Here is a 72,089-nt window from a genome sequence, read left to right on the forward strand (position 1 = left end):
TAGGTGGGGAAAATATCAGCCTAAGTGAGCATATACATGAGACCTCTTCTCTCTGTCACAACTGCAATCAGTGGAAGTCCTGGGGCTCAATCCACCTTCATTTAAAAGAGGGGGCTGATATGGAATGTTCTCTATGAGAGACTTTTAGCTCTGGAACAAGCCCAACTTCACACTAGAACAAAATACCCTGGGTCTGTTGACCTTCAAGATATGTGGCATGGTGCATTTATTTGGGCATGCTTCTATAGGGGGATTTGATGGAGGTAAGAATGCACGAAGAGGAGTTTTTTAGTTCATAGGAACTAGCTTTCTGATGATGGGGGATTAAGCTGTTTAGTTTTTGTCTGTTCTTGGAACTTTTTATTAGGAGTCATAGTGCTTTGGATAGGACCCCCTTTGATTTCGTAGAAATGCAAAGAAATAAAAAAACCCCTCCGAATTGATATTGGTGGTGCCATATTTGTCCCTCCCAGAGCAGCGACTTGCATATTGTGCTGTTGAAATTGTAGGCAGCTTTATTCTGAACACCAGGTAACAGAAATTGGCATGAGGCTCTAAACTGGGTTCCAACAAGAAGCTGGTGAAAGAAAAAAGGTTTTCGACGATCTGCATGCCAAACTCTTTAAATTATGGAGCACTTACTCGCCAAACTAATTATTCAGTCTCTGTTAAGTTTCCATGCAGAGCCTTCCAGGAATTGGTCTCCCTTTGCACGAGCCTCCATGACATGAAAGGCAATGTTTGATGTATTTAGAGTAATGCAAAGAGCAAGTTGTAATGGAGACCAGGACTAAAAAACCACCAGTAGATTCACTTGCACAGATGGTAGCAGCAGCTGCATGGTTTTTAATCTTTTTCATTAGAAATCAGTGAAGGCCTTTGATTGGTGCTGATCCTATTGACTGAATTTCATTATTCCATCTTGAAATTTGAGGGCCTGGTTTGAATTTGGAGTGGAATACAAATTAAAGTTGAACATGAACAAAAACCCAATAAAAGGCAATACTAGGACTGGCCAGGGGAAGGTGGGGCTTCGGGTACAAGAAGGGGCTCTGGGACTGAGGGGTTCAGAGGGAAGGAGGGGGAGATCAGGGCTGTGGCAGGGCATTGGGACATGGGGTGGGGGCAGCTCAGGCGTGCAGGCTCCAGACAGCACTTACCGCAAGCAGCTCCAGGAAGCATGTCCCCCTCCAGCTCTGAGGCGCAGCCAGGCGGCTCTGCATGCTGCCCTGTCTGCAAGAGCCACCCCTGCAGCTCCCGTTGGCTGGGAACCACAGCCAATGGGAGCTGCAGGGGCAGTGCCTGTGGACTAGGCAGCCTGCAGAGTCACCTGGCCATGCCAATGCGTACTATGTAGGAGCCGGATGGGGTCATGCTGGCTGCTTCCTGGGAGCCGTGCGGAGCAGGGCAAACCCCCAACCTTGCTCCCCATCGGGAGCTGAGGGCCAGATTAAATGGTCTGACAAGTCGGATGTGGCCCGCAGGCTGTAGTTTGCCCACCCCTGCTTTATGAACTTCAAACTTGGCCTTGTTTCCCAGATTGTGAAACTTTTGATAAAGCTGGGCCAAATTTGGACTGCATTTTGGGTTCCTTCCCTTCTCCCTAGGTTCTCCCTGACCCACTGCTATCTCCTTGGAATAAAAGGCCCAGTAGCTTTTTACCGCTCACCAGTGCTCATAACTGGCAAGTCTCCTTCCACCACCTGGCCTCTTCCTGAGACAACTGGCTGGCCTGCTTCTCCATCTTTAGTCTCTAAAAGACCAGTGAGATAAATCATCTGCCCATCAAATAATCTGTACGGAAGGTCTTCTGTGTGATGTGCTTACTCCAAAAATATGGAACAGTGCAACCCCAAAGGGCTCCATAACAAGACTGGGAGCTTCCTACTACAGCATTGCATTCCGGTCTGTCCCATAGGGATGCAAAATTGTAATGTCAGTAGCCTCAACGGGGCCCACAGAAAACTTTCAGTTCCTACTGCTATGGAATTAGAAAGCAGGCAGGGCACCCATCCCTACAAGATCTTTCCTGTAGCCTTTAAGCAGAAAAGGTCTTTCCTTGAAATCAGCTTTCCACTGTCCCAAAGAAAAGAAAGACAATATCGAGAAAGTGGCCCAACATTTTAGACATGAATCCTTAAACTGTGCTTGCAAATCCTGCATCAATTCAGGCAAAGGGATATTTCTGCATGCAAAATGGGTAATAGTTTGTTCAAAATGGGCTTTTAGGTATGCAGTTACCCATTTGCCACATGCAAATCTATGTTCTATGGTATACAATGAGTACATACATGCATCGTGTGGTAGTTTATCCTCCCCTATTTTGGCTTTGCCCTGACCCTGAAAAAGGGAGTTTACAATTAGTGCAACCAAAGATGGGCCCAAAATAAAACCTGGATCCAGTTCCACCCTGCCCCCTGCAAAAGATTTTGGATGCGGTTTGATATTCAAACATAGATCCAGATCTGAATTTTGCAGTATCTTCATAATGAGTCAATCCAAAATTTCAATCTGAATTGCTCTAAAATTTGTGGTCTTCAAAATCCAGATTAAAATGTGAAAATTACAGCTTGATCCCTCTTAGTTTCCAGTTGGAATCCATGCTAACTGACTTGGCCATCTCTGTCTTCTATAGACTTGGGACATAACTTTGACGCTGTGGGCCTGATCCTATGAGGAATTGAGGGAAATCAGTATCTTGCAGGAAGTGCTCGGCAAGTTGTGGGATCAGGGCAAGTTCTGAGTATACTTAATGGCAAGTACAGAGTGGTGTTGCCAATCACTCAGCAATCACCAAGAGGAGAGGAAAGATGGGCTGTGGAAATGAGTCAGCCTTTTATGCTAACTGATTGCAAGATGGCAAAGATTAAAGTAGGAGCAAAATTGTTATGCAAAATGCTATCACATAATTATTGGACTACAGTGTGACATTAGGCCTGTATATTATGTAACAATACATCTGAAACTGCTTGGTTTATCAAGACTACTTTTAAAAGATAATTGCTGAGGACAAAATAATTTCTCCCTAAAGTAAGAGTTGATTGGTAACCTATTCTCAAAGACAATCTCCGATCCATATAACTGGAGACATGCCTCCCCCCACCCCCATGTGGCTTATTCCTACTCCAGGACAAAGAGCATTACTGGGACTTTCGGTGTTAACTTGAATGTAAGCCGTCTGTTTTCAATTATTGTACTGCCCAGGATAATCAAGAGTGACATAAAGTTACTGTTTTATTTATTGTACTGCTGCAAAATGAAAAAACAAACACACTGAAACTGTCTCATGTGGGACTCCTACTGCAGTTGGCATATGAACAGTTTCTGAAGTGGTAGCTGCCAATTTATCATTTTCTATTTGGCTTATTAGTTTAAAATGTGGGTGGGGCAAAGAGCACAACATTAGGCTTTTCACTCTTAGGATCAGTCATGGAAAACTGAAACCTCCCCTGGAGTAGGCAGGATGGATTGTCTGGTGATTATGGCACTGGACAGGGGAAGAAGAGCTGAATTCTTTCACAGACTTCCTTAATCTTTCACACGGATTACTTCATTGCTGTGTGCCTCTGTTTCCCCATCTGTAACACGGAGATAATTATGATAGGATCATAGCAATGTAGGGCTAGAAGGGCCCTTGAGAAGTCATCTAGTTCAGCACCCTGAGCAGAGGTTGGACAAGTATACCTAGATCATCCCTGACAGTTGTTTGTTCAACCTATTATTAAAAGCCTCCGATGAATGGGATTTCACAGCCTCCCTTGGCAACCTCTTCTAGAACTTTACTGCCCTTACAGTTCGAAAATTTTTCCTAACATCTAACCACAATCTCCCTTGCTGCAGATTAAACCCATTATGTCTTTTCCTACTTCCAGTGGACATGGAGAACAATTGATCACTGTCCTTTTTCAAATAGCCCTTAACATGTTTGAAGATTGTTTTCAGGTTCTCCCGCCACACACACATACTGCCAGTTGTCTTTTCTCAGGACAGCTTTTTTAAAATCTTTCCTCAGATGTCAGGTTTTCTAAACCTTTTATTATTTTCATAGGCGTCGAGTTTCTAATCTGCCAGGGGGTGCTCCCCCTGGCTCTGCCCAGGCGCTGCCCCCACTCCACCCCTTCCCCCAAGCCCTGGCCCCACTCTGCTTCTTCCCACCCCGCCCCTTCGCCACCCAGTTCCGCCCCCTTCCCCAAGCACACTGTGCCCTTGCTCCTCCCCCCATACTCCCAGTGCCTCCTGACGCTGCGCATCAGCTGATCAGCAACAGGTGGGAGGCGCTGGGAAGGAGGGGGAAGTGCTGATTGCCGGTGGGTGGGAGGCGTTGGGTGGAGGGGGAGGGACCGGGGCACCCACAGAATTGGCACCTATGATTATTTTTGTTGCTTGCCTCTGAACTCTCTCCAACCTGTCCACATCTTTCCTAAAGTGTGACACCCAGAATTGGACACAGTACTCCAAGGGAGGCCTCGCCCAGTTCTGAGTAGAATGGAACAATTGTCCCCTTTGTCTTACATGCAATACTTCTGTTAATACACCTGGAATATTAGTCTTTTTCCCAACTGCATGACATTGTTGACTCATATTCAATTTGTGATCCACTCTAACCACCAGATCCTTTTCAGCAGTACTTCCCAAGTTTGTAGGTGTGCATTTGATTTTTTTCTTAAGTGTTGTACTTTGCATTTAATCAAATTTCATCTTGTTAATTTCAGACCAATTGTCCAATTTGACAAGGTTGTGTTGAATCTGAATCCTGTCTGCCAAAGTGCTCACAACCGCTTCCAGCTTGGTGGAATCTGCAAATTTTATAAGCATACTCTCCACTCCATTATCCAAGTCACTAATGAAAATATTGAATAGCACTGACGCAGGACAGACTCCTGTGGGACAGCACTAGATATGTTTCCCCAGTTTGACAGCGAACCACTGATAACTATTACTTGAGTATGCTCTTTCAACTAGTTTTGCACCAACCTTATGGCAATTGAATCTAGACTGCATTTCCCTAGTTTACTTATGAGAATGTCATGTGGGACTGTGTCAAAAGCCTTACTGTTAGGATATAGATATTCAGGCCTGTCTGTAAAGGCCTATACTCTAAGAATTTAGGTGTATTCTTATCACTTGGCTAGTGATAGAGGTATAAAAGAAAGAATCAAAACCACTGTCTGCCAGTGTAAGGGCCTTCTCTTACTGTGACAGTTTGTGGCCCTGTGCTTAGGCTCAGGCCTTTGGCTAAGCAGCAGAGGCAGCCATAAGCTGGGAAGCGAACGGTCACATCCTCACATTCCAAACTAGTCACATTGAAATAAGGTGCTATTGGGCTGTTAGGCACTATCAGGACAGGATTGTATTCCTATCACCTCCAGAGAAAGGGAAGTGCCTAGAAAATGTAAAAGGAAACTTAGTTTGATAGCATCCTGTCTGGCAAGAACTCACTTATCAATAGCTGGGATGTGAAATCCTCACTTCTGTATTGTTTTGTCATTATAGTTCCCACTTTGCTGTTGTTTGTCTGTATAATCTCTGTCTGGTTCTGTGATTGTTCCTGTCTGCTGTATAATTAATTTTGCTGGGTGTAAACTAATTGAGGTGGTGGGATATAATTGGTTACATAATCATGTTACAATATGTTAGGATTGGTTAGTTAAATTTCAGGAGAATGATTGGTTAAGGTATAGCTAAGCAGAACTCAAGTTTTACTATATAATCTGTAGTCAATGAGGAAGTGACTGGGTGTGGGTGTGGGTGGGGGTGGGCATGGGCATGTGCATGTGGGTGTGTGAGATGGGAACAGGGAATGGGGGTAAGAAAATTGGAATCATGTTTTGCTAAAGGGGGAGATGGGAACAGGGAATGGGGATAAGAAAATTGGAATCATGTTTTGCTAAAGGGGGAAATGGGAACAGGGAATGGGAGTAAGGAAGTTGGAATCATGTTTGGCTAAGGGTAGGAATGGGAACAGGGACACAGGTGTAAGGCTCTGTGGTGTCAGAGCTGGGAAGGAGGATACTAAGGAAGGAAACTGGAATCATGCTTGCTGGAAGTTCACCCCAATAAACATCGAATTGTTTGCACCTTTGGACTTTGGGTATTGTTGCTCTCTGTTCATGCGAGAAGGACCAGGGAAGTAAGTGGGTGAAGGAATAAGCCCCCTAACACTTACTAAAATCACGATAGATCACATTTACAGCGTGGCCTGTCCCTCCCCACTCTCCATCCACTTGGACAGTAATCCTGTCGAAGAAGAAAACTAGGTTGGGTTTGGCATGATTTTTTTGACAATTCCATGCTGGCTATTCTTTATAACCCTATTATGTCCTAGGTGCTTACAAACTGATTGTTTAATGATTTGTTCCAGTATCTTTCCTGGTCTCAAAGTTAAGCTGACTGGTCTATAGTTCTCCAGTTCCTCTTTGTTCCCCACTTTAAAATAGGTACTGTCTTTGCCCCGCTTTGTCATTCTCACCCATTTTTCATGACTTCTCAAAGATAATTGCAAATAGTTTCAAGATTGTTTCAGCTGGATCCTTAAGTACCTTAGGATGAATGTCATCAGGCCCTGCCAACTTGAATATATCTAAATATTTTCTAACCTGGGTTTCTTTATGCTTCCATACCTCTGTGAGGTAACGTCAGATTATATTCATTAATGTCTGTGAGGTGCCCAGGCACTGTGGAGATGAATATTATTGAAAAGTCAGGAAATGAGATTGTAGTCTTCTTTTCAATTTATTTTTTTGGAGAGCCATACTTTAGGGAATATAAAGGTATTTGGTTGTGTTTCTTTTTGTATTCTGCCAGTTACTTTTCTGCACATTCATTTTTCTACAAATAATAGGTGAACTTCTGTCCTTGGATGCATACATGGAGTTCAAGTGGTGCTCTGAGGACATGTCCAGAAACAGTATTTGGCCCATCATGTGCATAGGATCAAGAGTAATGATGTCTGAGTTGTCTCAGAGGAGTGATGTCTCTTTCTTCTCAGACAAGTTCTTATTTACACTGGTATGAAACTAGGGTAATGCCATCTATATTGTTGGAGCTAGTCCAGTTTCTCATCTTTGTGAGAGCATATCATACTCCAGATTTCTTATTTTATTCTGAGTGAAGCACCTGTTTACTTTTCCCTAGCTTGCTACATTAAGGCCTGATCTTGCATCCTTTATATACCCACATCTCCTATTGTTTTCAGAACTGGTCTTTCTCTGAATATCTGGAGGCAACATGAGAGGTTCTTAGGCCCAGATTTTCAAAGATATGTGGATGTTGTTTTGCTCAGCATTTCAAGGCCTACATCCCACTTTCAACAGTGACAGATACTTTAGAGACTGATTTTTTTATTTTATTTTACATGTAAATGTATGGAAATGATATGAAAATATAAAAAATACAGGAATGACGACACTGTTGGACAAGTGATGGTGAGATCACATAACTAGCTGAAATTTGTTTTATGACTGATTACCAAATTGTCGTAGTTTCCATTGAACAGATATAAAAAATTACACCCGTCTCTTCTGACTCACTTCTGTTAAACTTGATTTTTTATGAAATTTATTTTGAGGGGGGAGGGAGAAAACCAGAATGAAGCATTTTTGTTATGTTGAAATGATCTGTTTTGACACTTTTTGGAACAGAATGATTCCATTTCAAAATGCCTTTTTGAAAGAAAACATATTGGTATTTTATATAAAAAATTGAAGTTTTAAAAGGTAGAAATCAAAACAAAATAATTCAATGCTTTCAAACAGAAATATTTTAATTGACCCCCCCCCCGTTCCAAACTTAGTTTAGTGGAAACTTTTTGTTGTTGTTGTTGTTGTTTTTATTGCAGAAAAGAAAGCTGGACAAGAACCAGAAATTCTGTGATTTCAGAATATTCTATCTATAGTAAAATTATGCTCACTGGACATTCATTTATGTAAAAGCACTTTCTATTTCCCCATGGTATTTTCTCACTATTACTCTATCTGTTGGATTTCACTCTATGTTGTGCATTCTTCCACATCATGTTCTGCTGAAACTTTTCTCCTGCTTTTTCCCCCTCTCACATTTTATGCAAAAAGTCATTTTCTATATTAATAGATCTATTTAATGATTGACCCCTTATACATTTATGTCCAGGCACTGGAATTGGGTAAGAACCTTTGCACAGAAAATTACTTTTCTCCCATTTAACTTTTTCCTAGCTCCCTTGAAGGACTAAAATGACTAACTTTTCACCTGAGGAATTACATTACTGTGACTTAATTTTTTTAAAGCTGGAAGTTGTATTTTATGAACTTCACTTCTAGTAGAGTTGACTGTGAGCGGCAACATTCCCAGCTGGATATCATTCCTCTCTCTCTACTCCAAAGGGGCATTTGGATCCAGTTATGATTGAGTCCCATCAATAATCATCACAACAGTTATGAAACAAATATCCCTCTCTTCTTCTCCAGGGTCCCCCACACCTGTCTTTCTCTCCCTCTGCCTTTCTCTCTCCATGGTTTCTCATCTTATCAACCTCTCATTAGGTTCCCATCCCCTTCAAATTTCTTTATTTTTCACCATGCCCCTCTTTCTGTTCCTCCCCATGGCAACATCATCACTCTCCTTCATCCCCTTAGTTGAAAACTTTTATTTGTTTTCTGCATCCCAGTTTCTCTATTCCCAAACTGTCAATAGAAGGTCATCTCCACCATGCATGCGTATGCTGGGTGGTAGGGGAATTGTCTCCTTTGTATGGACTCTGTACAGCTCATCAGATTTTACTTTAAGTGGAGTCTGACAAAATGAAAAACGCTCATTCAACCACATGTGTTGCATTGCCCTAAAACCAGCGCTGATGGGGAGCTGGAAAATAAAAACTCATTTGGTGAATTTTTTGAAACAAAGGAGGAAAATAGGAACCAAGGCCACACAGGACATAGAATTGCTGACTCTCTCTGAAGAGAACAGGCATCTGGGATGCTAAATTCTCTTAAATCCTTTTGCTCTCCCACAATGGTGATGTCACACTTGTAGGGAAAGCAGAACCATCATCAAGAGACCTGATGTGTGGACCAAAGTAGAGGTTAGCCCAAAAGCCCCAATCCTGCCTAGAACTCTGAATAGGTGTTTGAAGAACATGACAGGCATGTGTATTAATTTTTATGAGCGTTATTTCTCTGTGGACTTTCAGTTATTGTATTGCTAGTTAAAAGGTAGCTAAGAGTTATCCTGAAGGAATGGCTGTAACATTGTAATGAAACATTGCCTGTAGACAGAGCCCAATTCCTTGCGGCTCCAATGGGCCACTCTGGGAATGAAAACTTTCTCCTGCCCCCTCTGGAGAAATGTGTAAATCAGTTTGGTCAGGTACAGGAGTCCTGCTTGAGATCTCAGGAGATCTTTGGGCGAAGACTGCCAAGCAAAGGATCTTTGACATGATAAAAGACAGCCTGTGTCCTGAGGGGGAGACTGACTGGGAGAAAAGTCCCTCAGAGAGGCAGAGACTGCAGCCTGCTTCACCCAGCCCCAATGCATAGGAGGTTCCTGGGTCAAATGGGATCTTTTTAAACTGGCAAGGGATGATAAGATGATATGCTGTCATAAATATAAAGGGAAGGGTAAACCCCTTTGAAATCCCTCCTGGCCAGGGGAAAGCTCCTCTCACCTGTAAAGGGTTAAGAAGCTAAAGGTAACCTCGCTGGCACCTGACCAAAATGACCAATGAGGAGACAAGATACTTTCAAAAGCTGGGAGGAGGGAGAGAAACAAAGGGTCTGTGTCTGTCTGTATGCTGGTTTCTGCCAGGGATAGACCAGGAATGGAGCCTTAGAACTTTTAGTAAGTAATCTAGCTAGGTATGTGTTAGATTATGATTTCTTTAAATGGCTGAGAAAAGAATTGTGCTGAATAGAATAACTATTTCTGTCTATGTATCTTTTTTGTAACTTAAGGTTTTGCCTAGAGGGGTTCTCTATGTTTTTGAATCTAATTACCCTGTAAGATATCTACCATCCTGATTTTACAGGGGGGATTTCTTTATTTCTATTTACTTCTATTTTTTATTAAAAGTCTTCTTGTAAAAAACTGAATGCTTTTTCATTGTTCTCAGATCCAAGGGTTTGGGTCTGTGGTCACCTATGCAAATTGGTGAGGCTTTTTATTCCAACATTTCCCAGGAAAGGGGGGGGTGCAAGTGTTGGGAGGATTGTTCATTGTTCTTAAGATCCAAGGGTCTGGGTCTGTAGTCACCTAGGCAAATTGGTGAGGCTTTTTACCAAACCTTGTCCAGGAAGTGGGGTGCAAGGTTTTGGGAAGTATTTTGGGGGGAAGGACGCGTCCAAACAGCTCTTCCCCAGTAACCAGTATTAGTTTGGTGGTGGTAGCGGCCAGTCCAAGGATAACGGATGTAATATTTTGTACCTTGGGGAAGTTTTGACCTAAGCTGGTAAAGATAAGCTTAGGAGGTTTTTCATGCAGGTCCCCACATCTGTACCCTAGAGTTCAGAGTGGGGGAGGAACCTTGACATATGCATTTTAGATTTTTGTTATTTTTAACCCTTTTGTCTCTGCTTGTGATGTTCCTACGTGTACATAAATAAATTATAGTCTGATTTGAACAAGCTGTTCTCTTACTGAATTCTTCAGCCTGCCCTAGTTCCCAGAGAGGATTCTGAATCATAGGTCCAAACCCAGTTGGAGCTGCAGGAGGTAATGCAGATGGGGAAATGGGAAATGTTATAACCTGGTGATCCAGTCAAGAGTGGGGTTTATTGCTGGACTTCACTCTGAGACAATTTCAGGTATAGGCCTGTCACTTGCAAATGGCCAAAGATAGACTGAGGTACAGGTACGGCTTATCTCCTCAATTGTAACATGGTGGGAACCAACTGAAGTCACTGCAGGATTGAGGATTTGATTCCTAATTAGTACACCTGTGGTGCTCATAATGGATGAAAAAGTATATCCTTATCACCGTGTACTTAGCACCAGCTACCTGTTAATAAAATGAGATCATTGTATATCATTGCAATCACATGAAAATAAACAATCTCCATCTTTCCAATAAGCAAGAGGCAGATTTTTTAAATGTAAACTTTTATATCAAAAATTGCTCGCACAAGTTCATTTAATAATAGAAGCACATTGTATAACAGAGTAACAATATCCATATATATTTTTCTGTATTAACAATTAACTCTAGATAATAAAAATATATTACAACATTTGATATGTATTCACAAAGCACAAGCCATTGTAAACAGAACAGACAGTACGGGCCTCTTGTTCAAAAATATGTAAGTAAGTTAATTACATTGGTCTTTAATCTTTTTTTTTTTCTTAATTCAAGGTACTATTGTAACAGAGTTAGGATGTCTGTCAATCTGTCTACACAAATGATTCAGTACATCTGAAACATAAATAGGACAAAATGAAAAAAAGGAGTATATCATTTAGCCTACCAGGGAAATTGGTGTTCTTATGTACACAGCAGTCTTGTTCTGGTTTGTCGCTCGACATTTATAGTGATGTAAATTTCCTCAATGAAATTTAGAAATATTTTATTTATTTAGCTATTTTTCTGCATAAATAGTCCCTATAAACACACAGTATTATTGAGAAAAAAAAGGAGTTTAAAGAAGTCCAAATATAAATTTAAATGATATGGCACATTTTAATGCTGAAGAAGTCAACATATTCTACAGGTACAGTAGCTGTTAACTGTATTTCAGAACTAACTTACATCAAACTTGCTAGGTACCAGTAGACATGGAAATAATCATCTTTTATATTTATGGAAACATAAAGGCCCAGTCCTTCAAACCTTTAGTCAAGTGGCTGAATCTTATGCATCCAAGTAGTCCCACTGGGACTTACGTAAGGGTTTGTCTGATTGGTCCCATAATCATTGTTGATGATTGTTTGGCAAAAAGTCTAATCCTGAGGAAAAGTTTTTTTTACTGAACTGCATCTGGAAACATTGGCAATATGTTACATTCCTGTAAGAATTCAGAAGTGATTCACTAGTGACTGCCAAGTCTATGAGATTTTGTTTTCTAAAATGATCTTAAGAAAATAAAAACATAATGGAAAAAAATCTGATATTTAGAAAAATGCCCTGTATCTAAATAAAGGTAAATCAAGGCACCTTTTAGTTATATATTTCTCTTTTCCAAGGCAATTTGTGATACTGAATTTTCAAATATCTCCTCTGGGGAAGCCCCCTTGATTCTCTTTAGTATAGCAGCTCCATTTTCATACTTTCTGGTTAGAAGGTTTACTGGGATGAGCTTGGGGTTGGGAGTTAGCATACCTGGGTTCTGTTTTTGCCACTGCCACTGATCTGCTGTGTAACCTTAGGCAAGTCACTTAATTTTGTTTTGTAACAAGTGACCATCCATTGCTCTGGATCCTTTCACAGTTTAACATCTCTGGGCCTCAGTTATCACATCTGCAAAGCAAGGATAATAATACTTTGTAAAAGGCTTTGAGATCTGAAGATAAGAAAGCTCTATAAAAACCTGATACAAAGACCATTGAAAGCAACAGGAGTCTTTTAATTGACTTCAATGGGCTTTGGATCAGGATCCATAAGAGCAAAGTAATTAAAGTAAATGGGACTATCTGTAGTGTAAACAGAATCAGGCTCTATGTTAATATTCTTATTATTAGGGTTGTGTTTGCATTTTCATTGTAAAGCACTATTTTAGTTTTTCTCTAGGAATTCTGACTGGGCTGAAACCAAAGAAGTGGTTGGTGGTTTTCTAGTATTCATATTATTTTTAAAAATACTGGATATTTTTTAAGCTCTAGGTATACAAATAACTGGAAGATAGTTTTCCAGCATTTAACAATAATTACCACGTTAGAATTTTTTTCAAATACAGCTTTTGTAGAGCATTAGTCAATTATGTGGACTTGTACCTTTTGGGTACATTGAAACCATGTGCGATAACACTTCTTAAACAAAGTTTCATATTTTTACTACACAGAATTACTGCACATGCATGGTGTAGTACACATGATATATTACTAACCATGTATTCGCTTTTCAATACACACATTCTTGACAGTGCAATTAGTCTATCCAGCCAATCATCTTCATTATAAATATAGATATATACGATAAACCATAACAACCATTAGCAGTCTGTTAAATCAATATGCCTCATTTAGAAAAAGTAAACCCTAAATACATATTTACATGATACACAGCAATGACTTTGGAGGCCAGTAGTAGACATTTTGTACAGACCTTAACAGCTCTTCCTATCATGTGAACTCTTATACATCTCCTTGAGGGACATCTTTCTTTTTTTAGCAGTAGATTTTAATAAAAAGTTCACACACAAGGACTAAAAATATCATCAGTGGCCTGACATAAACCATAAAAAGTAATTTAAAAAAGAATTAAGGCTAACACTTTATCCTTAGCTCACTCCTATGGGTCTGAGTATTGGAGAGATTGCTAAAGATGTAGGCCCTGATTCTACAAACACTTAAGCACATGGCTAGTCCCTATTAAAATACATGCATAAGTATTTGAAAAATCAGGGCCTTACTTGAGCTTTTGTATTGTATTACATGCTCAGTAATAGCGATGTTAGGGTGACTTAGATGGAGTCTCTGGCTTTTTTAAAAAAGTTTTGTTAGATTATCTGAATTTAATGTTGGCTGAGGATTCCAGTGCTGAGTGGGCAGCAAACAACCTCCAAGATGTTGTGTTCAATACACGCACTATGCAAGTTGAAATTGTATAGGACTGGATATTCAAAACCTTGGATGCTTGTCATGTTTAAAACTTAAGTAGAAAATTAGTGGGAGGTGAACAACAAGAGTTTGGAGGTTAAGTTTTAGATAAACGTTTGGCTGTTTAATCAGACTGTCCAAGCCACTTGGGTTTACAGAATTAGTCTGAAAATCTCCGGAGAACAGATTCTCACAAGACCAAAATGTTTCTGATCCTCAAAAGAGGGCTTGGTTTGGCCTGTGAGAATAGTTTTAGTGGAAATTTGAACTCACCTGAAAACATGGACCACTTGGGTCCTCCCAAACTCCCTTTATATAAATATTCTATGGACTTGAATCAATACTGTTTACAGAGCCTGTGTCCTCTCCATGTAATCTGCATTAGATGGATATTCAGGTCAGAACCTCCTACATTTACTGTTAGACAATCTTTTGAGGGTTGAGGAGTGGGTTGTGAATGACGTCTTCCAGGATTCAATAGGGAGACAAGGTGACACTGTCCTACTGCAGATAGTGGGAGCACTGCCAGGAAGGATCACTTTCAGAGAACTTTTTTGAATATCTAGTTCCAAAAAAGTTGGGAACTGCAGCCTCTCATAACAGGTCTCATCCGGGACCACTGAAATTAGAGGAACCTTTCTCATTTTACTCAGTGTGCCCAGAAACAGACCCTACATACCTAGGGCCAGATTTTTTTAAAGTATTTAGACCTTAAAGATGCAGATAGATACCTAGTGGGATTTTCAGAAGAACCTAGATACTTATGAATGGAAGTTAGGTGCCTAGACACTTCTGGAAATCCCACTACGTGTCTATCTGAATCTTTCAGCACCTAAACACCTTTAAAAATCTGTCCACAAGAAATTTTATGGTTGGGTTAAATAATATCTAACCAATCATAAATAGGGCCAGATCCTTACCTGATATAAATCAGCATAGCACTATGGAAATGAATAAAAATATGATGATGTTATGCCAGCTGAAGATCTGGCCTTTTTATTCACTGGAATGGTCAGTATCAATCTCTTATTTTTTTTCGCATTATTAACCCAAATACACCCATTTAAATGCTATAAGTGTCTGTCAAAGGACAATGAACATAAAAGAAGCTCATGCTTTTAAAAGCATATTGGGCTAAATTTTCATAAATAGCCACCCAAGTTCTGTCTGCAAAACACAGAGTTGCACATGGGAAGATCGGTAATTGGACATGCATGGGGAAAATGGATATAGAATATGGAATTGTGAATTTAAAAAGCAAACTGCATATTGTACAGGCAGTTATGCAACTTTTGTAGATGCAATACAAGGTTTACTGAGCACATTTTATGCACACTTTTAAAAAAAATATTCAAATAATTTAAAATAATAACTGTACATAAAACATACATACACAGTTGCGCTTCCGACAGGAAGACTGCAATTCCTCTTCATGGTGAGAGACAAAGCATTGTGCATTCCATTTGCCATCATTATTCTAACTCACTGGAGTGAAAGTTTCATATAGTGTATGTGATAATAGACACATAGTAACTTGCATGTACATTCATCACTTAGGCACATATTTTAGAAAACTTTGCCCATTGCCTATAAGAATTCAGCTTAATATCTAGCACTTAATGAGCCACTGAATCATATTTCTAGCATCCTATAAAATATCAGCAAAAGGTTCAGATATTACTTTTATTTTGTATATTGAATCAGTTTATTGAGCACCAGCATTTACAGCTCTAGCTTGTCTCCTATGCTAGAAATATGGTAATGTGTCAGATATCTGTATCAAGTTTAAAAATGCAAGTATGAGGAAATTAAATTTGCTTCTCTTATAAGGTTAATTGTAGAAGAAAGGCACCATGAAAGAAAGATAAATTGCTACACAACATAGAGGGGGAGAGATTTATTGCTCATGATGACACATGAATCAACCAAGGACTTGAGTGTGACAGTTGTAATGAAATAAACCTGTCTATATTCTTCTCCATCTTTTACTAGCCACCTTAATAGTTCTAGTAAAAGTTGGCTTGGAAGTCATCTCACTCTTTTTGAATGATTGCTCTTTTTAAAAAGTTAATCTCTATGGGGACAGTATTGAATATTTAACCAGTCCTATGGTGGTTCTGCATGCAAACCTCCTATTGACTTCAATAGCAGTCCCATGCACAGACTGACAACAGGAACAGGCCTTAAGACAGCGAGTTGCAATTTGCTTAAACAAATGTGATCACTATGGGACATACAATTATCTATATTATGCCCTTTACAATTTTTAAACTCACTATCAGCCGTTAGTCATTCTCCCCAACTCTTGTCAGAAATACAATCAGGCCATTAAAATATGTCCTTAAGAAACAAATATTGAACAGGATGTTTCTACTTATTGCACCTGAGAAAATCATGTTAAGCCCGATAAATCAAATTATTAAGATGAGGTAGACAATTTAATTTGGGGGGAAGGGGCTAAACTTGGGGTATTGGATCAGAGGAAATTTATTTAAATTCCCTAACTTTTTATGTAGTTATACAATTGATTTGACTACTATTAATAGTTAACATGAGAATATTTATTTACAGTGTAGCTATCAATCTCTCTTGTTTAATATTTCATTTTTAAAGTATGTGAATGTTTGTTTATGTACACTTCACTATAGAAGAGAGATCTTTATAGAGCAATGGCTAAATTCACCATGGTTCTATGCAGGCAAATACCCACATGGATACCTGGGGCCTGATCCAAGGCCAATTGGAATTAGTGAAAAGATTCCCATTGACTTCAATGGGCTTTGGATCAGGCTTTTGCTAAAGCCTCAACAATAGACATTCTCCCAAGGTGCAGGAGGTTGAAGAGAGCAGCTACAACCTCCCTTGTCTGGGTGGGACAGCTGTAAGGGACCAGTGTTTCCAAAAAGTGGACAAAGCTGCTTGGTAAATGTGCATGGCCATACCACCTGGGACAATACCTTTATTTAGCCTATGAGCCTCTGCTAATGGAGCCCACAGATAGGAATAAAGTTCCCCTCACATAGCAGAAATATAAGGGAGAGCAGTACCATTGCCTACCTTACTCCAAGAATGAATTTGAGCCCTCCAGTGCAGAGGGCTTCATCAGCTCAATATGGCCCTCAGTTTCATATTTATCTGCAGAATATGAACAGAGCAAAACAATTTCAATCTCATCAAGGACTTTAACCCTTATTGGAAGATGCCAATTGTAGAGAGACGTCAATCATATGAATGAAGGTATCTCACTATATTCATTCAATTCCAGGTGTACTCTGGGCACAAATCTGCAGTCATACCATCACCAAAACAGTCAGCTGGTTTTGTGGAGCAGACTATCCAAATCTATTCCTTGACAATTAATTTTTGTTGTGATGTAATTATGCCTTTGTATTAAGTTCCTGGAATGTAAATCACTTTCTGGCGATAAGTGTGCAGATCTGAGGCAGAATTTTGTCTCTTTATCAGAAAAATTGACTACAATCCACCAAGAAGCATTATCTCAGTATCAAAACACTTTGGTTACTGGCACAAAGGATGAGTTTATAAAAATCTTGTTGATATATTTAACAAACATATATACCACGTTAGGTTTTTGAAACCAAATGTGCTTGACTTAAAATTAATCTTGTATCATAATGAGGACATCATGTGCTACCAATTAACTTTAAAATTACAGCAACAAAAATGAGGATTGATTGATTATTGTTCTCGTTTTTGTTTTTTACACATCAGTTAACTGGCAAAACATTTGGAATGTACAGAAATAATCTTATGCCACCTTGATTTTCATTGAACCAAAAGGACAATTGCTGATAAGCTGATAAGATTCAAAGTGATCAATGAATATAATTCTGAATGAATGGCTGGATGATGGTTTCAGGGTCAGATATGTATGTGTCATTTAATTATGAAGTCATCTACTGACTGTTATAATTAAAGGATAAAGTCAACTGAATAATACTTAGAAAACAGAATTGTGTTGCCCTGAATTCTAAGATTCTTATGCTAAGTACTGAACCAAATGTAACATACAGAATGAAGTCCCCATAGAAATATTGTACACAGGATTGTCTTAATTTTGTCTGAATGTTTTGCCAGTTTGTATATCTGCATTAACAGCTGACTGAATTGAAAATGCAGTGATTTTTAATGACAGAGCTGTTCTTTAATAAAAGACTGAGAAGAAACCATACCTCTAAAAGAGAAATGGGATTAGCTTCAAATCTGGGTTCAGACTGAAGTCTGCAGATTGAATCCAGCTCTATAAGAGGCTAAATCTAATACCCAGAAATTTGGGAAGTTCAAATCTTGATCCAGAGTTTGGACCACAAATTTAGGAGAATGATTTTTGGCCAAATCCATTTCAGCTTTGGGCCTATCTCTACTTCAAACCACCTCCTACTTCTCCCCAAATACAACTAACCATCAAAACCATAACAATTTAAAGCTTTTCATGATTAATAAAGTTTCAGTGAAGAAAATAATTAGACACTCTAAAAACTTTCTGGGAAATGAGTCCAGTCCTGCAGTCATTGGGTAAAATCCTTCCCTATCCCTATACAGTTCAGACATGTAGGAAAGGGAGTTGGGGGAAAGGGACATAAGTACCCTGACCTCTTATCCCTGTATACCCTTTGGAAAAGTCCTCTAGAATTTCTTGGGAAGGAAACCAAGAAGGTTCTATAGAAATTACTCTGAGAACCTACAGGATTTAATGAGGAAAGATGGCTTTAACTGAGCCATCCTCTAGCTCTCTATAGAAGACATCATTCTCTATTCAGTTCTACAGGATAGTTCAAAAAAGCATATAGAAAAAGGACCTCAGATACTACAGCAAAGGGGCCATATAAGTATATAGGTAAACAGACAGATAATTTTCTATTAAGCTTTAACAAGATTTTCAATAGGGACCTACTCAAGCAGCCAGGTTAGCATCATTCTCTAGTTCTAGCAAGGGGGATCGGGTGGAGCATCATATAGAGCCAGCAACATGTGCAAGCCAGGGATGCACACTGCAGCTTTTTAGAGTCATTTTAAAATGGACCCTGCAGCGTTTTGCTCCTGCCACTTCTATGGCTCCCTCAGATAAGGATAGGGTTTGACCCATTATGGATGCATCACCCTGCATTGAAGTCGATGGGATATTTGTGTTTGGAGAGACGACAGGTTCAGGTATCAATTACAACACTTCATGTCAAAAGAAGGACATGTGAAGCAGCCAGCTTCACTCTGAAAGTTGTTACATGGGCTGCTGATGAGGTGCAAGCTAGACTGTGAGCTTCAGTGAATAACGTTCATGACCATTGCTAGTTAATGATAGCTACATGTTACTCCCCCACAACCCCCTTGTATTCTTCCATCTTTCGTGGAGATTCTGTGCCAGCTTCCTCATTCAATCATTTGCAATATATTCTGATTGTGCGATTCGCTTGTGAGGGCTGAGGAATTTATGGAGCTTCTTTTAAGAATCTTGTTTATTATGTCCTTCCATGTCTTCTTGTACTGGTGTCGTAATAAAGAGTACACAAAAGGGTCTGAAACAGCTTTGCTGTAAGCCAAGCACTTGGAAATGACTCCCCAGTGAGAACTGATGGGGACTACAGATGATAATTCTACCAGTCTGCCAAGAAACAGGGAAAAGTGTTACTGAGAGAGAGACATAACAGTACAGATGGAAACAGAGCAAACTGCTAGTGGTACACAAATTGGATCAGGGAGCGGAATTTTCTTTGTATTGTTCAGTTCTTAACAGAGCAAGGGACTACAATTTCAACATAGTCCATTGGTTCTACATACAGGTGCCTTTATTATAAATGGAAGTTACATGCCTACCTTCGTGTGCAGGTTATCAGAGGACTATAACTGGATGACCAGTTCTGTTCACAACAAAACAAACCCACACAGACCAAGTACCAGTTGTACTGGTTTTTATGTGGTGGTTCTTTTTTGTGAAAACCACATTCTACACACAAACCATATATAGCTGCCTTCTTGGGATCTTGAAGTTACTGAATGATAGCATCAAGAACGGAAAAAAGTATGAGCCCACCTCCCCAAGATCTTTAAACTAAATGTAGAGGCCAAATTCTCATGTTTTACTCAGTCCTTTCTCAGATAAGCCTGCATTTAGTGTAGTCTGAAATCCTGAGGAATCATCTCTGGATCTGACCTGAGCAGATATGTTCACTATATTGGGCCACATACAGCCAGCTGTAAGTAAATGCATTCCACTGGCTTCAATGCAGTTGCATCCACTTGGAGCAAGGCTATGTTTACTGTTCAAGCTTGATTTTTGGAAATATTGATATGAACATGACTTTACTTGTATGAGCTCTCCCATCTGGTAACAAAGCAAAAAGAAAACAAAGAAGGTTGATTTAGAGCAGGTCCCATTCAGCGTGGGTCTCAGACTGAGGATTTAGGGACCTCACACAAGTCTTATGATACATACCAGATATTCAACAATTATTCTTTGACTTGCTAGGCCATATCCTATCTGTATGCCCATCCTGAGAAGGTGTAATGCTTTCTTTGATCTCTACTGGGATGCTTATCCCTATAAGGTCTTGGTCTAGTAAAGGAAAGCATGAATTTACACTTGACTTTTTTTCAGAAATTATTTTGAATAGTGGTGTATCATCAGGTTCATGTTTATTATTGGTTTTGCTTAGTCACGAATTAATTAATTAAATGAATACAGTCTTCACTGAAAATTTCCTATTAAATATCATGCTATTATCACACAATCACTTGTGCACAACAAATTAATCTCAACTATTACAAGAACCATTTTCCAAATTGTATAAAATAATTTTCTAAATATTGTCCTAAAACCTTTTTTAGTGTGCTCGAGTCCAACAACGAGAGGAGTGCCATTGCTCAGGCTAATGGATTGCATGTGTAGAATACACTGCAAAACAAAAACAACCTCCCCCCTACCCCCAAACACAAAGAACTACTGCAGTGAATCTGAGCCCAGCTAAACTAACTGGGGCTTGAACTATGGGTCTAAAAATATCAGTGTATAGATTCCTGCTCAGGCTGAAGCCCAGACTCTGAGACCCTCCCCGCTCGATGGGTGTCAGGACCTAGGCTCCAGCCCAAGTGGGAACGTTTACCCTGCTATATTTAGTTCTGTAGTGCAAGCCTCATGAACCTGAGTCAGTTGACCCAGGCTCTGAAACTTGCTGCTGCAGGGTTTGTTTTTGCAGTGTAGATGTATCCTAAATCTTGAAGGATGGTAGTTCCTGTAATGTTCTTGATAACTTTTGTATATTAGACATTTTGGAAATCTTCCTGTTGTCACAGAGGAACCATATATCTCTTCCTGTTCTTCTGGACCAACTCTTGAGCAGCCTGGCTAATGACCCTAGATGGTAGCAAGTATCATGAGTGTTATCTATCTGGCTCTAAAATAATCGTTGACCCATCCAATTTCTATTAAATCTAATGGAAAGATTCCAATTGTCTTCATTCAACATTTGATCTGTCTCTAAGAAAAGGGGGCAATGTAGGAAAATTCATCACTGAGAGATCATCTGGAGGCTAATATTAGAGAGATGTTCTGAATTACTAAATAGTCATTTAATGGAAAAAAATATACATTTGCAATATAGCAATGCGAATTTTTCAAAGCAGCAGGAAAAAAGAATTTCTCAGCTAAGTTACTTCAGTTTGTGCTGATTCAAATACAGATACTTCATTTTGTGATATTTCAGGCAATGTGACAAAGACAATATTGACTATAGTGCAAGCTTTTCTCTTGCAATGTCTTTGAGAAGCACTGAAGGGCAGTTCTGCTCAATATGTGTCCAAAATTGTTGAAAAACAATTGATTTTTCCAGAACAGTGTTTCAAAAGATGCATGTCCTGCTATGTGAGAATAAAATGCCCTGATTTGCACTGGGAAATTAAATCTTTGCTGAAAGTTTTCAGCAGCAGGTGCCCCTGAACATGTACAGCAAATGGGTTTATTGCTAGTGTTCCTGCAGGGGAAAAAATGTCAGTACCGTTTCAGAGAGCGTGACTGAGGCGCAGTTTATGAAGCAATATTAAAAGTAGCTTTGTCTGACTCAATCATCTTACAAATGTGTATGTCTTCTCCCTTGATTTATTAGTCTTTTGCTTAATTCCTCTCTGAATCACGCTTTTTGAAGGAGAATTGAGAAGTGGCATGGGCCAAAGTTTACAGCACTGCACTGGGACTGAGGAGACCTCTGTTCCTTAACTTGCTCCGCAACGAGCCTTGGGCAAGTCACGTCACCTCTCTGTGTTTCTCTTTCCCTTCCCACCCTTTGTTTGTCCTGTCTACTTACACTGTAAACTCTTTGGCTCAGGAGCTGTCTCTTACTATGCCCTGGTCTACACTACAAAATCCACACCCCAGAGCAATGTAATTATAGTGACCTAATCCCTGCTGTAGACAGTGCTGTGCTGATGGGAGAGCTTCTCCCATTGGCATAGCTACCTCCTCTCAGGGAGGAGGAGTACCTATGCCATTGGGAGAAGCTCCAGGTAGGCGTCTTCACTAAGCAAGACAGAGGCACCATTGCAATGCTGTAAGTGTCGACAAGCCCTATTTGTTTGTACAGCACCTAGCTCAGAATCATAGAAATGTGGGGCTTGAAGGGACATTGAGAGGTCATCCCTGTGCTTAGGCAGGACCGAGCATACCTAGACTATCCCTGACAACCGTTCAACCTGTTCTTAAAAACCTCCAATGACAGGGATTCCACAATGTCCCTAGGAAGCCTAACTGCAAACCTAACAGAGCTTAATGACCCTTATAGAAAGATTTTTCTAATATCTAACCTAAACCTTCCTTGCTGTAGATTAAGCCCATTACTACTTCTCCTACCTCCAGTGGACATGGAGAACAACTGACCATTGGCCTCTTTATAACAGCCCTTAATGTATTTGAAAACTGTTATCTGGTCCCCTCTCAGTCTTCTTTCCACAGTGCTAAACTTGCCCAGGTTTTTTAACCTTTACTCATAGGTCAGGTTTTCTAAACCTTTTTTCATGTTTGTTGCTCTCCTCTGAACTCTCTCCAATTTATCCACACCTTTACAAAAGAGTGGTGCTCAGAATTGAACCTAGTTCTTCACCTGAGGCCTTGCAGTGCCAAGTAGAGCAGGGCAATTACCTCCTATGTCTTACATGTGACATTCCTGCTAATACATCCGAGAATAGTAGCTTTTTTCGCAACTGCATCACATTGTTGACTCATATTCAATTTACTTTCCACTATACCCCCTAGATCCTTTTTGGAAGTGCTAGCATCTAGCCAGATATCTCCCATTTTGGAGTTGTGTATTTGACTTTTCTTTCCTAAGTACAGTACTTTGCATTTGTCTTTATTGAATTTCATCTGTTGATTTCAGATCAATTCTCCAATTTGTCAAAGTCATTTTGAGGCTGTATAATGGAGCCACGATCTCAGTTGGGGCCTGTAGACATTACTGTAATGTAGATATAAATGAAGATAGTTCTATGTCTTTTACACTAGCATTTAAATAGTATTTTGTATGGGGGGGTGTTTGTTTATATAAATGGTAAAGTTTCTTAGTGTGATCTTAGATGTGGCAGGAACAGTGAAAGAAAGGGAATGAAGGAGTGACACAGCAGAAAGGTGGCTCCCATGATAGAAATTCAGGTAACCATAACTGGTCATCTTGAATTCAAGTGAAATGTTCCCAAAATCAAACTTTACATTTGTGATAGCTGTACTCTCCAACATGCCAGTTTTCATATTTTTTATTTGCTGTGAAAACCACTTTTGCTCTCATAGTTTCCCAGTCAATATCATGATGATAAACCTTTCATAAACCACAGGGGGACTTTTCATTTTAAATTCAGTTGACAAACATGCCTTCAATGTCTGCGCATTGCACAGTGTAATTACTTGCACTCTGTGAGCTGTTACTGTCACCTGTTGCCAATACCATGAATGTTTAGATGTATATGAACTAAGACTTAAATTAAATTAAATTAAATGGAATCATTGTCCATGGACAGCAAGTGAAGACAATGTTTGGCTATTGAGTTTAAACCAAAAAGTGCTGTACTGTAGATTAGTTTCCCTTTCAAATAATTGCATATTGGCTATTGCATAACTGTCAGGTTTCAAATGGGTTTTTTTTTCCATCACACATAACCAGGACCCCTTCATGTTGAAGATTCCCATTAACAAATTCTGTTCAGGTTCTCTAATCTTTTCTTCATATAGCCATTCTAAAATTGTTTGGTAACAGGCTGTATACTTCTTTCTCAGACAAAGGAAGTGCACTAAAATGTGGACAGAAGTCAAGAGATCATATAGGAGAAGAATGAATCATTCAAACTCTGGTAACTACAGAACACTTTACTGGGTAAGACATTTCATATTCTGATAGAGTTTGATGGAACTTCATTAAATTCAGCGGATGCCTTCAATAACCAAGATGTGAACTTTGTGGTTGACCCTGTGTCAATCAATTCCATAAATTATAATCAATCTTCCCTAAATGCACATCAAGTAGACAGCTGGAGGAAGCAATCCAAGATTCTCTGGTTTTTTTCCTTCAATGATTGAGTCCTATTAGAAATCCCTCACTTTTATCAACAGAATTTTTTGTAGTTTATTAAATTATATTTAAGTGTCCTTGAAACTTACAATTTGCATAATACATAGCACATTATTTTTAACAACTATACATATATATATTTCTATGCCTGTGGTTTTATTACAGATTTAACATATGTAATAAAATCCCAGGCATAGAAATGTACACAGAGCCCAATGCTGAATGTTGGACAATGCACAGATAATTCCATGATGGATATTCAAGGCATATTGTATTTGTCATCATCTTTGAAGGAAGATTTTGTTTCCTATTGATGAGGGACATTCTATGCATCCAGTTTCAATTTTCATGACACATTAGAGCCCCAAAGTGACATTTTCAGTGAAGTAGCATTAATATTTTAGTGCCATCTGTAAATTAAATTCCACAGCATCATCTATATAATTCCAAATGCCTTAATGCTTCAAAGCTGTAAAGCTGTATTTCTTGTAATATTTTGTTAATATTTTAGAATTTTATAATTATTAGAAAGGATGTCATGTAGATAATAAACCTTTTAACTTCACATCCAGTAAACAGGAGCAAATGTTTGTTTAGTTTGAGAATTAAGACATTAATCTCTTAGGCACTCTAATGAAACCCCTTTGTATTAAAGTCAAGTCAGTGCATGCCTCTGTGTCTAAACATTTGTTGTAGTGAAAGCTTTTACTGCAAACACACTAAAGAAGCTTAGACAGTGATGTAGTTCCAACATACTTGTTTTTCAGTGCTGTAATTTGAGAACAGTTATAGGAAAAACACAGTATAGAACAGATAGTCTCAAACATTTTATCATTAAACAGTGAGACAAAACAGACATTTTCTGGGTCTTAGATGATCATATCAGAACAAATCCATTCATTTTCCAGAAATTTGGTTAAGACTTTCTCTAGTGTATTACCTCCATTTAGCCTGAATTCTTATTGTTTTAGTATACATCGAAGTACTAAAGGGCCAATTTCTGCCCTCAGATATTTGCACACAACGCCCATTGACATCAGAATTTGACCTGAATAGTTTCTGATTAAATATATTGTACTGCTGAGATCTTTATTTTCAAGGCTTTATCAGAGAGTTTTGGTGCTACATGTTGATTTCTGTGTTAATTGTTGTAAAGCAGCTCTGGGCACGCAGCTCTTCACCTTATTGTTTGGTAAAATGGGAATCTGTTAACATGATAGATTTCAGAGTAACAGCCATGTTAGTCTGTATTCGCAAAAAGAAAAGGAGTACTTGTGGCACCTTAGAGACTAACCAATTTATTTGAGCATAAGCTTTCGTGAGCTACAGCTCACTTAATGCATCCGATGAAGTGAGCTATAGCTCACGAAAGCTTTTGCTCAAATAAATTGGTTAGTCTCTAAGGTGCCACAAGTCCTCCTTTTCTGTTAGCATGATGACCTCCTTTTGATAAAGTGCTGTTTTAATAGCCACTGCACTGGATAACCTCCAAAAGCATGAAAATGACTGCTTCTTAGTGATTGTGAGCAGTCTTATTAATAGTCAGTCTTGCTTCTTCACTGTGTGCATGTATCATGACCTGCCATATTCTGCAAGGAATCAGAGTGACATGTGAATTCCTATAACCTGACCTGTGAGCCCCAGAAGCCATTTTTTCTAGCCATTGTCATATCTCCACTTCACATCAACTAAGGCTTTTAACTGAGACTAGAAGGCTATTTTTTTCAAAACTGGCCACCCAAAATTGGTTATAAAAATCACGTACTTATATGCACAAACTAGCAAGTGGGAACCCCTCATGGGAATTCTGTACCCAACTACTCATTTGTACAAACAGGATTTTGTGTGCAAAGATCAGACAAGCAGGTCTGAAAAATGTGGCATTGTTTGTTTGTCAAATGTTTCATGATGACATAAGCGAATTCTTACCTTTTTTGTTTAAAATTTGAGAATTCATTTGTTAGGGCTAGTTTTTGCTGATATTGTGGGATAATTCATTAATTTGGGGCCTGATTATGGACACAGAATTTACTCACATGAGTAAATGTTGAATATTATGTAATAATATGAAGGGCCTAGAGTCTGCAATAGGTGCCAAAAAAATTGAAATAAAAATATTTTTATTTTCCTATTTAAAAGATACATACAGAAAATAAAGGGATGTGTGAGAATGTTTTCTCACTAATTTTATTTTAATGGGCACCAGGTTTAATATAAACAAGGGGAAGTACTTTTTCCACACAATGGCAAATTAAACTGTGGAACTCATTGCCACGGGATGTTGATGGCCAAAAGGTATAACTGGGTTCAGTGAGGAAAGAGATAGAGGATGGTACAGCTAGATGTCTAAATATAAAGATATAAGGAACGGACGCATGAACTAGCAGCATTACTGCAAATCAAAGTATATTAGCATATAAATTAGAAAGGTACATCTATCATATTATTACATTAGTAACTCTAAAAATACGGACCAAAGTCATTCAGAAACAAGGAGTATGGGTACATGTCAGTGACTGGAGCTAACAAGGTTTGTTATAAATTAAAGGGGCTTATTCTTAATAAGGATTTAATCACATGTTTCTACTTCAGAGCTAAAAATAAACAGGTGCCTCCAGTACTTGTTTGAATCACTGAAAGTGCTGGTTTTTAACCCCAGTTAGATAAGCTTTTACCTGGCTAAACCAAAAAGTTACTTTGAGATCACCTTATTCTAAACCCAGATTAATCATCACGCCTCATGATTTACAGTTTTGTGGCCTCAATTCAGCAACGCATTAACCCACATGCTCCATCCCTACACAGCATAGCAGGTAAGCACATATGTAATTGAAGCATGTGGTTAAGTGATTTGCTGAATTAGGAACAGATTGATGAAAGAGGGCCTGAGTGATTAACTTTCTCTTTCCCTGCATACCTTATATTCACTCTTTGCTTAGAAAAATGACTAGGCGCTCAAGCCTGACAAGTGTTGAGAACTCTGTTCCCAATCCAGGAAAACACTTGGATATCTGCCTCACTTTGAGCACTCGATAGACCCATTGACTTCAACAGGATTACTCACATGCTTAAAGTTAAGCATGTACCTAATGTGCTTTGCTGGATTTAGGACAGACTGCTCAGCACCTTGCAAGACTGAGCCATAAGCCACTATGGAGAAGAACCTTAAAAATCACCATTCGTCCTTAAGTGCAAAGCTTTAGTGTAAAATGAAGTTAGCCTCTTGAAATCAGACAAATACTCTAGCGCTGACATTGTAAAGCATGAGACTGAAGACTAAGTGGTTGTAATAATCTAAAAAGTGTCAGAATGTGTTACCTAGAAGATCTTATTACTGTTATTAAGTGGAATTTATCAATAAATACAGTCACATTCTGTCACAAATAAACACCATGCATTTAATGGTCATGATTGTCATGGGCATAACATCATGAATGACACTCAAGCCTCCAGTTCTGGCAAGAGATTTTAAGCCCTTTTTTTTTAAATATACCAAATATCATAAATATGCCAAAAAATTAACTTAACCTTTTAAGTTGTGCCCACATATGTTGGGTCTGACTTTCCAATAATTTATTTTCACTGGAACAGCATTAAGTAATATTCAAGAAAATATTTCCTTCTCCAGTTCTGCACCAGAATTTTTCTGCAGTCCTTTAATGAAGAATGCAAGTTGTACATTCCTTTCCAATATATGTAACTTCAGAATGTTTATCTGGGCTACATGCTTTAACATTTTTTATCTCATAGGATTAATTTTGTGCTTCCTATAGGACTATTTTCAAAGATAAGATAGCAGATGGAAAATGGCATCTGATCATAAATCACAAGAATTTTTGTTTTAGCTCTGAGACACGAAAGCTTTGATATTCTGTTTATGACTAAGAGTTCTATCCAGTCAGACAAAATTCCCATTTAAGTCTGTCAGCCAGATTCTGATCTCACTTGACCAGATTCTCATAGCTTTACTCAGGCTGTGTAGTACCTTACTCTGTAAGGTGTCCCACTGAAATCAGTGGGACAATTTGTGAAGTAAACTAAGTATTAATAAGGATAGCAGACCCATCTGACCCACTGACTTCCATGGAGTTACTCCTGATGAACTCTGATGTGTATGAGATAAGAATCCTGGTCTATTTGGACTTTGAGATCAAAGTCTGGCCTGTTGCCTGACTGAGAATTGGTCAGAATAAGAACTATAAAATATGTACAATACCATTAGTACAGTAAATGCAACCTCTGTCATAACAGTGGAAATGTTTAACAAAAATTTTGAAGAGAGTAGGAGACTTGACTATTAACAGATTAATATTCTGTTTTCTGATTCATTGATCTAACTTTTCTGAGTTAGTGCATATGGAATTTCAGTAGGTAGGTTTGAACTTACCTTGTAATTACATAAGGTGCAAAACAAAGTATAAAAGTACCAATAAAGGTACTGATTTTCTTTGTTGCTCGTTGCCTCCGTCTCTTTTGTTCTTCTAGACAACGCTCTCGTACACTGTGTAACATTTAATACAAACAATAACATGAATCACAATACCAAATAGCAGATTTTAATGGTTTTAGTCCTGGAATGATTTATAAAAGCCTTCCCAGAAAACATTCTAGTCATACAGGACACTACTATCTATTAATTCATTGTATCCCTTAACTTATATTCCTCCCCACCCCAACAATAATTACTGTAAGAATTGTTTTCTTTTCTTTTATAATGAGATTGGGTCAAATTCAGTTCTGGTGAAAGTAGCTATAACTCTCATTGGAATCAGTGGAAATTGTACCTGCTTACATCAGGCCTGAATTTGGCCCTTTCTGTTCAACGAAATTTGGAAAAAAACCAAAATGGTATATATGGAACACTAGTCTATAGAAAGAACGTTTTAAACAACATATTACAGGGAAGGAGAAAAAAGGAGATTTGAACTTCCCAAAGCGATAACCAATAAATATTTAGTATATTAATACCTTAGTTAAAGCAATAAAAATGTAACTGGAAAAATACAACATACTGTGAAAGCTTTGTGTGACATTAGAAAGATCATTCTATCACATAGATATGAATTGTATGGCCATACGCTTTGTAATTACTTGTAAATTTCTGTGCATAGTACTAGAAAAAAGTTGATGTAACTTTGCAAAACAGACAATTCAATATCAAGTCTAAATAGCTATAACATCCTTAACCCTGGACTGAAACCTGCAAACTTGTTTACACAGACTGACTAGACAAATAGAAAGAAATTAACTATATATTTACTTCAGTATAATATTTGCCATTTTAGCACATGAACTGCTCCTTAAAACTCACATTGGGCTGGATCTGGAGGTGTTTTCTGAAACCCTGATTCTATGAGCCACCTATGAGTTGCTAAGGAGCTCGACTCAAATTGAAATTAATGTGAGTGAGGATCCTCAGCACTTTCTGAAGTGGACCCTCTGTTTTACTTGGCAAAACTTCCTCTGAAATCAGTATCAAGTTACCTAAATTAGGTGTGAGTGAATTTAGGATCCAGTTGAGGCTCATTCTGCACCTCTATACATGGAGAGAAGAGCACTTTCTCAGGGCTGTTACATCTGCACTGTGCATGTGGGTTGAAAGGGGCAGTGAAAATGTCCCATCTCCCTCAATGTCCCAACTAGCACGACTACATATGCTACGGCAGGTACAGGGCTGGCAAAGGTACGTTCCCTCTTGAGCAAGGGAAACCAGAAGGCAGACTGGGGCTCTGAGTCAGTCTGTTCCCTGCTCTGCTCCTGGGGCAGCAACTGGAAGCTGTTCCATGCATAGGACTAACGGCAGAGCCACTACGGATCCTAAGTTAGGACCTCACAGTTTGAGCCAGGAGCAGCATTTCTGTAGTTGTTGTTTCTCAATAATTTTACTGTAAATGCATTACTGGTTCTCAGTTCCAAACATGTATACAGTAACAGGCATAGGGCCTACTACCATCTCCTCATTCTGGTATAACGTAAGTCTAATGGAAACACAAAGATTTTCATTATCATCTAAGTGTCTAATCCTTTTTTGAATCGTACCTAAATTGTGTGCTTCATTGCTACCTTGTGGCAATGAGTTCCAATGCTTGCCCATGGGTTTTGTTCGAGAAAAAAGATTTCCTTTTATCCATTGGAAATGTATCCTTATATTGTCAGCTCCCTGGGCATCTTCGATCACTGTTTTTTAAAACAAACATACCAAAAAAAAAAGGTTCTTTCTCCCCTGAAATATGTGATCCCCACCCCTATTCCTCGAAAAAATAGTCCTGCCTAGGTCGGGGAGAATCATATCTCAACAATGCCACATGTTCAAATTCTCTTTTTGTTTTATTTTTTGTTCCTATTTTTCATCTCTTCAAGGGTAGAAGTGGAATTTTTATACCTTTGGGAAAAGGTTCCACTGGAACCTAGGATTTGCTTTCAGTCCTGAAGGAACTGGGAAATTGGATTTTAAACATGTGGCGTTTTAGATTTTGACCATCCATTTTAGGTTTGTAGAGGTTTTTATTGCTTCCTCTTTGCCCTGTACAGCTGGACTCATGGCAACTGAGCCACCTGGCTTTGTAGGTGAAGGGACATAATCCAAAAAAACCACAATTCCCATCAATTTTTTTCTCTCTAAAATATATTTTCTCTGTGCTAGGTAGCATATTTTGAATGATTTAGTATTCAGGTTTTATTAGCACTCAACTGGGACACTGCACATCTCACTCAAGACTTCCACACTGGTGATTAACACAACCATCCCAAAAGCATGCGATAAACACATAATATATTTTCTTTCACTCTTTTTCTTAGACACATATACATGTATTTATGTGTATATGTATATTTCCATATGAAAATACACTTATATGTATATTAGGGCTGTCAAGTGATTAAAAAAATTAATCATGATAAATCGCACAATTAAAAAAGTAATTGTGATTAATCACACTGTTAATAATAGAATGCCATTCATTTAAATATTTTAGATGTTTTCTACATTTTCAAATATATTGATTTCAATTACAATACAGAATACAAAGTCTACACTGCTCACTTTATATTATTTTTATTACAAATATTTGCACTGTAAAAAACAAAAGAAATAGTATTTTTCAATTCACCTAAAACAAATACTGTAGTGTAATATCTTTACCATGAAAGTTGAACTTACAACTGCAGAATTATGTAAAACAAATGCATTAAAAATAAAAATGTAAATTTTTAGAGCCTGCAATTCCACCCAATCCTACTTCTTGTTCAACCAATCGCTCAGACAAACAAGTTTGTTTACATTTGTAGAAGATAATGCTGCCTGCTTCTTGTTTATAATGTCACCTGAAAGTGAGAACAGGAGTTGTAGCCGGCATTGAAAAATATTCACGTGCCAGATGCGCTAAAGATTCTTATGTCCCCTCATGCTTCAACCACCATTCTAGGTGACATTCATTCATGCTGATGACAGGTTCTGCTCGATAACAATCCAAAGCAGTGTGGACTGACGAGTGTTCATTTTAATTATCTGAATCAGATGCCACCAGCAGAAGGTTGATTTTCTTTTTTGGTGATTCAGGTTCTGTAGTTTCCACATCGGAGTGTTGCTCTTTTAAGAGTTCTGAAAACATGCTCCACACCTCGCCCCTCTCAGATTTTGGAAGGCACTTCAGATTCTTAAACCTTGAGTCGAGTGCTGTAGCTATCTTTAGAAATCTCAAACGGATATCTTTTTTGTGTTTTGTCAAATCTGCAGAGAAAGTGTTCTTAAAATGAACATGTGCTGGGTCATCATCCAAGACTGTTATAACATGAAATATATGGCAGAATGCAGGTAAAACAGAGCAGGGGACATACAATTCTTCCCCAAATAGTTTGGTCACAAATGTAATAAACACATTTTTTTTAATGAGAGTCATCAGCATGGAAGCATGTCCTCTGGAATGGCAGCTGAAGCATGAAGGGGCATACGAATGTTTAGCATAGCTGGCATGTAAGTCCTTGCAATACCGGCTACAAAAGTGCCACGTGAACACCTGTTCTCACTTTCAGGTAACACTGTAAATAAGAAGTGGGCAGCATTATCTCCTGCAAATGTAAACAAACTTGTTTGTCTTAGTGATTGGCTGAACAAGAAGTATGACTGAGTGGACTTGTAGTCTCTGAAGCTTTACATTGTTTTGTTTTTGAGTGCAATTATGTAACAAAAAAAATCTAAATTTGTAAATTGCACTTTCAGGACAAAATGATTGCACTACAGTATTTGTATGAGATGAATTGAAAAATACTATTGTTTCTGTTTATCACTTTTAAATATGTGTAATAAAAATAATATACATTTTTATTTCAATTACAATACAGAGTATGAAAATGTAGAAAAAAATCCAAAATATTTAATAAATTTCAATTGGTATTCTATTGTTTGAGTGTGATTAAAACTGTGATTAATCATGATTCATTTTTTTAATCTCGATTAATTTTTTTGAGTTAATCGCGTGAGTTAACTGCCATTAATCAACAGCCCTAATGTATGTGTATACACACATATACATATGTTTTGATAATGATAATAGAACTGCACTCATAATCTACCTTTCATTAATGTTTCTTCAGATCACTGAGATCATTAATTAAGGAAATTTCACAACTATGTTATACTATGTTGGAAAGCTGGTATAAAGCACTTCATTCTAGAAAGGAAAGTTTATGAGATACTGGACTTTCAAATAATCACAATGTGATATATATCGAAGCTAATTTGTTGGGGGTGGGGCGGGGGAGGAGAGAGAGATTTCTAAATTTTCTAGCCGTCTACTCCGGCATATAAGGCAACATGGCTTTATGAGTAGAGAGATGAAAAACAATAATAATAAAAAATGTAAAACATTTTTTAAAGGTGTGCCCTAAACAAACACATGATCATATGAGGTGTTTTAAAAGTTTTTTTTGGCACTCATTTTGGATGATCTTCAAAGATTACCTGTTGCTTTACAATTCAGGAATAATGTGACCATCCTTTCCAGCATTATACATACTTGCGTGTATATATATATACACCAGATATATATATTGGTACATAAGGTCCCGATCCTGAATTATGAACCACAAGCGGATGTGCAGACATATTTCTCAATGCAGGATTGTGGTCTAAATATATTCCATCCAAAAAGAGGAATTGGGCACTGGCAAGTCAGGAAATGCTAAGTGAAGAACAGACACTCAGCTTGATCTTTGCACCCCCATTCACATTCCTTAACATATAGTCTCAGATAATGCAATAAAAAATGGGCTTTCGTATAAATCTCATATGCAGGCCATATACTCTACCATATTGTACTGCTGTATGACACAGATGGTCCAAGATTTTCGGAAAAGGACTGAGTGGGAAGAACCCCTTTGTATACTGGTGTTCACCATCATTTTCAGTACAAAAAATTAACATTTATAGACCAGATTAAGGAGGCAGAGGGGAAAATGAATATTTGTTATGGAGAATGAGAGGTAGAGAGAATAGGAGGGGGACAGAGAGAGACTGTGAGTAAGGGGAAAGAAACTGGAGGATAGACATTATGGGGCAAATGTAGGTAGAAACGGGGCGAATGGGGGCATGGAGGATGGAGAGTAACTGATTGAATCAAATGAAGATTGAGAGATGTTGGGGTTACGGTATTAAAAGAAATTGAAAGGTCTCTGTGTGTAATGATTGTGCCTTGTATTGTGCCTACATTGTAGCTGTCTGGAGCTCATACTGTCTTTTTGTTAGTAGTTTGTACAGTGCCTTATAATGGTCTCTTGAGTATGTGGGATGTTTGAAATGACTGTATTTTCCATATGTAGTAAGCAACAGGTGAATTATTCAGGTCTTGCCAAACAAGTGGCAATTAAATATAAAGACTAGATGACACCATTAAATCTTTGTGCCTCCTATTTAACGTCTTTTAATCATTTCTAAGGAACTTCCGTTCTGTGGTGGGGGAGTTCTTGCTTTTCTTTCCTTCTCTGTCTTTATTCCCTTTTGTTCTCTCATTCAATTGTCTTCTCAGATCCAGGTATTTCCCACTCCTATATTCGTGCTATATTTTTTCATTTCCCAGTTTCTGTATATTGTTTTTTTTTTCTCTTCCTTACTTGCTCTACATATCTGTTTCACCTTACATGTGTTGTTGCTGTTAATAGAATTATTACTGTTATTAATATTGAGCCTAGGACCCATAACCATGGATTCTTGAAGTTTATACGTGTTACAGTAAGAATAATAAATGAGTTATCTAGTGGATGAAGATTAGCTGGAGATACACAGTATATTCAGGACAAATTCAGAATAAAATTCAGAATAATATATTCAGGACAAATTCAAATAATAGGGGTGAAAAGTAGTTCATGGCTATGTGTGTTATAATTTGGTGATATATCAGATATTATTGAAGACACTTGATTTCTAACTGTGGACCCAGAATCCTATGTTAAAAACTGCAGTTCAAAAGAGTTCATTAAATATATGATGTATTTATATTGTTTTATTCCAAAAAGAGTATTTCCTACCTCTGAACCTTTTTTAAACTGTTAGAAAATAACTACCATATATTATTTTTAGTTCACCACTGCATAAACTGTCAGAATATAACTGCTATATTCTGTATTTCGTTTTTCAATTTTCTTAACCAACTAAATAGCACTATTTTGAGGAGAGTAAATAATAGTGTTGTCCCTTAAAAATTGCAGATTGCTTTAGATAACTGTAAAGCAGTTGCAGTATTCAAGATATTTCCCACAATAAATATCAGAAAGCACAAGGGAATATGCCTGATACTAAGGTAACCCTGTCCAATTATCTTGCTAGAACTGGAAGATTTTGGGGATTTGGAATTCTAACTCCCATAGACTCCTTTAAAATCCCATCCGACTTTCTTAGGTCTTGATCCACAAGATAAATCAATAAGAGAACTTATGTATTTAAAGTTATGCATCTGCTGACGTGCTTTGCTGGACTAGCACTTTATAGACATATGCGAAGATAAGAGGGGTTTTTTATAGGCTTCATATCATAGGAGCTGTTCCAGTGTATAACTGATTCATATACAATAATTCATCCATTTGTTACAGCAGTGCTGGACAGCACAGCTACAGATCAAAGTCAGCCAATGTTTCTGTTATTTACAACAGGATTTTTTCTATGCAATGTACAGGAATTTGATATAGTGAATGGATTATAATTATCACTAATGGACATGATGTTCTCCATGTTATCCTGTCAGTTTGCAAGATAAGGTGTGTAACATGCTCAACCACTTTGGATCAACCCCTGGTAACTAGAAACCATTGTTTCAATGTTTTAGTGCAGAAACATCCTCAAGTTAACCTAGGCTAGAGAAAATCACAATAAGTTGTATTAGCAATAAGAAAATTTTTCACAAAACAGAAAATGCTTTGTTTGGACACTTTTTTTTTGTCTTCTAAATACTGTAGAAACTATTTCAGGGCCCAATACTGCCAAAAAAGTCAAGAACAGTGATGACTATTTTAATTGGTCCCAATGTTTTCTACGGCACTGCTCATGGATGTAACCATTACATCTGGTAGTGTTTGCAAGAAATAATACTGAGAACTATTTGGCTATTTTTTATCAACCAAATGGCACATATGGTAGGGGAATCCTTATTCACAGAATCATAGACTTTAAGGTCAGAAGGGACCATTATGATCATCTAGTCCGACGTCCTGCACAACGCAGGCCACAGAATCTCACCCACCCACTCCTGCGAAAATCCTCTCACCTATGTCTGAGCTATTGAAGTCCTCAAATTGTGGTTTAAAGACTTCAAGGAGCAGAGAATCCTCCAGCAAGTGACACGTGCCTCATGCTACAGAGGAAGGCGAAAAACCACCAGGGTCTCTGCCAATCTTCCCTGGAGGAAAATTCCTTCTTGACCCCAAATATGGCGACCAGCTAAACCCTGAGCATGTGAGCAAGACTCACCAGCCAGACACCCAGGAAAGAATTCTCTGTAGTAACTCAGAACCCACCCCATCTAACATCCCATCACAGGCCATTGGGAATATTTACCGCTAATAGTCAAAGATCAATTAATTGCCAAAATTAGGCTATCCCATCATACCATCCCCTCCACAAACTTATCAAGCTTAGTCTCGAAGCCAACATGTCTTTTGCCCCCACTACACCCCTTGGAAGGCTATTCCAGAACTTCACTCCTCTGATGGTTAGAAACCTTCATCTAATTTCAAGTCTAAACTTCCTGATGGCCAGTTTATATCCATTTGTTCTTGTGTCCACATTGCTACTGAGCTTAAATAATTCCTCTCCCTCCCTGGTATTTATCCCTCTGATATATTTATAGAGAGCAATCATATCTCCCATCAGCCTTCTTTTGGTTAGGTTAAACAAGCCAAGCTCTTTGAGTCTCCTTTTATAAGATAGATTTTCCATTCCTCGGATCATTCTAGTAGCCCTTTTCTGTACCTGTTCCAGTTTGAATTCATCCTCCTTAAACATGGGAGACCAGAACTGCACACAATATTCCAGACGAGGAATATTGCTATGAAGCTATGGATAAGGGAGTGATTTATGCCTGAGAGTCTCATTAATGTCAGCAGGAGCTACTCCCTTATCTGTCCTACATCCTTAGTTGAAAACAACCCTTAATTGTTACTTAAGTGGAAAAAGAAAAGATTTTCTGAACTAAAGTTTCCATTTCTCTCTCTAAATCAACTGCAACTAAAGCAGGCACTAAAGATAGGTGAAATCCTACCCCTTCATCCCTTTGGTGCTTGGGGACCCAAGGCTCAGCAGTACCAGAAATCTGACTCATGTTCTTGTCCCTATGAAGGGAGGTTCTTCACCAATGGGAAGAAGCTGACTCGTCCTTCTGGAGCTCAGCTGCTAGCTAGCTGCAAACTGAATATCCTCTCAGCAGGGGGAGCCCTGATGTTTGTCTTGCAGGGATAGAGGCTGAGGTTGATCAATAGAAAACAATATCACTGCAGATGAATGGACTGGAATGGAACCCTTTCTCCATCTCACCCAGAGCTCCCCATCCAGACCTTCTCACCCCCAGCCAGCTCTTCTTCCCTCCAACACGTTCCCAGACTGATGACCTCAACTCAACCCACCCACAGCCAGATCTCCCAGAAAGATCTCTTCCCTTCCACCCCACTCCCAGCTCCTCCCTTTATACACCTCCTCCCCTTGTCCACCTCCAGCCAGAGACTCCCAGTCAGACCTCCTTTCCTCACCCCAGCCCCACTCCAACCATTTTCTTCCTTCCCCCAGCCAAATGTAGCTCTAGACAGACCTGTTCCCCTTCAATCACTTACTGCAAATAGCCAGACACACTTCTGCTAGATCCCCCAAGCCAGACCAGTTCCTCTCGGCCCCCCAAGCCCAATCAGCCAGATCCATTCCTCCCTACTTTTCCCCTTCCAGAACTCACCCCTCCATCCATTCCCACTCTCCTCAGCCACCCCACTCAACCAGACCTTCTCCCCAGCCCCAACTAGCAGGACTCCCTACATCCTAAACCAGGACACTGTCAGCCAGACCTGTTCCCTTCCACCTCCACCCACCAGATCCATGAGGGCCCCCAGACAGACTTGAATACCTGTCCCCCTCAGGCAGATCAGTCTAGCCTGACCTGCTCTCTTCCATCACTCCAGCCCCACACCCATCCAGCTCCAGCCAGACCTGAACTCCTCAAGAATTTGGTCCTCTCTTTTCCATCCTGTCTGCCTCCTCTAGCTAGATCTGTTCCCCTCCACAGCCTCATCCTCTCTGATCTCCCCAGGGCCAGGCATCTGCCCCTCCGCCAGACACACTCACCCAGCCAGCCTCATTCCCTTCCTGACTATTGTCCATGGGCTTCTTCCAACTAGGCTCCCACTCCGCCAGCCTCCCCTCCCCACTCCCCTCCCTTTCTTACGGACCCAGGAAGAACCCCCAGCAAAATCTGCTTCCCTCCGGACTTCTCTACCCGGCCAGATCCACCCCCTACCATCCTCTCACAGATTCCCCCCCGAACTACTCCTTCCTCACACGCTGCAACTACCCTCGTCTGAACCTCCCCCCCCCCACACCCACTCCTTCAACCCCCCATGCTCATCTAAGAATCATTAGCCCCCTGTATTCCAGAGTCCCATTCCTCCCATACCTAGGCAGGGTGGGCTGATGGAAGGTCTCTGGGGCAGATTTAACTCACGTTCCCTTTGCTTGTCAGATGAAGGCTGGCACTGAATGCTCTCATGTGTGGATTTACACCCAGGTATTCACTCGTGTTTAGTTGGTGCCTATTACTTCCTTCGAGGAGGATACAGTTCCTGACTCCGCGCTGCCAAACGCAATGCTCGAGCAAAGGAATGACATTCAGGGCAGCAGTTTCTCACTGCACGGTGCCAAAGGTAAAGGGCGTGCTGATGTTCAGTTTAATCCACCCCCGGTGGTCCCCAGGCACATTTTAGACTGTCGTTAGCAAAACATCGGCACGTGCTCATCGCTAAGTCCGTTTTCGGAGCCAAAAGGGCAACATCCAAAGAACTCTTTGCAGTGAAAGTGCCGTCCTAGCCAAAGCCCGCTACTCCTGTTAACTCCACCCCAATGCAATTCCCTGGCCATAACAAACCAGGGTCGTTAAATGACATTGCTTGCCATTATCCCATCTCAGGATTTGTTGGCAGCGAATTTAACAGCAAATGTGCGCGCAACGCAAACAAGCATGCTGATTATAAGCAGACCAGAGCTATATTTTAGAGATCCTCCTTCTGTCCTCCCCTCCCCAATACCCTCCTTGCCTTCCTTGTGATACAGATCGGATCCTATTACGAGGCTGAACCCAGTCTTGCACCTGATCTGGCTTCCTTTTCAGTGGGACCGCCTCATTCACTGAGCATACAGACCATCTCCTTACCTGGGATGGATGTCCACCAGCAGCACCAGTGTCTGCATAGTAATCACGTCAATCCTCTTACAGTGAAACCGTGCCACCTTCAGCACTTTTAGATAGGTGAAACACAACACTATGAGGGAGAGGAGGAAGCTGAGGATGTGAAAGACCCCAGTGAAAATCACAAACTGTGTCCTCTCCTCTGATCTCTTGTTGCACAGGGTGCAGGAGGCATAAAGGTGATGGAAACCCACCCAGGAGAGAGAAGCTGCCACTATAGGGAAGGACACAGAGTGTAGCCAGGTGTAGCTCAGTATCAGAGCAGCATCTTTGTAACGCATTTTGGAGTGGTAACTTAGAGGGAAGACCACAGCTATCCATCTGTCTATGCTCAGCGCTGCCATGCTCAGCATGGAGTTCGTGGTCAAGAAAGTCTCCAGGAATCCCACCATGTGGCAAAACTGATCTCCCCCCGGTTGATTCTTGTAAATGATCCCAGCCAGGGTCAGGGGCATGTTCAAGACAGTCATCAACAAGTTGGAGAAGGTCAGGTTGAGGATAAACAATCCCGGGACCTGCTTGCGGATGTCGGCGCTGTACAAGAAGCAGATCAGCACCAGCACGTTGGACAGCAATGACACGAGGATCAGGACCACAACCAGGAAAGCCAGGATCACTTCCCAAATGCTCATGGTGCGTCCATTCACAGGAGGAACGTTTCCCAAACTGCACCCAGCGGGCACCCAGACAACATGGTGCGAGGTACTCTCACCTCCGCCTGCTCACACTCCGGCATGCCCTCAGTATTTTTAGAGGAACTGCAGTTCCCTCACCCCACCTCCGCTGCTTCTTTCCACGTCAAAGCTTTCAGCGGCGCGCACAAAAGCACTGGGAATGCCCGTCAAACGGCGAGGAGGGCTTAAAACAACCATCAGCAGGACTGAACCACTGTCTCCACTCCTTCCATCCAAAAGGGGCAGGTTGTTCTGAGAAGCGGTTCTCCTGAGATCCCTAATTATTAGTCCCAACAATTCACCAAGTGCATCTAGAGTCTCCCCCCACCCCCCAGCCCTTTCAGGCTGAAGCTAACGTGCTTTTAGGCTCACAGGTAAAACCCCGATTCATTGATTAAAGCATGCACACTGCTGGTGCTTCGCAGACATTAATGGGTCTCTCGTCCCCGCCCCCCACTCCCTCCTCGCCCCTTAGAAAGCTGCAAGAGTGACTAGACTTTCCTCAGGAAAAATCCCATGCTTCTATGTAATCGATTTAGCCATTAATTTACAAACAACAGACACTTAACTGAGTTCCTAAACTCCAACATTTTTCATGCATTTCACTGCATCTGTTTGCACAATCACTAGTGTTCGGCTAATGCACAGGATGGATTAGCTGTGCTCAAAAGGAGGGTCAGAATAATGTATTCTATTACTATTCTTACAGTGTGATAGGGATACAATAATAATTGTATAGCTTATACTTCTTTTCATTCCTGGATGTTTGAGCAGTGAACATCTCTTTCCCCCCTTTTTAGAAAGGGGGAAACCAAGACACAGAAGGGTAAAGTAACCTGCCTCAGTGTCACAGAGCAGGTCAGTGGCAGAGGAACAGGATCCAGGTCTCCTGACTCTTTGATAACATTTGTTTCATCTTAATGGTCACCAGCCCCCTGTAATAAAAGGTGAATGACTCCTGTGTGCCTGTAAACAAGATGCAGCTTGGCAAAGACAAACGGAACCTGGTAGGAACTATATGCAATTAATTGTTAAAATTAAACCTGGTTTGTGTCCTGATTTTTAAATGGAAGGAATTAAAAGAATTTTCTGGGTAGAGGTTTCCTTTCCTATCACTTTAAAATTGTTCTAATTAAAATGCTTAAATGTTGCAAGCAAGCAGTGCTGCATTCTGAACAAGGCAGTCAATTCTCAATACTCCTGCTATAAGAATTCAAAATATAGCCTGCTGCAGGTTTATGGTGGCTTAATAAGCGCATAGTACAGTACATGTGTGCAGGGACTACATTTTTAAAAGGATTTTTTACCGCTTACTTCTATCACATGCACAGTACAGTTCATGGTTGATTTACAGTGTCTATTCATTTTAAAAATACCCAACCTCTAATTCACACAGTAGAAGAGCTGTCTCTATCTATTGTATCAATGGCTTGTGTATTAGTGAAGGGCCCCGTATTCTTCCGTCCAGATGTTTCTTGCTTAACACAGATCTTAAAAAGAGAAAGGAAATTAACCTACTAAGCCACGTGAACGTGCCATTAAAGTTCTTGGACTCATTTACCTCTAACATTGGGCAGAAGACACAGGCCCTTTACCTAAACAAAAGGCAAACTGGGAATCAAATGGTCCAGAGTGTAAAGAGGCCTTAATTTCAAAGTGGTCTCCTGCACACCAGGACAAAAGTCTAGCATCCTTGTCACAGGGTGAACTGTGCCTGTAAGGGAGTAAGACTCCAGTTTCAGGTCTGTGCCTGAGTCAGATGAGCAAGGTCAAGTGACAGCAGCTTGTAGGTAGTGCCTCCTGTCAGGGGGACTTTTGCTCAGTTAGGGGGATAGTAGGGACTGGGGAAGACCTGGCATAGATGTCTCCACTGCGGCCCAGGGTGGGACCAGCATACCTCCCTGTCTGGCTGAAGCAGGAGAGTAGGAAAAGACTGATGGAGTATGACAGCAGGAGACCCAAGATGAGCAGGACATTTCAGAGTGTCTCCATAAAGAGACCTGGAGAGACTCCTGGTGTGAGAAACCTGGTGTCTGAAGCTGGGGCATTCGAGGTAGGTGCTGTAGAGCCTTGGGGAAGGGGCCAAATGGCCTGGGGACGTGCTGTTACCAGGCTGACTGGGAAGGAGTTAAAGAATGTGGGAATACATTCAATTGCTTCCTCCCCTGAGTCAGCCGCTCATCCACCTGCCACGTGTGCTCCAGGATTAGTACTGCAGGGCAGCTCCACAAAGCAGTGTCCTCAACTTCTGTGCCTCAGCAGCTGCAATTCCCCTTGGTTTCAGAGAGCTGTGGCAGGTGGGTTGATTTCAGCACTGAAGGAGGAGGAGGAGGGGTGGGAGGGTAATGGGATTCTGTGGAGCAGAGGGAGGATACCACAGGAAAGAGGGTCTTTCTGGGAGTGATAGAAATGGGAAGATAATGTGTTGGGGCTACATGAGAGACAGAACAGGGACATCAGGACCAGGTCTGGTGGGAAGGCCTGGATGCGACCAGGTCTGGCTTGACTGGAGAAAGATGTTGTGTCAGTCTGTCAGGAGAGGCTGAGTGGGGGAGTGGGTTTGGGTGTGGGAGACAGAAAAAGAAAAGGGACTTGGGTGCTGATGGTGGGGAGCATGTATCAGTCAGGGTAGGGTGGGCTGGCAGTGGTAGGGGACAGTAGGTCTGCAGTAAGAGTGGGGTTGGAGTTTGAAGTAGGGTTTTCTTTTCAGAGATTATGGCCTCAAATTTTGGAGCAGATACACTCTTTCATACCAGGAACAAAGATTGAACGCTTGCTTTAATTGCAAAATAGAACCCCGCCTTAACTGTGGAATCACTGCTGCTGCTCCTAATGTATTCCGCAAGAAAGAAACAGAATTCCTAACAGCTTCTAGGAGCTATTAATATTAAACAGGGGGCTGCAGTGTTGGAGGGAAAACCTTTGGATGAGACATTAAATGAAGCTGTCTGTGTAGGTGCTACCCATATGGCACAGGTTATAAAGTGCAGAGGAGAACCCCACTGACCTGCTGACATTCCCTCTGCTGGTAGGGTACGTTCTAATGTCCAAGGAAGCGTAGGCCATTACCACTATTTAACTTGATAATTCAGCTAATAAAGGTTAGTGGGCACTTCAGGAGTAACTTAGAGTGAGGTAAATCCTACCCCCACATCAGCAGACCAACGTGTAGAGGGACCATGATGCAGGGAGTTCACCTGGAATGGGGGTAGTGTGAAGTGGATTGATGACTATAGGCATCCACTCGCCAACCCTCACCCCATGTACTGGGGGCACAGAAGCCATGCAGGCTATTGAAAATGAGAGGCTTCTAAAGCAGGTGTGGATTGGCTCTGTGGCCTTTCTCTGGCGTGGAGGGGAAAAGCACATCATTCCCCAACCAACCAGAACAGCCTCATTTGTAGCACACTTCTGAGTTCATAATTGCTTTCTGCTGGCACCCCCACAGGTGCGAGACAATCCAAATGGGCGAGGAGAGGGTGGGATAAGGGCCTCATCTCTCTCTGCACCAGCTGACGGACCCGACCACCAGCAGAAGATGAGTGCATGTTAAGTGGTGTGGTAGCAGGCTCATTCCTCCTTCATGCCCAAGAGTTCTTGGGGGTCTTGATTCTTGGGATCAGAACCCAGGTCTGCAAAACCTGGGAGAGCTTATATTCCCACATCACTACTAAGAGGCCTTACAGTGCTACCTACAAGGGGCACTGTGGCGCTTAGGTGCTGCATGAAGTACTGCCCAAAGGGTCCAGAGGGAACCTGCAGGTGCTGCAGGAAGTTGCCATGATTACTCAGGCAACTTCCTGCAGCACCCTCCGGCCCTCTGAATGGCCCATGCTCGCTACTGAACCCTGGAGGGTGCTGCAGGAAGTTGCCTGAGTAATCATGCAGATTTCTGGCAGCCTGACACTCCAGATTTCATCTTTTTCTGATCTCCAGCCTCTGACCCCAACCTAACTTGGATCCTGACTCTTGCATCGTGATTCCAGCCTAGTAACAATCTCTGATCTCTGGCCTCTGACCCCAGCCTGACTCTGACCTGGACTCGTCCTTAACCGTCCTGGCTTTAGTGATTACTATGATCCCTACTTGCTGACTACTGCCTTGTGACCATCCTTGACTTGTGGACACCAGCCCAGATGTGACTGCTAGGCCAGGCTGCCTGTGCCCCTGTCCCTTACATTGTGTCTCTGATGTGTTCCTAATGAGGTAGTTCATCTCTGTGTCTACCCACTAGGGCAGGACTTATCAAGCACAAGAAAAGCCCTCTGTGTCTTATCTTCTTTATGCTGTGCTCATCACTATGGTATCTGAGCTCCTTATTACAAACCCTAAAGTTATATGGATCCCTGATTCTCTTTCCCTACCTCTCCCCATTGGTAAGTTGTTACTATTATAATGTAGCTATTATTATTGTTGTGGGAAAGCTACACTGACCAGTGAGTCTTGCATTTTGTCTGAAAGCGGTGAGGTAAACATTCCCTCATGTGAAGTATTCCTAGGTTTACTACTTCAAAGTCTACTGAATTCACAAACACATTCTTTGTTATAGCAGATTAATTGTTTGGTTCCAGAGTAGAGAAACCATCCTTATGTGTAAGGTCTAAATGATATATATTTACAGCAAAGCTATTGTACTCCAATTGAAAATACAGATTTCAACAAAGAGCTGAGGTTTGCTGTCTATCATTCACTCAAATTCCAATACATATCGACAAATTGCTGAAACCTGGATACTGTGCATACCTGTTCCCCCTTTTAGTTATCTCTGCAGCTGTGGGGTTATTATTTACTGTCTTTGGATTTAGCAGTTTATTGCTAAGAGGCAGTGACAGGATCCACAAAAAAGTTCATATTACATGTAGAAGGGGAAACTGTGCTGTGACTATCCTGTTATTGCAGAGGCAATAATGTGCTGTAAGACATGACTGTAAGTTCCTTAGGGTAGAGACTGTACCATTTATTCATCTGCAATATATCCATACTACCATAAAAATATTATGAATATCTAGAACTATAAGCCAACTATTTACCAGTGACATCTGAAAACATGGTAGACCTTGATTGAGGGGAATCAAAGATCCATTGGCATTTAATATATTATAATAAAATTATAATAATAGAACAATGTCTGTAGCTATGTGTTTGTACACCGTGAGGGTCTGATCTCAGCTGGAGCCACTAGTTCCTATTATAATACCAATAAGTAATCATCATTAATGTGCAGTCCATAACTGTACACCACACATTTTTTTCTTGTGATTGGCATATAATTAATACCTTTGCTATGTGACAATATATCATAATTATTCTGAGGGTCCCACATTCTTTACCTAGACATCACCTTAGCTATATAGTAGAACCACTGTAGTATTTTGAAACTTGCCTGGGCAAGAGGTTAACTTCTCAGTCTTCACAAAACCATTTCCATAACATTTTTGTCTATATTAGGCACTGGTCTAAGGCATGAGGCTAATTAAATCGGTGTTATTTAGGGTTCATTACTGGCATTTAAATGTTCTTTGATCTTCAAAAGCCTTTGGGGGGAAATGCAATTGGATTATATCACTGGTAAATAAATTGCTCAATGCAAATTAGTGAATTTGGGTCCTTAATGGTACAATTTAGGAAACTCTTTTTTGAAAATGTGGCCCCAAATGATTAAAACCTCTAAGCCACTTCTTCTACAAGAAACTAATATTAAGTGTCTAAACAATTAAAAAAAAAACAAATTAGGGCTCTACACTGAAGAGTTCTTTAAGATTAGATGTATTTCAGTAGGAATGACCATTGCAACTTGGAAGTTCCTTTTTTTTTGTCCCACTTTCATGTTCCAAATACATTTTGTCCCACCACTTCTCCTCCTCCACTAACAATGTCAGAAACTTTACAAACAGATACCTTATATTTTTGATGAACAGAGGCGATTGCTTACCTTATAGCAGCAGCAGTATCTTTGCCAGTTCAAATTTCGCTAGCCTCTCTCAGACATCAGCATATCTGGAGATGGTGTATGGGCATTTCCTCTGGCCTCTGTTTATGATCAATTAAACTGCACTTGTTGTCAAGTATCAAGGGGTAGCCATGTTAGTCTGTAATTTGCACTCCATGCATCTAAAGAAGTGGGTTTTTTACCCATGAAAGCTTATGCCCAAATAAATCTGTTAGTCTTTAAGGTGCCACCGGACTCCTTGTTGTTTTTGTAAACTGTATTTGAGTAATAGTTTTATTATTCTGATCATATAATATCAGATGATGTGTATTAACTCTTTTCAAATGAGCTGAGTAAGATCCTGGTTCTGTTGAGACAATGTAAACTTCCATTAACTTCAATAGGGGCAGAATTTTCACCTTTGAAATATATCTACAACAGATAACATGAGTACTGATTTTCATGATGCCTCCATCTTGCTTGGTGATGGATAGATTTAATGGGGCAGAGAGCACAGATAAATATTCCTTTTCTCAGATGAAAGGGTCAGAAGCAGTGAAGAACCCTTCCTCGTCTGTTTGTGCAAGGACCTACATGCTGGGGAACTACAATAGTGGAAGTGCTGTGAATCTTCTGAAAAGCACTGGCAAGTGTGGGAGAGGAAAAGGCACAAGGAACCTCCTCTCTTTGTATGCTCTCTTCAGCTCGACACTGCACAAAACCTACACAGCAGGTAGCCTGTTCAATGGGGATGGAAAGGTGAAGAGGACATGGTTCCTTGGTTCCCCTACTACTGTGACCAGTACAGCTAGCATGGGGCAGAGGTGAATGAATATTGCACCTTCTTCAAGTGTGTTGTACTGGCCACAGTCCCTCATACTCCCCCAACTGGTGCCTTTATAAACTGAAATATGTGTCTTAAAAAGAGATGCATGACTATTGAGTAGAATGATTTCCATCCTATTTCCCCTTCTCCTATGTACTGCATTGTTCTGAGAATATCACTTGTGGACTATAGCCTGCATTTGAAATCAATTTTTAAGTTCTCATAAGCCACTGCTTTCTCAGAAGCCATTGCTTTCTGAAACTACATAGAGAACCCTTTCTACGTTTCACTACCCAGTTCTATACTTGCACGATTTCAGACATGCTAGTGCAGTGACAATTACTACAATGTTATTTACTGAAGCTCTTCTACTGAATGATTAATGCTCAGGTTGTCACTAACTATTAGTTTGCTTCATGGAATTAAAAAAAAAACCCATCAAGTCTTCAGGCACACGGATGCTGCTTCTGGCTGTTCTGCCTGCTGCATAGATTTTTTTTTAAGGGCTCTTAGGGTAGATTAAACAATCAAATCAATCCAGCAGCAACCCACATGAATCTTTGACTCAGGAACTTTCTGTGGGTGGATGTACGCGCGTGTGTGGAAGGCACTGCTCTTTCTGTGGTCTGTTTTTGAATAATTTCTGAGCTTTATTCCCTATAACGAAGTCAGTGGCTGAATTGTGCTCAATTCCTTGGTGTGCCTATGGCAGTAAATGTAGCTGTCTTCATTATCTATGTAAATATGAGCGATGATACTGACACAGAGTTTTGTAGCATCAATGCAATATTTAGTTTTTAAATTATACTTTCTAAATCTCATGGGTACAGTACTGTCAGTATCGTAAATATTGCCAAGTCATACCTCTGCTTTATTTCAAAAGAGCATTGTACACAATTATTGCAATTTTTGATATTTTGTTTCAAGAGTGAACTGCATTCTGTTATTTCTTTGAACGTTAAATTCCATTTTAACATATTTTAAATGAGATGATGTAGCAAGGATGACTGCATTAGCTGGCTTATCCCCAAACATAATGTACCATTGAGAGATGGTTGAAATTTTCTGACCATATTTTTTTTTCATTGAAAAAATTAGTTTTGTCAAAATTGAAAATGTATTCGTATTAATATTTCACTTTCTGCCTAAATTATTATGAAGATGAGAACAAATGCCAATGTTTGTTTAAAAGAGGGTTGGTGAGGGTCTGAGGTACATTCCCCATGAGGAAAGATAGCGAGCGTGAAATACTGAAGTTGACTCTACAGTAGAGTTGGAATTCAGCTGCCGGAAGTGGTGCAGGTGCACTTTCATTTTGTCGGGCCTGCCACTCATGTAATGCATTGGGGGCTCTAGGTGACGTGTAGCACTTTCATATAAATGGATCTAACAATATGAGCTGTATTAGGGCTTTATTTTGAACTTCAGGGACTCAATCCTGGCATAATTCCTACTCTATTTTATGTTTGCTAAACATGAGTACTGATGTTATTGCTATTACAGTAGTGGGAGAGGCCCCAAATAAGATCAGACCCCATTGTACCAGGCACCTTAGATACTGTGGCAGAGCTCCGACCTCGTCCCCGTGCGTCCCACGCTTCAGGCGGTTTATGCTAGCTTCAGAGGCTCACTGCAACCCTCCACATAGCCTTTCTCTCCCTAGGGCCAGGAATACAGCCTACTGAGCTCTTTTCATCATAAGCCAGCAATGGAGGTTGGTGAGAGAGTTCCCAGTCTCTGTTGCTCCTATGGCCTCATGCCAAAACAGTTTAGCCTCCAGCCCCTTGAGGGGGAGGGCTGCTGGTCTGCTCCCCAGATGGGGGGAGTGAGAGACCCCTACCCCAGCCGTTGCTACTGCTGTGGACACCACCACCACCTGTGAGGGGTCCTCTCTGCCTGCCTGGCCACCGGGCTGCTGCCTGGAGCTGCTGCTGCCTTTGCTGCCTGGGAGCTGCTGGATCCCGAAGGAGGAGGGGACAGGGCGGGGCCATCTGCTGCTGGGGGAGCGCACAGGGACTCTGCAGACCACTGTGGAGGGGGGCCTTAAAAATGAGTGACTTATGAACTGTGCTCTTGTGGTGGGGGTTTTGACTGTGTTTGTGGGGACACAGGGGGGTGTGGTGTGGAGCCTGCCCCCCAGTCCATCTGTGTGTCTCCCCCAACCCCCACCACCACCGTCATCGCTGACCCCTCCACCCCCCCCCAGTGGACGCTTACCATCTGCCTCAAGCTCCTGCCTCTGGGACTCCGCTGCTTGCTTGGCCTGCCGCGCCCTTTCACCACCTTTTGGGCCTGAAGCAGCAGCCAGCCCATACTGACATTTTTGTGCAAGCGCAAGTGGGCGCATGTGCCCCCCGCCCCAGACTGACCCCCTTCAGCAAGCCCCCAGCTTTGTCCCTTGCTACCTGCCCCATTTCGCCCCTTGCAGCCTTTTACCCCCCTTTTACCCCAGCACCTCGCTAGCTTCAGTTTGTTTGCCTGCCCCGCCCTTTTCCCTCTGCAGCTTTTGTTTGTTTGCCCCGCCCCGGCCTCTGAAGCTAGCTCCTTGGTTCCCTGTCCTACCTCCAGCCTGGTTCTCCCCCCCCTTCCCCACGTGGTTCCCCTGCCCTGATTGGCCCCTTACTCAGTGTACCCATGCCCCCTCCCAGGTGCTTGTGCTCTTCCCTTGTTTGAGTTTGCCCCCTCTCACTGCACCCCCCTAACGTTGTTATGACCCCGCCCTCCCCTAGTGCAGCTAGAGGAGCCGGATTTCTATCCTGAGTCGGAGACTGCCCCCCACGAGCCCTTGATTGTCCCCCTGTCCAGCCCACCCCTTTTGGCGCCCTCCTCCCCTGCCTGCAGCCTAGCGGGGAGGAGTGGTTGACCTGCCTCCCCTTTCCTGTCCTCTCTCTGGTGTTTTTCCCCTCCCTCCCTGCTCATTATGGCAGGGACACGGCGGGTGGGGCCCCTCCAGCAGCCCCAGATGTCCCTCCCCCGCCTGCCCCTCTGTCACCCCCCGCTCCCAAGCCTCTACCTTAACCACTACTGCCAAACCACCTGCCACCGCCCCTGCTGGGGCGCCGGCAGCGGCAGGCACCGGGGTGACCTCTGCTGCTGCCACGTCCCTTGCCCCCTCAGATTCTGGGGGGAGGCCTCCAGCCAGCAGGAAGGGCCAGAGTAAGAAGAAGGGGAAGGGCCCCGTGAAAAAGACCAGGCCCTCCATGGCACGGACTGCTGCGGCATCCCTCCCCGCCGTTCCCTCCACCAGCTCTGCGGGTGTCCCTCCACCGTCCCCCAGGGCGTTCGCCCAGGTGGCGGCAGCCCGCCCCGCCTGCCGCTACGTCATCTCTCCCGCCCACCGCCTCCGCTACCAGTTATAGCGGCCAGGGCCCCTTTCCCACCATGACCAGGAAGCATGGCGTCTGTTGCCTCCTGGTGCCCGCCTTGCCCCACGTGGAGACCTACCTGCGGGCGTTGGCGAGGGTGGTGGGACCCACGGCCATTGTGGCAACCTCCAAAATGTATGGCAAGGTCGTCTTCTTCTTAGCATCAGAGGCCGCCACCCAGGAGGCGGTGGAGAAGGGCCTGGCAGTGCGGGGAGTGTTCGTCCCCCTTGAGCCGCTAGAGGACCTGGGCGTCTGCCTGGTCCTGACCTCTGTCCCTCCCTTTCTTCCCAAGGCCGCCCTGTTACCCTCCCTTTCTACCCTGGGGAAGCCCATTTCGGTCGTGAGCCCCCTCTCACTGGGCTGCAAGGACCCCACCCTCCATCACGTCCTCTCGTTCCACTGGCAAGTGCCGGCGGCAGCGCGTGATGGAGAGGTGCTCGAGGGGTCATTCTTGGTCCCCTACCAGGGGGCCCATTACCGGGTGCATTATTCCATGGGGGAGGCCCGGTGCTACCTCTGCTGGGCGATGGGGCACATCCGGAGGGACTGCCCCCTGGCCCGTCAAGGAGGGGCATCCGGGACCCCCGAGCCCTGGCAGGGCACAGGCCCTGTCATCGCCGGCACCCCAGCTGCCTGGCACCCGGAGCCACCCCTCCTCCTCCTCCTCAATCCACCAGTGCTCCCGCTCGGGCCCAAGGGGTACTTCCCCCAGTGCACCCAGATGAGCGGGAGAGCCCCACCTCTGCTGCCTGCAACCCGGCGGGGCCCCTAAAGGAGGGTGCGGCAGGGATACAGCCAAGCATGGGAGAGGGCCTGCCCCAGGGGGAATCTTCCCTCCCTCATGCCGCCCCACCGCTGCCTCCCACAGTCCCTGAGCCATCGCCCCCTGCCCCCCGACCCGACCCCTGCTAGCTAGCCCCTGGATGGAGGGCTGGGCCATGGAGGGCTGGGCCTGAGTCCAGAGGAAGTGGGGCAAGCAGAAGGCTCGAGCTCCGCTCCTTTCCACTGCTGCGGAAGCCCCCCGGAAGACCAGAAAGGGGAGCACCGATGCCGAGCCTTCTGCCTTGCCCACGGGTGTGTTCCATCCACCAGTACAGGCTGGGGAAGACGTGGCAGCATCGGAGGGAAGTACCACCCCCCCATTGGAGTCCCTTCCCTCCAAGGCCCCCGATGGAGCCCCTCCTGCCCCGTTACCATCTGGAGCCCCTGTGAGCCCCGAGGCGAGAGAACTCCGGGGTGGTGGAAGGAGAGCTCCCTTCCATCTATGAGGAGATCGATGCCCTGGGTCTGACCCCGGTCACCCAGGGGGAGAACAACCCTCTGCCAGCGGGCCTCGATCTGAGCGACCTCATCCTGGCCCCCCTTCTCCATGCTCCCTCCCCCTAACCGCTGTTTCTGCTCCCGCCTCCGAGGGTTCCCTGGGCTCCTCCATCTGCCTGGCCATGGGTGGCACCCTACTGATGGCCGCCGAGCCCACTGAGGCGACGGCCGGTGCCATGCAGCTGGGACCCGAGCCCCATGGGATGTCCCTCGTGGGCGTGGAGCAACCTGCCTCCTTCCCGGGCGGAAACCCCACTGAAGGCTGTCCACCTTTCGATGCCAGAGGATAGCCCCCAGGGAGCGGCATCTGTATTTCCCTGTCCCGACTCACCAGGGGCTGCTATCTTCCCTCCACCGCCCCCAATTGAGCCAGGGTTTGAGGGAGGCCGCGTGGCACCAGCCCATCGGGCGCCACATCGGGGGTCTGCCCCTTGCCTGCCTGTCCCAGTGGGCCACGGGTCTGTGTCAGTGGTCCCTCCGGAGGAAAGCCTGGGGCTAGTGACCCCGGGCCCCCATATGCTGCGAGAGGAGCTGCAGGAGTTCCTTGAGGACGTCCATGGCTCCCGTAACAAGGTGCAGCTTGCTCTCCAGTGGGGACTTTAATACTACCCTCGAGGAGCGGGACCACTCGGGGACCAAGCAGTGCCTGGCCGCCGCGGACGTCTTCTGGGAGATAGTCGACCATCGTTCTCTGGTGGATGTCTGGCGCGACCACCATCCGGACGATGTCTCGACGTTCACCTTCGTCCAGGTGGAGGCCCATCGGTTGTGCCACTCCCGGTTGGACCACATCTACTTATCACATTTCCACCTTTCACAGGCCCACTCCTCCAGCATCCGGCCGGCCCCATTCTCCGATCATCATTTAGCCACCGTGATGGCCAATCTGCGCAGAGAGGCCGGGGCTGGCCTATTCGCATTTTAACAACAGCTTGTTGGAGGATGTGGGCTTTGTGGCGTCCTTCCAGGAGTTTTGGCTGGCCTGGCAAGGACTGTGGCGTGCCTTTCCCTCGGCGCAGCGGTGATGGGACCTGGGGAAGGTGTCCGCCTGTCTCTGCTGCTGTGACTATACCCAGGGCGCCAGCTGACAGAGGAATGCGGCGATAGGGCAGTTGGAACGGGAGGTCTTAGAGCTGGAGAGGTGTCTGGCTGCCAGCCCCGAGGATCCATCCCTCTGTGGGGCATGCCAGGAGAAGCGGGAGGAGCTCCGGGCCCTCGAGGACCATCAGGCCCGGAGTGCCTTTGTTTGATTCCGCATCTGCCTCCTTTGGGAGATGGATCGCGGCTCCCACTTCTTCTACGCCCTGGAGAAAAAGATGGGGACCAAGAAGCACATCACCTGCCTCCTAGCAGAGGACAGCACCCCCCTCACGGAACCAGCGGAGTTGTGTGGGAAGGCCAGGGCCTTCTACGCAGGCCTTTTCTCCCCGGATCCGACCGATCCTAACGCTTGCAGAGTGCTCTGGGACGAACTCCCAACGGTCAGCGCGGGTGACCAAGACTGGCTAGAGCTGCCTCTCACTCTGGCCGAGTTCTCGAAAGCCCTCCACCGCATGCCCACCAATAAATCTCCGGGCATGGACGGGCTGACCGTGGAGTTCTACCACGTGTTCTGGGACATCCTCGGCCCAGACCTAGTCACTGTCTGAGCCGAGTCTTTGCAGAGTGGGGTCCTCCCTCTTTCGTGCAGGCGAGCCATGCTCGCCTTCTTGGCGAAGAAGGGGGACCACCGCGATTTACGAAATTGGCATCCCTTCTCGCTCCTCAGCATGGACTACAAAGTCATAGTGAAAGCAATCTCGCTGTGGTTAGCGTCTGTGCTGGCGGACATGATCTACCCAGACCAGACCTACATCGTCCCGGGCCGCACCATCTTCGACAACCTGAATCTGATCTGGGACCTCTTGGAACTCGGGTGTAGGGACGGTCTGTCGTTCGCCCTCCTGTCCCTGGATCAGGAGAAGACGTTTGACAGCGTGGACCATGGGTACCTCCTAAGCACTCTGCAGGCATTTGGCTTCAGACCCCAGTTTGTGGGTTTTCTCCAGGTGCTATATGCCTCCACAGAGTGTCTGGTTAAGCTCAACTGGACCCTGATCGAACCGGTCAGCTTCGGGCGAGGAGTACGGCAAGGGTGCCCCCTCTTGGGCCAGCTGTATGCTCTGGCGATTGAGCCCTTCCTCTGTCTCCTCCGTAGGAGGTTGATGAGGTTGGTGCTGTGGGAGCCGGAGCTGCGGCTGGTCCTATCGGTGTACGCCGACTATGTGCTCTTCGTGGTCCAGGACCCGAGCAACTTGGCGCGGGTGGAGGCTTACCAGGCCATCTATTTGGCAGCCTCCTCCACCAGGGTAAATTGGATCAAGAGCTCTGTCCTGGTGGTAGGGGACCGGTGGCAGGTGAGCTCCCTTCCACCTGCGCTTCAGGCCATCCGATGGAGTGCGGGTCCGCTGCTCTAACTCGGCGTTTACCTTTTTGCCACGCATCCCTCTCTGCCGGAGAACTGGCACAGGTTAGAGGGCAGGGTGATAGAGCGACTCCAGAAATGGACAGGACTATTCTGGTGCCTCTCCCTTCGAGGGAGAGCACTGGTGCTTAATCAACTAGCCCTGTCCACGCTCTGGTACTGGCTCAACACCCTGGTCCTGACCCTGGGATTCCTGGCCAACCTCTGGGCATCAATTCTGGTGTTCTTTTGGTCAGGACTGCACTGGGTCTCTGCAGGGGTTCTCCATCTACCCCTGGAGGAGGGAGGGCAGGGCCTGAAGTGTCTCCACACTCAGGTCCATGTCTTCTGCCTCCAGGCCCTGCAGAGGCTCCTTTATGGTGCAGGTAGTCCGGTGTGGAGCGTACTGGCGCATGCCTTCCTGCGTCATTTCCAAGGGCTCTGATATGACCGGCAGCTCCTTTATCTCCATCTGAGAGGTCTTCTGCGAGACCTCTCCGGGCTGCCAGTCTTCTACCAGGACCTCCTCTGGACCTGGAAACTGCTCTCAGCGACCAGGTCCGTGGCAGCCACCGAGGGGGCAGATCTCCTCATGGAGTCCCTGCTACACCATCCCCAGCTCCATGTGCAGGTGGCAGAGTCCCCCTCGGTGCTCCAGAGGTTTGTCCTGGCAGAAGTCACCAGAGTCGGAGACCTTGGGGACTACAACTGGGGAGACGGCTGGATCCCCTGATGCTTGCTCAGCTCATGGGGCTCTCCAGGCCTCGTACTCCCTGGTGTGTACTTCAGGAGGTGAGGGCCGCTTTGCCGCCCGCTGCTCGGGTTTACCTCGACCGGGTCCTGCACGAGGGCGCGCCCCGCCCACCCTCCACCCCAGGCCCTCCGGATCATTTCATTGGGCCCCTACCCCATGGACCTGACAGACACCCCTCCCCTTCACAGTGAGCTGGCTGTATGATTTGCAGCCAGTCCGTTTCCAGACCGCGCCAAGGAAACATCTATACACACTTGTGCTCCACACCCTTCACGTCCCCCCATCCTCACCTCCCGCCCTGACACAAAGTGGCGGGACCTCCTGCCACCTCTAGAGGGTGAGGAGCCCTGGTGGGCCAGCCTATATTCCACCCTGTCCCGAGGCCCGCCGGGGATATCAGTTGGCGGCTCCTTCACGGGGCTGTTAGCATTGGCGTTGGTTCACCCCATCCCAGACACCTGCCCCTTTTGCGGCGTGAGGGAAACCCTGGCGCACATATACCTGGAGTGCGCCAGGCTGCAGCCCGTTCCGGCTCCTCACAAACCTTTTGTTAAGATTTTGGTTGCACTTTTCCCCTCACCTCCTTATCTATGTACTCCCTATCTGTGGCCCCACTAAGTCACGGGACGTCCTGGTCAACCTCCTCCTGGCCCTGGCTAAAGTAGCCATCTATAAAACCAGGGTGAGGAGGTTGGCCGATGGAGTCTCCTGTGACTGTGGGGCCTATTTCCAATCCTCCATCCATTCCTCTGGGCAGCGTCCATTGACTCCCTTGATGCCTTCGAGGAGCAGTGGGAGCTGTCTGTGATTCTCTGCTCGGTGTCCCCGTCTGGTTCCCTTCGTTTGACCCTTTGACCTCACTCCTGTCCCTGTTCTTTCAATAGTTGTCCCCCGTAATTACTTGGTTTCCAGGTCCTGTGGACCCCCCTCTTAGGCTAAGGGGGGATCCTTTAGCAGTGGGCGGGCTTTGCCCACCCACTTCCTGGATCCCAATAAGGCTACTCTGCTGTACCTAACTGGCCTGGGTCTATCACAATACATATATTACCAGGCGGTCTTTGTCCTGCATGGAAGGAATTTTCAGAGGCATCTGAGAGGTTTAGGAGCACAAGTCCCATTGAAAGTCTGTGCATAAGGAAATGTTTACTTAAATACCTTCAGTGCTTTTAAAAAACCTCTCCTTAAGTAGACAGAGTCCTGTCCAACATCACACAGTTTGTTATTGGCAGAGCCAGGATTAGAACACAGGTCTCCTGACTCCCATGCCAGTGTACTGTCAACTAGATCGTGCTGTTTACTAAATGTCAGTAACTCTGAGATTCAGGTTATCCACAGAAAGGAGGGTTTGCTATTTTGTGGGAGGGGGAATATAATAGGTAAGAAAAAACCACTATCTATAGAAAGATCCAGCAACTGAAAAATGGTACAAAAAGACAGATAAGGCCAAATTCATATCTGTAGTGAATGGAGTTTCACCAGGGATGAATTTGGAACATGACTGCCAAGTATTATATTTTATATCATTTCCAGTTTCTGATAACAAAGCAATATCTGTCACATCCATATTTCTTGAGTCAGAATCTATGTATTCCTGTTTGCCCCATAGTTTTTCAAGATGTTACAGCATAAATCACATCTGTCATCCTTGCCCTTTATAGAAGTGTTTCTGGTATCTCTATTTAGGCTTATTTTATACTGGGAATGCTTTCTGCCAATCAGAAGGGCTAAAATGGAGGCCCACAACAAAAAGTCTTTAAAAATGATGCCTAGATTATGTGCATTTCTTTATGCAAACTACTACATAAAGTACCCACACCTATAGACCTTTCCTTATCCATTATCTTTTTACTTTCTTTTTAATACCTCTATCAGACTATATCTAACTGAATGTTCATATGTATCGACCTGTATAGCTATCTTACATTTTCATTATAACATTGGAGACAGGAGTTACTTTGTGATTTAGCTAGATAACTTTGGATTTTACTTATTTGTTGCTATGTTAATTGGGACTGTTTGGAATACAATTTTTGTTACAAGTGCATGGTGTGCATGTGTGTTGGGGGGGAATACTTTAGCTGTACAGTGCACCTGCTTTAAGACAGGATAGGGTGTAGGAGACCTTGGACTCACAAAGTTTGCATACATGATGGGACCTCATGAAAAGATACTGCCACTTTTTTTTTACTGCTGCTATTCATTGAGCAAAGGTTTTCACTTATCTGTCGACAATGACTAGTTCAGATTATTCTTTCCAATGTGGTTTGGTTTGCACTTGTCATATTGTCCACTCGCCTAGCTTTCTTTGGTCTCCTCTCAACTTCAGGATTCAAATAATTGTGTGCCACCTGCAAATTTTGCCACCTAACTGTTTTAGCTCTCTACCATCAATATACAATATAAGTGATATCAGTTCTTTTAGAGAAATTTTCCATTTACTTTTACCATGTCGTCTGTCTTTAAACCAGTTTATAATCCATATCAGAACTTTACCTCTAACCCTGTCACTGCTTAGTTTCCTTAAATACCTTGTTGTGAGGGACTTTGTCAAAGGCTTTTACAAAGTCCAAAGTCCAACTTTTTCTCTATTTTGGATTATTCTCCTGTATTTTAGATAAAGAATTGAAATAGATTAATGAAGCACAATTTATCTTTGTAGTAGCCATGCTGGTTAGCCCCTCTCATACCATGATCTTCTAGATGTTTTATAATTCTATTTGTGGTTATTGTTTCACCCAGTTTGCCTTGTACTGAAATAAGCCTTTACTACTCTGTAATTCCCAGGATCAGCCCTCCTCCCTTTTAAAAATAGGTAAAATATTTGCTTCTCTCTGGCATAGTAAGTGATTTTAATGAGAAATTTCATACTTTTATCAACTCAGCTATTTTATACTTAAATTATATATATTATTTGGATGTTGAAAGGTGCTCAGTTTGAACCAAGCAATTCTCTTGCATTGAAAATTGAGCTTTTTTTTTCAGCGTGTTTTATTTTTACATCTTGGGATACTAAGCTCGTTCTGAGTAAGTAATTGCCCATCCTCTGCAATCAGCAGATTCTGGGACTGAACTACACCTGTCACATTGTATTACAATACCTGCAGCTGCTCCTGCTTTTATAAAAGGAAATGCAACACTGAGACTTGTTGAAGAAAGATCTTTTTGTTTTCAGGTGGCAACATTTCAAGACTAAAATACCCCCTAAGGTCCAATTCGCTCACCCTTATTGACGCTTAACAGATCCTTAATGCTGTTAATACTCCCCTTTTCTTCAGTGGAACTTCTCTACAATGGAATGAGTAGAGGGAGCAACACCAAGACACTATTATGGTTTGTATGTATTTATATTATTGTAATGCATGGAGGCCCCTACCAGGGATTGGGGGCCCATTGTGCTAGGTACGGTACACACCCATAATGAAACATGGTCAGTACCCCCCAAAGAACTTATCAACAAATACAACTAATCCGTTCACTTCTCCTGCTTTAATTTTCTTCTGAAACATTGTGTATGGCTAGGCTGTTAAATTGTTGTCTTGTTCACTTTGTGGAACCACAGTACTTTAAGGTATTTCTAGTCAGATTAATTTCCATATACAGCATTCCTTTTTCTGCCCTCAGTCACAGTTTCCCTGTAAGAAAGAAACCAGAAGTAAAAGAAAAATAAATAGTACCTTTAGATCCTGTCCTGTTTTGCATAGAGAATGTGTTCCAGAAAAAGAACTGAAATTAATTGGAGAGCAACTGTGGGTACAGAACCTGAAATATTCAGATGCTATGATCTGGCTCAGGGAAAAGCAACCATACCTGACCTATAAGCCCTGATGGAGGAGTTGGAGTATAAAAGTCAGAAAGCACTGTGGCACTGAAAATGAATTAAAGCAAAATCAAAATCATTGGGCAATAAAAATGCCGGTGGCATATCAGCCTAGATGGGAATATCACTGAGCAATTAGGAGAGTGCCCCTTGGACTTCTTTGACAAAGCAAACACAAAAGGCAACCTCTAAAGTTGATCTGAATATCCTGAACAAAAAGTTACAGATCAAGCATTAATTTAAACTGCCTGAAGGCTATTGTCTACCAAGGAATTCGATAATGGCATCAGAGTAATTTCTTTAAATTCATTTTGCTTAGCTTCCTTTGGTTTATAGAATCATAGAATATCAGGGTTGGATGGGACCTCAGGAGGTCATCTAGCCCAACCCCCTGCTTGAAACAGGACCAATCCCCAATTTTTGCCCCAATCCCTAAATGGCCCCCTCAAGGATTGAACTCACAACCCTGGGTTTAGCAGGCCAATGCTCAAACCACTGAGCTATCCCTCCCCCCGAGAGAGATCAGTTATGTGCCATTTGAGAAAGGGGATAAAGTTATCAATTATGCATATGTTTTTACCATGTTAACTGATGTTCTCAAAAAACACACAACAACGCAGGAAGCTTTTCAATTATTAGCTCTAATCTTAAGGACTGCCCTGTGTCCTAAAGGCAGGGCCAACCACCTGCTGGGGAATTTGAAATCCTTCTTTCTTCTTGGACCTCCTGATGTCCCAAAGACACAGACTGATACTCAAGAGTCTGAGCCATTGGCACCACCCATTCTTAGCATGGGTCTCAGTCATGAAAATTCAGGGTGGGTCTAAATCCCTCTTTTACTGAAGTCAGTGACCAAAACTCTCACTAACTTGAGAGAGTCAAGTTTGTTTGTGTTATTCCTGAAGACACACGGGTTTTTATAGGGGAGAAAAGAGACCAAGAATAATGCACTGAGACAAGCAAAGGGTAGAACTTACTCCCCTTTTTTCAAGGAGGCGTATGGGGAGGGGAGCATCTCGCCCTTTGTGCGAGTAGGCGTACACTAGACATAGGTTTCCGTACCTCTTACGCTACAAGCTAGGGCTGTGATTCCCCTGCTCACGTGCATATATTCGCTCCAGCTCTCATCCAGCTAGTGTGAGTATAAATAGCCGGTATCAGGGATGGCAGCTGCAGACACATAGCTTAGCTGGGCGGAGGACATACCCAGGAGTTTCAGGCAAGTTTGTACTTGGGAGAGCTAAGCCAGGATTCTGTTGCCACCGCCTGTGCTACTGCGGCTACACTACTGTTAGCACCTTTTGCCGAGCTGGGCCAACTAACTGACAGCAAGTAGGGAGCACGACCTCCTCCTGATAACTCAGGCTACGGCTACACTACAGAGCTCACAGTGGCGCAGCTGCATCAGTACCAATGGGAGAGAGCTCTCCTGTCGATTTACTAGCTCCAGCCCCTGCGAGCAGCAGTAGCTATGTCATCTGGAGAAGCTCCGGGGTGCCTTAGGTCATTGTAATTTACATTGCTCAGAGGGGTGGCTTATTCACACCCCTGAGCGACATAACTTATACTGACGTAAGCTGAGCTGTGTACGTAGCCTCGGTAATGCATTCCCCAGACATGGGTGGCGGGTGGAAGCCCCCAGCTCTGCCCTTTCTGCTCACACCCCTCCCCCCCGTGGCTGGACCCTTGTCACCCCCTGCTCTCCTTGCGGCCAGAGCTACGAGCCCCATCCTGCCCAGAGTATTCCTGAGTCCCCTCCCTTGGCCAGAGGAGCCCCAGGCCAGCTGGAGCCCTGAACATCCCTCCCCTTCCCCCCTGCCCCCGTGGCTAGAGAAGCCCTGGGCCAGCCGGAGACCCCCAGCATGCACCACACCTCTCCAGACCCCAAGCCACCCTGCGGGAAAAACTCTTGTTTCTTCTCTTCTCGGAGAAGAACCTGAGCTTTGCTATGCCCCATGCAGGTTCCGGGGTGGCTGAGGAGGTGGTATGTGTTTCTCAGCTTCCCAGGTTCATCAGGAATCTCCCTGGAGTCCAGGAAGCTGAATAGCAGATACCACCTCCTTGGCTGCCCTGGAACTTGCATGGGGAATAATAATGTGCAAAAATTTCACCGGCCAAACCTGCAGCTAGCGTCTGGCAGCTGCAACTGTGCCAGGGCAGACTTAGGGCTTGTCTACATTACCTGCAGGATCAGCAGGCAGTGATCGAGCCAGCGGGGGTCCATTTATCGCGTCTAGTCTAGACGTGATAAATCGATGGCTGAACGCTCTCCCCTTGACTCCGGTACTCCACCGGAGCGAGAGGCACAGGGGGAGAGTCAATGGGGGAGCATCAGCTGTTGACCCACAGCAGTGAAGACTTTAGGTGAAGATCTAAGTAGGTCGACTTCAGCTACGTTATTCATGTAGCTGAAGTTGCGTAACTTAGGTCGATCTCCCCCACATAGCGTAGACCAGGCCTCAGCCTTTCCTGGCCTATTATACCTCCCTGAAGGCTTTAATCCTGACAATGTCTCTGATACATGGCCTGGAGGGGCCATCTCTGGAGTGAGATGATATTTCACCTTCCATGCCTGTACCGTGCTTGCCCTCACTACTGTGGTGCCAGTTGTGGTGGCTTTGGATGCCTGCTCACTGCTGTTTATACTGAAATTGTCAAACTCTTTTCACACAGGTCATCCATTTCCAGATATCTGTGAGTGGATAGCATTGCACTCTGGAAAGCAGCGCTCTGAAGATTTACTTTCACTGCATGAAATCAGGCTAGTAGACATCCTTTGTAAGTTGGGAATGGGAATTCTGAATGTTAGTTTCATTAATGCATGGGAAATAAAGGCACAATTGCTAAACCTGAGCAAGCATAAGGAGGAATGGGAAAGCTTCCTATCAAATTTGAAATGGAAAGCTTGAGGCTGCAATGGACAGTGAGGCTCATCTTACATTTCTTTTATTAAAGATCAAAGGCCAAATTAATCCTTGGTGTAACTCCACTAATTTCAGCTCAATGAGGTTACACCAGGGATACATTTAACACAACAGGTACAACATACAGCAATTTACAAGAAGGCTCCTTTGGGGAAAATTTGCACTCCACAAAGCTGAGTGGTGCCCTTTTTAATACAAAAACTTTAAACGTTGCCTTACATACTGTTCTGTAAATATTTTCCATGTGACAAACTACTAATGCACATTAAAGTAGAACAACATAAATCTCAAGTTTCTATCATTTATGGTGACCTCTAAAGCTTGAAATATCAGGTAATGAGAAAAATGTTAGCTGCTATGGTTTTTCTATACACAAGGCAACTACATACTTTCAGTCAGAGGACTTTTAAATTAAGGAACATAATCAGACAAGAAAGAACAAAGATAAAGTCTCCACAATTAAGCACAATGTGTATGACTTATTCCAAAACAGCAGTCATCTTGACTTGAAAGGGCGCTCCGACATGGAGGGCCTCACAGCTGGACCATTACAAACTTAAATATGCAGCATGAAATAACAGACATAGCAGATACAGTATATAGCTTACATGCCACACTACCATTCTAACCAAACTAGTTTGGGAAATATCCATTTGGTGCAGCCTTTCTCTTTTTATGTAGCTTATCCAAAAATGTGCTGCAAATAATATCTTTGATGCACTGCATCAGATTTATTCAAAATTCTTAGCTGCCCCTGCTGTCTTGGTCACTGTTTCCTCTCAGCTGTGCGCGTGCGAGTGTGCGCACACAGATCCTAAACCCCGTGCACATGGTGAAACATCACGCACACAAAAATTTGCACAGAAGCACAACAATTTGCACAGAAGACCTTTTTTGCGCACACGGCCTGTCAAAAATTAGAGGGAACACTGGACTCTCGGTTCAATAAATTGACATGGTTCCTCTACCTCCCTTTTCATATTCATGTAAAAAAAGTGGATGGAAAATAAAAACTGTCATATGATCTTGGCAGTTAGCCAGTGTTCCAGTAAGCTATTAAATATAATCTCACTTGTTCTTGAATTCTTTTTTTAAACATAGAAACAGTTTAAAATAATTACAAGGCACGAAATAACAAACAAAATCAACAGCAAAGGAAGTGAGTGTCTACTTAAATGAACAGCATCAGGGAGTGAGACATTTCTAGACATTGTCTTTTCAGCCCTAAAATACTAAGTAAGAATTGCCAAAAACTAAATGAAAATTACTTCAACATTATGCAAAGACCCAGACCAGCCACCACAGTGGTAAAATAGATCACCTGCGGAGCAATTTGGAGAGAGATACAGTTCACAGTAGCACTGGAGAATCATTAGTTCCCGAAGACTGCTCTGAATAGTTTGGGGTAGCCTCAGTTTATTTTCCCTATGGATATGCTGCCACACATAAGAATGTTCTCCTGGAGTGAAAAGAACAGGAGGACTTGTGGCACCTTAGAGACTAACACATTTATTTGAGCACAAGCTTTCGTGAGCTACTCACTTCATCGGATGGTGTTCCAACCATTCCGATACAGTTACTGCAATGACAGAGGTTTTACTTCATAGTCAATTAAACAGCAGCTAGATCTAAACAACTCTTTCGAAGGGTCTTTTGCCTGTTTAAGACAGTCAGTGACAGTCAAGACACTGACATTTAACTCTATCCCCTGACAGTGTATGTTAAAAGTTTTTCTGAGCACAGCACATGTAATTTATACTAATTGGATTGAGCTTCTATTCTTACCATATGTTCTCCAGTTCAACTCATTTTTAATATTGTTTGCTTCCTTAGAGATAATATTGAAGAGGAGACAGATTCTTAGACTGTAAAAATTCTATTTAAGCAAAAGACAAGGAGAATTATCAGAGGTCACCCTTAATTGTTTCCCTCCACTAAAGTGCAGGGCATGTTAGGAAAAAATGTTATAGAAACCAGCATGAAGTTACATGTTGGTACCAAATTAAGGAGGCTAGTAAGAACTCTAAAATGGCAACAGTACCCGGCAAATAAGGTTTTATTGCAATCAAAATAACTCATCACAAAGAATTTCTGGTGATTCCAATTGTAAAGATTTTTTTTTAAAAATAGTTTTTTTCATTTTGCAGAAAGTGAACTCCAAAGAGAGGGAAACATAGATAAGTACTTCCCTTCCATCTGTATTCAGTGACTGGGGCCACTGGCTTGATCCTGACAGGTGCTGAACGCTTCCTGAGGATTGCTGATCTCCCTTATCTCCCATTGGCCTAGAAGTGAAGCAGAAATAACTCCATTAAAGTCAATGGAATTGTAGTGGTTGTCAGACTGTTAGGAAAGAGAGGGCAGAAATCTTTTTCCCCCAGAGGAAAATTTCAACTTTGTATCAAACGCCAAACAATTTTTTTGTTTGTTTTAGACCAAAACCCCATTTTTTTAAAGTTTGGTTTTCCAACAAAAGATTTTTTTAAAAAAAGGGAAAAGCAGACACCTTCTGTGAAAATTTTCATTGTCAAAACCACAGTTTTCCAGATGAGAGCTTCATTGAGAGCTGAGGATTCTTACCATTTTGCAGAAAGTATTCAGCAACTCACAGACTCCCTGCCTCCTCCTTTCCCCAAAGTCCTCAGACCATTGACATACAAGATAGCAGAGGAGGTCTCTGCATGAATTCTGCTAACACATGCCAGAGTACTGTTATAGAGGTTATCAAGGGAGCCACCAGCCCCTTCTAGAAGTACTGATCAACACCACAACTTTGGACTCCGTTTTCTGTTGTTGAAGAAGCTGGCTCTTGGGCCGTTTGGAGTCATGGTCATTTGTGAATAGGAAGGCTTCCCTGATATATGCTGCTGAAGTTGAATCATTACCCACAGAAAATGCTTACCGTTCCTCAGGGTGACAAAACTCAATCATTGAGTAAGGAAAACAAACAAAACTTTTTCATTTTCTTACTTTCTTTATCATCTGATTTTAGAGCTAGATTGTCAACTGTCAGGGGAAATTAAATATTTGAAAAGACAAGACATACACTGTCAGGGGATAGAGTTAAGTGTCAGTGTCTTGACTGTCACTGACTGTCTTAAACAGGCAAAAGACCCTTCAAAACAGTTGTTTAGATCTAGCTGCTGCATTGCACACTAAACACTCTAGGCCAGATGATATTGACTGACATATTTATTTGCTCTTTTATAGGAAGGTATTCTGTTGAAAGACTTTGAACAAGAGCCACCATTTTGAGAATGGTTCTTATTCAAGTTTGACAGTGCAGAAGCGTGGCAACAGTGTCCAGAGCACACTGATATTTGGGATAATCCCTTAAGGCATCTCAGGCTCTCAACCAAGAGAGCTCAGGTGCATGTGGCTCAGGTGGACACATGGAGTATGTATTTTCGTGATAACTTCTGCCAGATGATTCACAAAGCAGTACTGATGCTAACCTAAGACGAAGCACTTGGGGTGGAATCTGCTGATTTACGTGTATGAAAGAGGTTGTCCTCTGGTGTCTGGCACACAGATCTGCTACTGTGACCAACTAATGATCTTGTTTAAGGTTTACAGGGGGCTATTACACCACTCAGAGGTCACTGGAGTACAGCTGCACTCTGGACATCACCCTGACATGACCCCTCTGCCGGAAGACTCCTCAGCTGTCAGCTATGGCAGCTTACAGCCCTTTGCATTGCTAGCACAGAAAAGAGACTCTGTTGGGAGCCAGGATCTGGCCCATACCATGTAGGGGGGATGTTATTTATATCACACGTTTTAGTTGTCTTCATCCACATGTCAAGCCTGGAGACCATGTTTAGTAATATCTGTCTTCTTAGAAGACACGTAATTATGCTAATGGCTTGGACTCTGTCTAGCAGTTGACGATTTATAGCAGCTACACTACATGCATGTATATTGTGACAGGGTCGGGCCAGATAGCTACAGGAGAGTAATTTTTTTTTTGAAGCAGAAGATGTTTTTATTTGCATAACACACTTACAAAGTAAAAGCAGCATATGCACTGTGTAACACAGCAACCAATCGTAATTGTTTTCTCATTAGCTTCAGGGGAGGGAAGTGTTCAAGCTTGCCCGGGCCCAGAGAGGGGGGCTTCCTTGACTCTTGTGGTCTTCCACCCTTCCGAGTTACCTGGTGGCCCAGAGCAAGGGGGCATCATCGACTCTGGTGGTCTTCCACCCCCTTGAGTTACCTGGCGCCATGCCCGAGTGTCACCAACAATTCCCTCCTCTGAAAGCACCCAACAAGAGGGGCAGGCTGTGGGGTGGACAATCCGGGGGGAGGTCACGTGCACCCACGTGTGAAAGGACCCCTCTAGGATGGTGGTGTCCACAGAAGCAATGGCTGGGGCTCCCTTACTCTCTCCCCCAACCAAAGGGTCAGACAAAGAGACCTGGACGGGGACACCGAGCAGAGAACCTCAGAAAGCGCCCACTGCTCCTCAAAACATCAAGGGAGTCGGTGGACGCTGCCCCGCCCGGATACGTGAACGGACCGAGGATCGGAAAATGGCCCCACAGTCACAGGAAACTCCATCGGCCAACCTCCTCTCTCTGGTTTTATAGATGGCCATTTTAGCCAGGGCCAGAAGGAGGTTAACTAGGAGATCCCACGACTTTGTGAGGCCACGGATGGGGAGTGCATAAATAAAAAGGTGAGGGGAAAAATGCAACCAAAAACATAATAGGAGATTTGTGAGGAGCTGGAACAGGGGCTACAGCCTGACGCACTCCAGATATATGTGCGCCAGGGTTTCCCTCACACCACAAAAGGGACAAGTATCTGGGATGTGGGTGAACCGCGTCAAGTACGTGCCCGTGCTCACAGCTCCGTGAAGGAGCCGCCCACTGATGTCCCCGACGGGCCTTGGAACCAAGCTGGAATATATGCTGGCCCACCGGGGCTGCTCACCCTCCAAAGGTGGCAGAAGGTCTCACCAATTTGTGTCGGGGCGGGACACTAGAGTGAGGGAGTGTAGGGTGTGGAGCGCAAGCGTGTATAGATGTTTCCTTGGCACAGTTTGGAAGCATACCGGCTGCAGTTCATGCAGGGTGGTGGTCACTCCAGATGTTCACTAGGGAGCGATGTTCAGCTATCTCCCAGAGGGTGTCCGTGGCGGCCGGTCACTGCTCGGTCCCCAAGCGGTCTCGCTTCTCGAGGGTGGTATTAAAATCCCCTCCCAGGACCAAGCACTCATGAGAATCTAAGGTGCCGAGGAAGGCGGACGCCTGCTGATAGAATTGCAGCCACTCCGGGCCCAATGTCGGGGCATAGACGTTAACAAGGTTAACCACGAGCCCCTCTATACAGACCCGGAGTTGCAGCAGGTGACCCTGCATGGCCTTGGTGACCCCTAGCACCTCGGGCCATAGGTCGGGGGAGAACAGGGTCACCACTCCAGCCTGCCGAATCGTGAAATGGCTAAAGTAGACCCTATGCCCCCACTCCAGCCGCCAACTATCTTCGGCGGTCAGATCTGTATGGGTCTTCTGCAGGAAAATCACAGAGTACCCTCCCTCCTGAAGGAAGGAGAGCACCTGGGACCTGCGGAGAGCCATCCTACAACCCCAGGTGTTCAAGTTGCGATGGTGAGAGGTGTCATGGGGAGGGCCAGGGGGGATCCTCACTGGCAGGGACGCTTGCATCCCCCAGCGGGCCGCGCGACAGTCCCTGACCCATCCCATAGGTGAGTAATTGGTCACGGAAGACGTGGACCCGCCAGTAAGCCGCGGCATCCTGCTTCCCCGTCCCTTTACCTTCCCCGATGAGGGCCCTTGTGGCCCGGAGGATTTGAAAAAAAAACCCCATCGCTGGAAAGCAAGCTGTACCTTGTTGCAGGAGCCACGAACGTCCTCTAAAAACTTCCGCAGCTCTCCTCGCAGCTCATGGGGGGTAGGGTTACGGTTTCCTGGTTGTTCCCCAGCAGGGCCCTTGGTGCAGCCCTGTGGCCCACTAAAACGGGCAAGCAGGATGCGGACCCCGGACGGGGTGCCTGATGGGCTGGAGCTTCTTGGCCCGCCTCAAACCCTGGGGCGATAGGGGGCGGTGGAGGGAAAATAGCAGCCCCTAATGGGTCGGGGCAGGAGAACGCAAAGGCCGCTCCCTGGGGGTCATCAGTTGGAAAAGGGAAGGGGACAGCCCCGGGAGTGGCGATAACATCGCAGGAGGTAGACTGGATAGGGGTAGAGGCAGGGGCAGAGGCGAGGTTCTGGGAGGCAAGCAGCTGGATGGTGGTGCCTCCTGATCAGGCTCGAGGGTTAAGGGGGTAGGGAGGGAGCTCTCAGTGATACCGGGCGCAGGCTCTATGGTGGATTTAGCAGCTACAGCATCAGGAGGTGGATTATCTTCTGTTGGGCCCCCGCCCGGGAAGGAAATCAGGGCAAGCAGCTACGTCCAGAGGCAGGTGTTAAACAGCCAGCAATGACAATAGAGGGGGCAGTGATGAGGATAGTAGTGGGGGGGGCACACAGATGGATCGGGGGGCAGCTCCATGCCACACCTCCTGTGTCCCTACAAACACAGTCACAACACAGTCGAGGCCTCCCCCCACACAAGAGCTCAGTTCGAAAGTTACTCAGTCTTGGGCCCCCTCCACGACGAGTTGTAGATTCCCCGGGAGGTGTTCCTCCGGTAGACGGCTGTTTCCCTTCCTTGTCCGGACATTCTTTTTCGCAGCTCCAACATTCCAGGGATGCTGGAGCAGGTGATAAGAAATTCTCTCAGCCAGAGACGGGTCCACAAACAAACAGCAAGCGGCTGGGTCTGGGGGCTGGGTCCCTCCACTCCCCCACTCCGGGGAGTGGGTCAGCAGGCCCCCCCTCTCTCAGGGCGGGAGGTTGCAGCTGGAGCGGCAGCAGCATCCGAGGGCGGGCGGGCAGGGGGGCTAACAGCCGGCCGGCAGCTGGCCAGCACTCTAGCAACGGCAGAAAAAGAAAAAAAAACAACAAAAAGAAAAGAAAGGGGGAGAGCATCTGGCCCGGTCGGGGGGGGGGGGGGGGGGCTGAAAGCAGGGGCAAAAAACAAGAAAAGCCCAGGCTAGAGGGCAGCAGTAGGAGAGCAGGCTAAGTAGGTCCCTTTTCCCTGGGTAAGGTAACGGAAGGTTTCAGAACAATCAGGAACCTTCTGGAGACAATTAAGATAGGCTGATTAGAACACCTGCAGCCAATCAAGAAGCTGCTAGAATCAATTAAGGAAGGCTAATCAGGGCACTTGGGTTTTAAAAAGGAGCTCACTTCAGTTTGTGGTGTGTGTGTTTGTGTGAGGAGCTGAGAGTGAGAACATGGACTGTTGGAGGACTGAGGTGTACAAGCATTATCAGACACCAGGAGAAAGGTCCATATGGTGAGGATAAAGAAGGTGTTGGGAGGAGGCCATGGGGAAGAAGCCCAGGGAGTTGTAGCTGTCGCACAGCTGTTCCAGGAGGCACTCTAGACAGCTGCATTCCACAGGGCCCTGGGCTGGAACCCGGAGTAGAGGGCGGCCCCGGGTTACCCCCAAATCCTCCCAACTCCTGGTCAGACACAGGAGGTGTCAACCTGGACTGTGGGATCAGAAAAATGGCCAAGCTGAGGGCTGCTGTGAAGCTCCAAGGCAAGCAAATCTGCCAATAAGCGACAAACCCACCAAGGTAGAGGAGGAACTTTGTCACGATACATTAAAAGTATTGTATTTGAATATGCTGTGAAAAGCATTATATTTCTCCTTGTCTGTATTTACTTAAAGAGAACATGCAAGTTAGCCTAGAAATCACCCACATTCTTGTGTAAAGTTGATATAGCAAGTGATTTTTCTCTGCTAGTGCTTGTGTGGATTTCAGAGTGCATTGGAGACATTTTGGGAAAAATTCTCCCCTGTGCCAGAGTTCCACTCAGCACAGTGTGCTAGGGGCATTGGGAGGTTGGTTATGATAAGCTCCCTGATTCTCCGGGCTCTGCCAGCCCCAACAATGCTTAGAGTTACTCCTGGGCAGCTCTAAGTTCTGTCACCAACATGCTTCCTTAATGATGGATGGCCATGGTGGAACTCCTTCATGTCTCCTGCCTGATCCTGACACACCTGCCTCAACATACCCCCTCCACCCACCATCACTGCAGGGAGGGGGCAGTGGAATCCAACTCAGGTGTGCTTGCAGTGAATTATCCTACATTGGGGGACTTCTCTGCTAATCATTTGCAGCTGGATTGCAGCTTCTTGGTGCCTCCTGAGTGGCACATAGGGTTCATAAGCCAGTTTGAGAGTTTGGCCCAAGATTTATTTACACATCAACTATATTTGCTCATAATTCAAAATTAGAGGAGTGGTTTAAATAGAGTAGGGAACTGTCTGAGTGTTTGCCTGTCTCTAGAACTGAACATAAATGCTTTTGTAAGGTTTGGCAAGGTTAGAGTAAGCTCCCACCCCAGTCACATTTCTCTGTCTTTTTTTAAATTTCTGTCTGATGAATATGGTTCCCTTTTTAGGCTTACTTTAAATTAAATCTTGAGGTTCCCATTCAGTCTAAAAACCCATGGGAATTTACCTGTGGTAGGGCTGCGTAAAAACTGAGTTAGACCTGACCGCTCAGGCCATTATGCTGAAAGGGGATGATAAGACAAACCCATGACAAACTTGTGTGCATTAACAACAAAACAGTGTGATCGGATTAATTTACTGAGGGTGCAACTCTATAGGCAGCCTGCATCCATTAGCAGTAAGCAGATCCAAACCAAATATTCTCAGGAACCCAGAATCCTGGATACATTTACGTTTTTCCACTGAGCTATAAAGCCTCTGAAACAAATATTTTAATTTTAATGACATTTTACAATAAGAGAGATACCCCATGGGCTGAATACCAAATCTCTCAGCCTTAAGAGTAATTTTTCTGACAAGAAATATGTCACTGAAAATAAGGGCTCACAATGAAAATGCTGACACAACTTTGTAGCGTCACAAACATGAAACTTCAGTGACAGCAACACTGAACAGAAACATGTTATTGAGACAAAGTTTTTACATGTGTGTCATTCAAAAGCAAATTAGATTTTCTTAGTGAAATCCACTAAATTTGTAATCTATAATTTGAACAAGGGTTCTATTCTTTTTTCAGAAAATACATAAAATGGTTTGAATTATCAATGCCTGTAATAAGCATCAGGCACAATTGGATAGAATGGGCCAGATCTTTGGTCCTTCTGCAACTGCTCTAGTCACGCAAAGGGGATTAAATACTGACTTAACCAGCTCCCTGAGGATTCTACATCTCTATGAGCGGTAGAGCTGGTGTTTAGCTGTTCATCACCCTTTCTGAGATCTTGCCGTGGCCAGTGCAAACCCGCACTCTGCTGATCCCCTGCTGTTGGAATATCCCTTGGAGACAAAGTCAACAGGGTTTAATTTCAAACAGCTTCTGGCATTGCTTTAATTTGTTTTAGGGACAAAAATCAACCAATAATTGGTCCTAGGATTGGGGAGCCAGAAAGGTAGCCTGCAGCCATTTTTTGCCATCACCTCCTTTCCAGTCCTGAGCTGAACCCCATGTGGCTGGACCAGAGATACTTGTCTTTTCCCAAATTGTACATGCTTCTTGGACCCCTCTATTTTATGATAAAACTCTGTTTCTTTCTTGAACATAATGATTTCCTTTGCTTCTCTGGCCTTTCTTGGTAAATTGCTTTTTTTTTTTTTTTTTCCAAATATAGTCAGTTCCAAGGATAATACCTTTATCTTCTTATTCTCTAATAGATAAGATTACTTGCTGTGAGACTTTACTAAGCACTATGTTGGATAATTTTCAACATGGGAAGCTGTATTAGATTGTGGGTGGGTGGGTGTGGGGGCTAGATCCTGAGAAAAAAATTGAGACGATATATTATCTAAATTGAGCTTTTAATCCTCTTTAAGAAATTCTAGTAACAAAGTGCATTTTCTCGTTTCCTCAAATTTCTTATTGACCCATTGAAAAATGCTGGATTTTGTATATAAAAGCTTTGGATTGCCCTTTTCTAGACAGACACTGTTGGACAAAACTACAATGGACTTTTCACTAATCATGTAGAGCAATACTGATCATTATACAATGTGATTTTTGGAAAGTAACAGCTGCTGCTAGACTCAAAGAGAGAGAATGAGCAAAGATGTAACAAAAGGAGAGCTGGGTAATTAATTTTAAATAATTTGAGATGTGATTGAAAGTCAGCTCACATGCTTATGAAGTTACATCCTCTCCCCATTGAAGTCAATGGGAGTTTTGCCATTGACTTCAGTGGGGCCAGGATTTCACCCAGGATTTTTTTTAGCCTTGGTTTTGTGATCAAATCCTTTCAAGTCTCATGCAAAACAGGGTGAGGCTTGGTACATAGCTGAATGGAAGACCTCTAAGAAAGACCCAGGAATGATACCTAGAAGAGGCATTTTCCCTTTGAGTCAGCACTGAGCCTCCAGGATCTCTGTGTTGAGGAAGGAGGGGCAATAGACAATGTGGTCTTGGACACATTATCTTTCACATGAATCTGAGTCCTGACCACTTGACATTAAACACTCCATGGCATTTTTCAAAAGCTTAGGTGTGTTAACTCTAGACAAATAATCATATTTTGCCTATTTAAATTGCCCCTTCAATTTCAATTGGATAAGGTGTTCTTCCTTGCTGTCTGTCACAATAGTTAAACAGCTGCTATATTCCAAGTTTCAGAGTTGGATGAAAGATACTGTTTTGTGAGTCTTAACCAGCCTTTAAAGAAAGGTACTATAGAAATACAAAATCCTATTTACTGCAGATAGACATGGTCTGCAAGGTTTGAAGTTGAATTTTTAAA

At 43.4% G+C, this 72,089-nt stretch overlaps 1 protein-coding gene across 1 annotated transcript; it reads right to left on the reverse strand.

Annotated features, from left to right (window-relative positions):
• Positions 1 to 19,110: 19,110 nt before the first annotated feature.
• On the reverse strand, positions 19,111 to 39,900 carry GPR26 (G protein-coupled receptor 26; the record flags this gene model as incomplete). The annotated part of the gene is made up of 3 exons (XM_084633005.1): positions 39,182 to 39,900; positions 28,675 to 28,788; positions 19,111 to 19,342 (listed from the first exon to the last, which is right to left on the reverse strand). The coding sequence occupies exons 1-3, from the start codon at positions 39,847 to 39,849 to the stop codon at positions 19,111 to 19,113; spliced, it is 1,014 nt and encodes a 337-aa protein (XP_084489131.1). The 5' UTR covers positions 39,850 to 39,900.
• Between the last annotated feature and the right edge of the window lie 32,189 nt (positions 39,901 to 72,089).

This window comes from Lepidochelys olivacea (assembly GCF_965140295.1).
Source record: "Lepidochelys olivacea isolate rLepOli2 genome assembly, chromosome: 7".
Classification (NCBI taxonomy): Eukaryota; Metazoa; Chordata; order Testudines; family Cheloniidae; genus Lepidochelys; species Lepidochelys olivacea.